Here is a 72,089-nt window from a genome sequence, read left to right as displayed (position 1 = left end):
TCTGCAAAAAACTTTGCAAAATCGTTGCAGGAGATCTTGGGGTCTTTACAAGGCCCCGGTGGTAAAGGTGGTTCCGTTAAATTGCGGACCACCTGAAAGAGTCTCCTGCTACTATTTTCTGCAGATGCAATAGAGGCGGTGAAGAAAGTCTTATTCGCCGTCGCTATCGCCACTTGGTAGGCTCGACGATGAGCTCTAACCTGTGTCCGGTCAGATTCGGAGTGAGTTTTCTGCCACCGACGCTCTAGCCACCTCAGCGATTGTTTCATCGCCCTCAGCTCCGGGGAAAACCACGGGGCTGTCCGGGCTCCATGCAATCGGAGAGGGCGCTTCGGAGCCAGACAGTCGATAGCCCTGGTTAACTCCGCATTCCAGCGGGCCACCAGGGAAAGGCCATCAACATGGGATAAAGCATCCCCTACCACTCTCTGGAAACCATTTGGATCCATTAAGTGGATAACCCTAACCCTAACCCTAACCCTAACCCTAACCCTAACCGTACCCGTAACCGTAACTGTCAGAGCTACCCTAGGTCCCAGCTCACAAAGGACCAACGCCAGTCCGTTGTTATATACAAAAGTCTTTATTGAAGTTCAGTTTGTCTTTCACATTAGCAGCGTGCAGCTCTACGTCTGAGACTCTAGACCGCCGAAGGTCCGTCTGAGTCTCCGCCCCCCATACACCAGTTTAAGACCCGAGCCTTGCTCCACCTCTTCCTTTGCTCTTTCCTCCTCTGGCTCCACCTGTCAGCTGGGGTTTCGCCCTTTCTAGACTCTTCTGACGCTGAGTCCCCTGATTCTTCCCCCAGCCTCCGGCGGGCTTTAGGACCTGGTTCCCGATCCGGGCTGCCTGCTGTCTCGCGCGCCTGTACATTTGAACTTGGTGCGCGCGCCCAGACGGTAACCTTCCTCCTGACCGTTTCACTGCTCCTGTCACTGCTTCCCCCTTCGGGGGGGCTAGCTGGACCTGACACCTGGGACTCTTCCCCCCCACTCTGCTCTGGTGGGGAAGCTGGTCCTGATTTCCAGCTGCTGCTTTGGGAGTCCCCGCTGGCCCCCTGTTTCTGGTGCGTCCCCCCTGGGACCCCCCTCGCCCTGACCATCGGCGCCTCCTTCTGGGAATCTTCTGATTCGCTGGAGAAGCTCATGGAATCTCTCGGGTCACTGTCATACTCCCCTATGCTGCCCTCAGATCCTTCCCCTTCGCTCTCCATCTCCTCTCTCCCCTGTGCCTCTGTCCCTGAGCCCCTGACATCCATCCCCCCTCGAAGCCCCCCTTCCCCCCTCCCTCTCTTCGGGTGCGGGTTTCGGGTGCTCCAGTGCTGAGGGGGTGAGTGTTGGATACAGTTCCTTCCCCCTGGCGTGCAACCGCCCAGTCGGATCCGGCCCATCCGTAATGGGCTCGTCGACGTCGATCTCCTCTGCTTCCATCTCCCTGCATTCGTGTTCGAACCCAAGGTCCTCCCCTAACACGTCCATGTCCGTCTCTCCCCCTGTTACCTCAGGTGATGCTGCGTGCCAGGGCCCCCTTATCAATTCCCTGCTCCACCCCACCTCCGGTTGAGTGTCCCACCAGTAAGAGCGATCTGTGGCAGACCCCGAGAGCGATCCCTCCGGGGAGCTTGTGTCTGGCGCCGTTTCCTCAGCGGATGAGAACCACTGGAACCTGCTGGTTGAAAGTGTGGGTGTGAAAAGCCAGTTGTCGAAATAATCTGCCGGCATAGGTCTGTGCGGGAAGAGTGCATGGAACTCGTCTTTGAGGTAGTGCTCCTCCAAGGCATAGTCCAGCACCCACCTGTTGGCGCTGGCCAGAGTGCCTTCCCTGGCGAGGAAATATTCAACTCCCTCTTCCCCCCATCTCGAGTCCAAAATCTCCGTGACCTCGTTCAGTGGCGCCGCCCTCGGTGACCCCTCCCCCGTTTGCGACTTCCTGAGTGGGTGAGGTGCGGTCCCTGGCGCCTGAAACCTGTGGGGTTCCTTGTAGGGTGTGAGGACTGACCTATGAAATACTGGGTGCATTCTGGAACCCTCCGGGAGTGTTAACCGGAAGGCTACTGGGTTGATCTGTGCCTCGATTTGGTAAGGCCCTAGCTGCTTGTGTTTGAGCTTCTTCTTAGCTAACGTTCTGGCCGGCACTGCCTGGGCTGCTAAACAGACCCAGTCCCCCACCTGGATGTCTTCCCCGACTCTCCTGTGCCTGTCTGCCTGCACTTTGTAGGCGTGTTTTGCTAGTTCCAAGGTCCTGCGGAGTTGCTCGTGGACCTCCTGCAACTCTGCTGCCAAGTGCTCTGCTCCCCGTGGTTCCCCCTCCCCCTTCGTCTCTAACCCCGGGAAGGTTCTGGGATGCCGTCCATTGTTGGCGAAGAACGGTGTCACACCTGTAGACCCGTGCTTCGTGTTGTTGTAGGCGAACTCGGCCAACGGAAGGTAGTCCACCCAGGTCGAGGGCTGTTGATTCGCGTAGCATCTCAGGTACTGCTGCATGATGGCGTTGACCCTCTCCGCTTGTCCGTTGGTCTGCGGGTGTCGTGCCGACGCTAAGTTGATCTTGACGTTCAGGATGCCCAGCAGTTTCTGCCAGAAGCTCGAGACGAATTGGCGCCCCCGGTCGGACAGGATGGACCGTGGTAAGCCGTGAACTTTGAACACGTGGTCTATGAACAGCTTGGCGGTCTGTTCTGCTGTGGCCACCTTCGCGCAGGGAATGAAGTGTGCCATCTTGGTGAACAGGTCTACGACCATGAGTACCGCTGTTTTGCCTCGCGAGCTGGGCAGATCTGTGACAAAGTCCAGGGCCACCCTCTCCCATGGTTCGAGCGGCGTCGGTAGCGGTTCCAGCAGTCCCGCCGGCTTTTTGTGCACTGGCTTGGCCCTTTGGCATGTGTCACACCTAGAGACGTAATCCGCGACTTCTCCCCTCATCTGGGGCCACCAAAAGTCCCTGGCCACCAATTCCGCCGTCTTGTCCTTGCCGAAGTGCCCAGCAGTGGGCGCTTCATGTAACTGCTGCAGGACCCTCGCTCGGAGGTCGTCTCCAGGCACGTAGAGAGCTCCTTTGCGTGTGAGCAGTCCATCGCGTATCTGGAACTCGTCGTCCTTCGCTGTGCCTCTTCTCAACTTGTCCATCTTGGATTGTGCGAAGGCATCTGTCTGCAGCGCGCGACGCACTGCGTCCAGGTCCACTGTGGCTGAAGCGCATGCCCACGCCGTTGGTGCGAAAAAATGTTTGGCCGCCACCGGTGCCGCTTCCTCGAGATACTGCGGTTTCCTTGATAGTGCATCTGCCATGACGTTGTTGTCTTCGGGGGGGGGGGCTAGCTGGACCTGACACCTGGGACTCTTCCCCCCCACTCTCCTTCCCCTTCGCTCTCCATCTCCTCTCTCCCCTGTGCCTCTGTCCCTGAGCCCCTGACAGTAACCGTTACCCTAACCCTAACCCTAACCCCAACCCTAAACCTCACCCTAACCCTAACCCTAGCAAAGCGAAGTGTAATAAGCCTAAACAAAGCCAAACAGGTTGTTTTGTGTTACAGCTACATAGAAAGAAGAATCTTGGATTTCACTTATTTCAAGTCGTTTTCTTTGGTGTTTATGCACATTGACCCAGAAATCGCAAAGTGTGTGTAATGAAACCAAAATAACACAACACCGTCTTTTTGTTTTGTTTTTTTAAATAAATATTTATTAGGATTTTACAAATTATAACAAACATATCAATACACACAAACACAAACAAAAATAAAATAATAAAAAGAACAAGTATGATTTCAATACCTTATTTTCATAAAACTTCTTTCACCGACCTCCTCATACCTCCCCTTTCTGCATTCCCATTTCAAAAATTTAGTTCAGCAAATCCTCACCCTTAATTTTATCTAATTATCATCCTTACTTTCCTTTCACTTTATCTTTACAGCTGTACTCCATTTGATTTTAAAAACCATATCATTCTAAAATTCATAAATTTTACAGTATTTCTTAAGATAATTCTTAAATTTCTTCCAATCTTCTTCCGCCGTCTCTTTTCCCTGGTCTCGGATTCTGCCAGTCATTTCTGCTAGTCACATATAGAATCATAGAATCATAGAATCATAGAGTTGGAAGAGACCACAAGGGCCATCGAGTCCAACCCCCTGCCAAGCAGGAAACACCATCAGAGCACTCCTGACATATGGTTGTCAAGCCTCTGCTTAAAGACCTCCAAAGTAGGAGACTCCACCACACTCCTTGGCAGCAAATTCCACTGTCGATCAGCTCTTACTGTCAGGAAGTTCTTGTTGGGAAACTGCCAGGGAGATAACGTCCATCGTGGCCCCCAAGCCGGAGTTCGAAAGCTCCATTGGCCTCCCGTAGTCACGCAGATCCAACAGTTAGGGGCACAAAGCCTTAGAAATAGACAGGCTGCATTCCAGGCTTGTGCACCCTCTTTCAGCAGAAAGCACAGTCAAAAGCTTGCACCGCAGAAGAGCAGAAGAGCATTATTTACAGACTTTATTTGCGTTTAACAGAACAAAAGAAAACGCGACCGTTCTGTGTCAGCATCTCTGGCCGTCTGACAAAACGAAAGGAATATCAGAACAAAAACATCCTGTGATCAGGACATGTGCAGACTCTGTGACTCCCCAAAGCCTGCTCCCTTTAAGGTGGAACGGAAATATCCTAACATCCTCCCCCTTTCCGTGTAACCTGTTGTACCTGTGGTTCACCCAATTGCAACCTTTGTACATAAACCTTAAGTTGTTCTCTGTTAACAACCTTAGACAACAGATCAGCAGGAATTTCATTTCCTGGCATGTAGGACACCTGAATCAGTCCTTTCTGAATACACTCTCTTGCACGATGTAGCTTAATCTGCAAGTACTTGGTTCTCTGCTTGCAACTCTCCGAGTTCAGCAAAGCCAAACACGATCTATTGTCTTGATACACTTGTACAGGACATTTCACAGACACCCTGATGTCCTTAAACAGTTGCATCAACCATTCACAATCCATGAGTGAAAATGACAGAGCATTGAGTTCTGCTTCACAGGAACTTAGGCTCACTGTTGTCTGCTTCTTGCACAACCAGTCAAACAGGCAGTGGTTGTACATGTAGCATACTCCAGAAGTGCTTGTACCATCCGTGGTGTCACTTCCAAAACTTGCATCAGCGAAGATTTCAAGACCTCCAGTCTTCTGACTGGTGAACCTCAGCCTGTAGTGCATAGTCCCTTTCAAATAGCGGGCTATGCGCTTCAGAGCTTTCCAATCCTGAACCGTAGGATTGTTGGCATGTCTGCTAAGCAGATTACAGCTTACAGCTATGTCAGGTCTTGAACATCTGGCAATGAAATTCAGCTTGCCTAGAATGCATCTGTACAGCGTTGTGTCAGAAAACGCTTCAGCAGTACTGTCTACCTGGTAACCTGTCACCATCGGTGTGTCTGCTGGGTTTGCATCAACCAAATTCAACCTGGTTAATACATCAGCAATTTTCTGTGTTTGGTGTACCAGAAAATTACCTGCTTGGTCCCTCTCCACCTGCAGAGAAAGATAGTTGGATACCTCACCAAGATCCTTCATGTCAAAGTGCTCCTTCAGCTGAGCTAGGGTGCTTTGATAAAAAGCCTGATTCTTCCAAAACATCAGAAGATCATCAACAAAACATAAACAATACAGTTTGTTTTGTCCCTCCTCCTTGACAAACACACATGGATCAGCTTTGCCCTGGTGAAAACCTAGAGAAAGCAATGTTTCAGTGAGTTTTGTGTTCCAACACCTGGCACTCTGCTTGAGACCATATAAGGATTTCCGCAGTTTACAGACCATTCCCTTCTGTATCTGCATCCCATCAGGTGGAAGCATAAACAGCTCCTCCCCCAAAACCCCGTACAAAAAAACTGTATTAATGTCATGATGGGTAACATGCAGTTTCTCCTCCGCAGCGACCTTGAGCATCAGCCGAATGCTCTCATATTTGACTGTGGGAGAGTAGGTCTCGTGGTAATCCTGTCCTGGTACCTGTGAAAAACCTCTGGCAACCAATCTGGCTTTGTGTCTGACTACCTTGCCATTCTGGTCTGTCTTGGCCTTGAAGACCCATTTGCTGCCAACCAGTCTCATTCCTGGGACTACCGGTACCAATTCCCAAGTTTGGTTCCTGTTCAAGGAATCAACTTCAGCCTTCATGGCATTAAGCCAAGGCTCAGCATCTTTAGAGGTTAACTCCTGAACCTCTTTGAAGCTTGAAGGTTCCCATACCTTCTCTGAGCTACTAAGAACAGCAGTTGCTGTCTTAGCAAACTCATCAGCATACCTCTTTGGAGGTCTGCCCTTGGTCGCCCTTTCAGACCTACGTACTAGACGCAAGTCTTCTGGACTCATCTCCTCTTTCTTAGGAGAAAAGTGACCAATGGTGAACAGTGGTTCTTCCAGTTCATTGTCAGACGCATCAGATGATCTGACTGAGGCCTTTGCGCTCTCGTAGTCTGCTGTGTCATCACTGTCACTGACACCAGCAGCAGCGCCGCCCACTGAACAGGAATCCGAACTCTGATCATCATCATCATCGTCGTCATCATCATCCTCATCCTCATCCTCATCGTCTTCAGCAGCTTCCTCAGCTTTAGCTGCTTGCTTGACATCACCTTCATCCTCCTCTGGGTAACTCTGGAAAATTCCCACATTTTCCCCCCACTTAGGATTGTACTCAACACTCCTTGTGAACTTTATGGACTTAGAGTCAGTCATCCATACCCTGTATGCACCTTTTTCGTACCCCATGAACAAACCATGTGCCCCACGCTTCCCAAGCTTGTTGGTTTGTTGTGTGCGTACCCACATGTCCGAACCAAAGATTCTCATGTGTTTGGTGTTGGGTTTCTTGCCAAACATCTTCTCATAGGGGGTACAACCAATGGGTGATGACAATCTGCGATTAAACGCGTAAACAAAATTCCCCAGAGCCTCCCCCCAAAACTTATCAGGGAGATTGGCATCATGCAACAAGGTTTTTATTCCTTGCAGCAATGTTTGATTTGCTCTCTCCACAAGACCATTCATCCATGGCGATCTGGGCGTTGACATGTCATGCTGGATTCCCTTCTCAGTCAGGAAAGCTTCAAACTGCTGAGAAGTAAACTCCCCGCCCCGATCAGTAAACAAGCAAGAAATACGTTTACCGTGCACATTCTCCAACCAAGCACAGAATTCCTTAAACTTCGGAAACGCTTGTGATTTCTGTTCGAGCAAATACACATGAATGTACCTGGTAAAAGAATCAATCAGAATCATGAAGTACCTTGCTCCTCCTATAGAGGGCGCAAGTGGCCCAACCAGGTCTGCATGCACTAGCTGGTAGGGTTTAGAAGCCTGCCTGCTAGACTCCTTGCCTTTTGGAGCAACCTTCACCTTGTTCTCTGCACAAGATACACATTTCATGTGAAATTTACAGGGTTTGATGTTCAAACCTTCAACCACCTCTGGCATCTTGGCCAGTGCCTTCCAAGAGAGGTGACCAAACCGTCGATGCGCATCATGAATGCAACCTGCATGAAGAACTTTGTTAGTTTGTGCAACACAAGAATCAGCATTAGATACAACAACAGTGTCATCATAAGTTATATGGAACAAACCATCCATAAACTTTGCATGCAAATAGTCCTCTTTGCCTTTACTGATGACACAGACGCTCCTCTTGAAGGAAATCTGAAAACCACGTCCAGTAAGCTGTGAGACGCTCAACAAGTTGCTCGCCGCTCCTGGAACATAAAGTACATTACTGATGGTAGTGTGCAGACTTGCAAGTTTCACAGTCCCTTCTCCTGCAATTTGCAACGTCCTTCCATCAGCCAGGTGGATCTCACCTTCCTGAGGCTTGAAGGAGATAAAGAGATGCCGATCCTTCGAGATGTGGCGATTCGCACCTGAATCAACAATAAATCTGCCTTTGGCTGTTGGAGCAGTCTTTACAGCAAGCAAACCCTTGTTTTCCTGCGGCGTGGGCTTTTGCAGCTTGCCCCCCTGCTTCTGGTCAGCAGACGTGCCTTTAGCCTTTGGTGAAGCTGTGCCAGCAAACAATGCTTTGTTTTTCCCTTGCGCGGGCTCTTCACCCTCCCTCTGCTCTTGGCCATCTGCAGGTGTCTGCCTGTGGCTCTGTTTACCTTTGCCTTTCCGGCCTCTGCAAAGGCGATGGCCTTGGTTCCCATGAGAAACAGAGCTCTCAGCTGCCGACTCCTTGGCTCCCCCTGGAGGCTGGAATGCTGCCTGGGATGACGTGACGGTCAGCTCCCCCTGCAGCTTGCAACCGGTGCCCTCAGCATCCCTACATTCATTCGCATTCTGGGAAACAGCTAGGACCTCCGATGCAGTCAAACTCTGGGCTGGGATTATTGGCTTGTGAGCTTTTTTCAAAGCAGACCACATTCCACGTGCAGTGGTGTTGCCAGCCAGCGTCTTAATTTCCTCAAGAGATACGGATAGGACAATTACGTCTATCGCTTTCGAATTATGCGATTTCCATTTCTCTGTCAGAGGAACTGGGGGGGGGGCTTCAGAAACAACATGCCACACCCCAAACTGACGCAGCAAACTCTCACACCATTTTGCCCAGGGTTCATAATTCTGCCCATCCAACTTAGGGCATTCAGCATCTCCAGAAGCTTGGAAAAACTCCATTCCAGCTTTTGGCATTAGCCGTGAGTCTTATTTTAACTCGAGAGACTCCTTATCTTGGCAGCCATTAATCACGAAGCCTTTTTGGCTCAGCTCCCAGGCCAATTAAGCCTTGCCGGAGATCAAAGGCTCTTTGCCGAGGTAAAACAGAAAAAGCGTCCGTCCCTTTCGCTTTTTCCCCCTTCATACCTCTCAAACGCAGTCTGTTGCAGCTTTACTCTCCTGTAGGTGCCGTGAATCTGGGCCCATAACCTTGTTGTTGGGAAACTGCCAGGGAGATAACGTCCATCGTGGCCCCCAAGCCGGAGTTCGAAAGCTCCATTGGCCTCCCGTAGTCACGCAGATCCAACAGTTAGGGGCACAAAGCCTTAGAAATAGACAGGCTGCATTCCAGGCTTGTGCACCCTCTTTCAGCAGAAAGCACAGTCAAAAGCTTGCACCGCAGAAGAGCAGAAGAGCATTATTTACAGACTTTATTTGCGTTTAACAGAACAAAAGAAAACGCGACCGTTCTGTGTCAGCATCTCTGGCCGTCTGACAAAACGAAAGGAATATCAGAACAAAAACATCCTGTGATCAGGACATGCGCAGACTCTGTGACTCCCCAAAGCCTGCTCCCTTTAAGGTGGAACGGAAATATCCTAACAGTTCTTCCTAATGTTTAGGTGGCATCTTCTTTCTTGTAGTTTGGATCCATTGCTCCGTGTCCGCTTCTCTGGAGCAGCAGAAAACAACCTTTCTCCCTCCTCTATGTGACATCCTTTTCTATATTTGAACATGGCTATCATATCACCCCTTAACCTCCTCTTCTCCAGGCTAAACATGCCCAGCTCCCTTAGCCGTTCCTCATAAGGCATTGTTTCCAGGCCTTTGACCATTTTGGTTGCCCTCCTCTGGACACGTTCCAGTTTGTCAGTGTCCTTCTTGAATTGTGGTGCCCAGAACTGGACACAGTACTCCAGGTGTGGTCTGACCAGAGCAGAATACAGTGGCACTATTACTTCCCTTGATCTAGATGCTATACTCCTATTGATGCATCCCAGAATTACATTGGCTTTTTTAGCTGCCGCGTCACACTGTTGGCTCATGTCAAGTTTGTGGTCAACCAAGACTCCTAGATCCTTTTCACATGTACTGCTCTCAAGCCAGGTGTCACCCATCTTGTATTTGTGCCTCTCATTTTTTTTGCCCAAGTGCAATACTTTACATTTCTCCCTGTTAAAATTCATCTTGTTTGTTTTTGCCCAGTTCTCTAATTTGTCAAGGTCGTTTTGAAGTGTGATCCTGTCCTCTGGGGTGTTAGCCACCCCACCCAGTTTGGTGTCATCAGCAAATTTGATCAGGATGCCCTTGAGTCCATCATCCAAGTCGTTGGGTAGATCCTGTGTCTTCCATTACTTTGTTATGAGTATTCTTGCCGCTGTTGTAGCATACATAAAAAATGTTCTGTCTTTCTTTTGCACCGATTGGCCGACAATGCCCAAGAGAAAGGCCTCTGGTTTCTTAGGAAAGGTATATTTAAATACCCTTTTCATTTCATTATAAATCATTTCCCAGAAAGCCTTAATCCTTGGGCACGTCCACCAAAGGTGAAAAAAAAGTACCTTCAATTTCTTTACATTTCCAACATTTATTGTCAGACAAGTGGCAAATTTTTGCAAGCTTGACCGGGGTCATGTACCACCTATAGATCATTTTCATAATATTTTCCTTTAAGGCATTACATGCCATAAATTTCATACCGGTGTTCCACAACTGTTCCCAGTCAGCAAACATAATGTTATGACCAATATCTTGTGCCCACTTTATCATAACTGATTTCATTGTTTCATCTTGTGTATTCCATTTCAACAGCAAGTTATACATTCTTGACAAATTCTTAGTATTGGGTTCTATCAGTTCTGTTTCTAATTTTGATTTTTCCACCTGAAAGCCAATTTTCCTGTCCAACTTGAAAACCTCCATTATTTGATAATAATGGAGCCAATCTTGCACTTTGTCCTTTAACTTTTCAAAACTCTGCAATTTCATTTTATCCCCCTCCTGTTCCAAAATTTCCCAATATTTCAGCCATTTGGCCTCCATATTGAGTTTTCTCACAGCTTTAGCTTCCATTGGCGACAACCACCTTGGGGTTTTATTTTCCAACAAGTCTTTATATCTAATCCAGACATTATATAGTGCTTTCCTGAGAATATGATTTTTAAAAGCTTTATGGGCCTTAACCTTATCATACCATAAATATGCATGCCACCCAAAAACATTGTTGAAGCCTTCTAAATCCAAAATGTCTGTGTTCTCAAGAAGCAGCCAGTCTTTCAACCAGCAGAAAGCTGCTGATTCATAGTAAAGTTTAAAGTCTGGCAGGGCAAATCCCCCTCTTTCTTTGGTGTCAGTTAAAATCTTAAATTTTATTCTGGGTTTCTTGCCCTGCCACACAAATTTCGAAATATCTTTCTGCCACTTCTTGAAGCAATCCATCTTGTCCACAATTTGCAATGTTTGAAACAAAAACAGCATTCTAGGCAATACATTCATTTTGTTTTTTTAAAAAATAATATTTTATTGCTTTTTTCCAGATATAAATGTAAAGTCAAATACATGATAGAATCCACAAAAAAGAAAAGAAAGAAGAAAAAAGAAAGAAAAACAATAGAACAGAAAAATTCATTTTTCCAAAACATCTTTTCATAACCATCTGGACTTCCCCACGTCTCCCTCTCCCTGCATTCTTTACAATAAAGATATCAGCAAATTGTTACCTTGTTTCATGCGTTTTTTGTACTTTCAAATAGTTATACTTTAAGTTTAAAATACTTGTTGTCAAATTGCCTTTATCCTAAAATAGACATAAAGATTAGTTTAAACTTTAGTTCCTTCCTAATTTATAACTTAATTTCCCAGATCATCAAATTTTAATTGCTGAAGCTAGACTTTCCCAGCCACGCAAACCCTTAACATTCATATAGCTTATGTTGTTTTTGTAGGTAGTCTTTAAATTTTTTCCAGTCCTCCTCCATTTTTTCTTCACCCAAGTCTCGGATTCTGCCAGTCATTTCAGCCAGTTCCATATAGTCCATCAATTGCATCTGCCACTCTTCCAGCGTGGGTAGATCTTGTGTCTTCCAATGTTTAGCGATAAGAATTCTTGCTGCTGTAGTTGCGTACATGAAAAAAGTTCTATCCTTCTTTAACACTTTCTGGCCGACAATGCCCAGAAGGAAGGCCTCTGGTTTCTTGGGGAAGGTATACTTAAATACCTTTTTTAACTCATTGTAGATCATTTCCCAGAAGGCCTTCACTTTCGGGCAAGTCCACCAGAGGTGAAAGAATGTCCCTTCAGCCTCCTTGCATTTCCAACATTTATTATCAGACAAATGATATATCTTAGCAAGCTTGACTGGGGTCATGTACCACCTGTATATCATTTTCATAATGTTTTCTTTCAAGGCATTACATGCCGTAAATTTCATACCGGTGGTCCATAACCTTTCCCAGTCTTCAAACATGATGTTGTACCCAATGTCTTGAGCCCATTTTATCATGGCTGATTTGACTATCTCATCCTGAGTGTTCCATTTAAGCAGCAAGTTATACATTCTTGATAGAATTTTAGTCTTTGGTTCCAATAGTTCTGTTTCTAACTTTGATTTCTCCACCTGGAAACCTGTTTTTTTATCCATTTTAAAGACCTCTTGAATTTGAGCATAGTGCAACCAGTCTTGCACCTTGTTTTTTAATTTGTCAAAGCTCTGCAATCTCCAATTATCTCTGGTTTTTTCTATTATCTCCCAGTATTTTGGCCAACCAACCTCCATATTGAGTCTTTTTCGGGCCTTAGCCTCCATTGGTGATAGCCACCTCGGGGTCTTGTTTTCTAACAAGTCCTTATATTTAGTCCAGACTATAAATAAAGCTTTTCTGACAATATGGTTTTTGAACATTTTGCGAATTTTTACCTTGTTGTACCACAAGTATGCATGCCATCCAAAAGCATTATTAAACCCTTCCAGATCTAGGACATCAGTGTTTTCTAATAAGAACCAATCTTTCATCCAGCAGAAAGATGCAGCTTCGTAATATAACCTTAAGTCCGGCAGGGCAAACCCCCCTCTTTCTTTTGCATCAGTTAATATTTTAAACTTTATCCTGGGCCTTTTGCCCTGCCAGACAAACTTCGAAATATCTTTCTGCCACTTTCCAAAACATTCCACTCTGTCCACGATCTGTAGGGTTTGAAACAAAAACAACATCTTTGGCAATACATTCATCTTAACAGCAGCAATTCGTCCCAACAAGGAAAGTTTAAGTCTTGACCAGATTTCAAAATCCTTTTTGATTTCTGACCAACATTTTTCATAATTATCTTTGAATAAATTCAAGTTTTTAGCAGACAAATTAATCCCTAGGTATTTCACTTTTTTAACCACATTTAACTCTGTCTCCTTCTGAAACCCATCTATTTCTGAAGGTGTCAAATTTTCCCCCAAAACCTTGGTTTTTTGCTTATTCAACTTAAATCCTGCCACCCGACCAAACTCATAAATCAGTTCTAGAGCTCTTTTTGTACTAGGTTCTGGCTCCTGTAGTGTTAACACCAAATCATCTGCAAAAGCTTTCAGTTTATATTGTTTCACTCCGACCTGTATTCCATGCACCAACCGGTCCTTCCTAAGCAAATTCAAAAGCACCTCCAGGACTGAAATAAATAACCGAGGGGAGAGAGGGCACCCCTGTCGTGTCCCTTTTTCAATTTTGAACTCCTCCGTCACCACATTGTTCACTATCAATTTGGCCTTTTGCTCTGAATAAATTGCTTCTATACTGTTTTGAAACGCCTGTCCCACTCCCATCCCTTCCAAGTTTTTCTTCATGAACTTCCAAGAAATGTTGTCGAAGGCTTTCTCTGCATCTATGAAGATTAAAACTGCTTTCGTGTTGATATTGGTCTGCAATAATTCCAAAATGTCAATAATATTCCTAGTGTTATCAGACAAATGTCTACCAGGGAGGAAGCCAGCCTGGTCCTTATGAATTACTTCATTTAACACTTTTTTAAGTCTATTTGCCAAAATATCAGCAAAAATTTTATAATCCACATTAAGGAGTGAGATGGGACGGTAATTCTTAAGTTGGGTCTTTTCAGATTCCAATTTAGGTATCAATGTGATGAATGCTTCTTTCCACGATTCTGGTGCCCTTTTCCCCTCCATGATCTGATTACATACCTCCATTAATGGTTGAATCAAGAAGTCTTTTAATGTCTTATAATACTTGGAGGTAAGTCCGTCTGGGCCTGGAGATTTCCCTAATTGCATATTCTGAATGGCACTCTCGATTTCCTGTTGTGTTATTCTATAATTCAGGGTTGTTCTCTTCTCTTGAGATAATTTTTGTAATCCATTATTTTTTAGAAATTGGTCTATCTCAGTCTCTTCCTGTGGCCCTTGCGTGAACAGTTTTTTGAAATATCTCTGGAAACACTTTCTAATTTCTTCTGGTTTCTGAATATTTCTCCCTTCAACCTCCAGATTGGTGACAAAGTTCAATTTTTGTCTCTTTTTCAGCTGCCATGCTAGCAGCTTTCCACATTTATTCGCCGATTCAAAAGATCTTTGTTTCATTTGTTTGATTTTCCATTCCACTTCTTGGTTTATCAATTTCGCATATTGTGCTTGGTGGAATTTAATCTCTCTTAAAATTTCTTTTGATTTTGGTTTTAGTCTCAACTTTTTCTCTCCGTCTCTTATCTTCTCTAATATCTTATCCTTTTTTCCACTCCAGAGTTTTTTCTTAATCGTATTCTGTTGTATCAGAAACCCTCTCATCACAGCTTTGCTTGCGTCCCAGATTGTTCTCTTTTCAACCGAAGTGTTTAAATTTATTTCAAAATAATCTTTCAAGGTTTTTTGGGCCTTCTTCATGATCTCCTGATCTCTTAACAGAGTGTCATTCATTTTCCATCTGAAGGAACCGGCTGGAGTAAGTCTCAATTCCATTTTCAAGGCGTTATGGTCGGAGCAGGTTTTTGGGCAGATTTCCACTTTTTTAGTCTTAGGTGCCAGCCCTCTAGTTGTCCATATTTGGTCGATTCTTGACCATGATAGGTGGGCCTCAGAGAAGAATGTTCCTTCTTTCCCTAGGGGGTTCTTTGTCCTCCAAATGTCAATCAAGTCCATACTGTCAGTTAGTTCAAAAAAAGTTTTAGGTAGTCTGCCATCTTTAGTCAAATTTTGGTTTTGTGACTTGTCCATATAAGTAGAGACCACTCCATTCATGTCTCCCATCATGATGATGTTATTATAGTCCAAATAATCCAGCATTGTCTCGTGCAGCTTCTTGTAAAATTCCGATTTCCCCTCATTTGGTGCGTAGATTCCTACTATCAAGAATTTTTCTCCTTGTGATTGTATCTCTATTGCCATGATTCTTCCTTGCTCATCTTTAAACAGAAATTTCGGCGACAGGTTCTCCTTTGCATAAATCACTACGCCTCTTTTCTTAACTTTATCTGAAGAAATAAATTCGTGACCTAATCTTTTGTTAATTAGCACTTTTCTGTGGAGCCTAGTCACATGTGTTTCCTGCAAGCAAATAATGTCCAATTGTTCTTTTTTCAAAATATGAAATATCTTTCTTCTTTTCTCCGGGGAATTTGCGCCATGAATGTTCCAACTAAGCAGCTGTAGAGACATCCTGAATCAGTTTGTAAGTCCTAATAGGGAGTCGACTTCCTTTTCGTCCAGACCTGCAGGTGGCCCTGGTGTTGATTCAGGCGAAGGTGGTGGCCAGACTCCTGCCACTCCTTTCCGAAGGTCCTCCCCGTAGTCGTGTAGAAACTTCTCTTGGTCCTCTGCTGATCTGATTTTTACTTTTTTCCCTTTGAAGTTAAAGGATATTCCTTGGGGAAACTCCCACCTGTAGGGAATTGTGTTGTTTCTCAACAGTCCTGCTAGGTCTTTATATGTAGTTCTTAAATCCAAAAGTTGTTTCGGAACATCTCTGTAGATTTCTGCTTTCTTGCCTTGAATCACCAGTGGATTTTTGAAATGTAGGCCTAGTATATTATCTCTTTCTTGCCTAGATCTTAAAATGATCAGGCAGTCTCTAGATCTATCCTTCCTCACCACTCTTCCCAGTCTGAAAGCGGTGACGATTTTAAAGTCCTTATCTTCCGCTATACCCCAGAACTTTGAAAATTCTGCTGTCAAAAAGCCAATCAAATCTTCTTTTTCAAGTTCTGGAATTGATCTCAATCTAAAATTGTTCTCCCGATTTTTCAATTCCACCATGGACAGATAGGCCTGTTGTTCGTTGATTTGCCTGCTCAGTGGCCTTACTTCCTTTCTTACTTCCTCAATTTTCTTATTGGCTTGTTCTGCTTTTTGATTCGCTTCTTCAGCCAGTTTGCGATTCTCTGCTGTTGTTGTTTGAATATTCCCAATTGCTTGTGTATTTTGGGAAACTTGCTCAGTCAATTTGTTGATAGTGGCTGTCACTTGATCAAATTTTTCCGCCTGTTCATCCGCTTTCCTGTTTAAAGCTGCCAATTGTTCCAAAATTTCTTTAGAGACTGGGTCAAGCCCTCCTGAAGCCATATCCCCTAGGTCTGGCTGCTTGATTTCTCCTTCTTGCAAGCCTAGGACAGTTGGGACAGATGATCTACGTGTCTGCGCAGTCAAAGTTGTTTGCAACAGTTCAGATTGTTTTGGTTTTGATTTGGCAGCCCTTGTTCTCCCTGTGCCACTCATTCCACAGCTGTCTATGTATCAAGGTCAAATTGTAAATCCCATGGGAAAAACAGTCCAGAATAAAAACATCCAGGCAGAAGATGAACAAAACAATAAGCAGTTCTCAGAGACTAAATAATCCACAGTCCTCTAGGGGGAGCTCCCCTGTAGTCAAAAAAAAAAAAAAAGTAAAAACTTTCCACCATTAAATTCCCAATGGACCAACAAAGAAGAAAAAAATAGGAAGTACCTTCAACATTCCTTTAAACTTGCAGAGCTTTGCCCGAGTTGAAAAGAAAGTCTCAATAATGGTGCATGCAACAGTTCCCTATTTGTATCCCACAGTAAGGCTCAAATGTAGCACGTTGAAACTTTAGATACAGTTTCCGCAAATTGACAGATCTTTATATCCAGGCAGTCCGCAGACTATTTTTTCTCAAAATTTTGTAATCCACCAAGAGAAGGCGCAATCCCAGTCCAAGTCCAGTTCATTTACACAAAAGTAATCCTCTTTACTTATAAGTAGCGAAGTGTCTGGCTCTTGTAATGTAAGTACCAAGTCATCTGCAAATGTTCTATGTTTGTACTGTTTAACTCCGACCTGTACCCCTTTAACTAGCTGGTCCCTTCTAATCATGTTCAGCAAAACCTCCAGGACCGATATAAAAAGCAAAGGGGAAATTGGGCACCCCTGTCATGTCCCTTTTTCTATTCTAAAGTCTTCCGTAACCACATTATTTACAATTAGCTTAGCCTTTTGTTCAGAGTATATTGCACCCATACCATTCTCAAATCCTTGGCCTACCCCCATCCCATGTAGATTCTTCTTCATAAAACTCCAAGAAATGTTGTCAAAGGCTTTCTCCGCATCCACAAATATCAGTACTGCTTTAGTGTTTATATTCACTTCTAGTTTTTCCAAAATATCTATTATATTCCTCACATTGTCTGACAAATGTCTTCCTGGGAGAAAGCCTGCTTGGTCCTTGTGAATCTCTTCCATCAATACTTTCTTCAACCTTTTAGCCAAAATGTCAGCAAAAATTTTGTAATCCACATTAAGTAACGATATAGGGCGGTAGTTCTTAAGCTGAGTCTTTTCAGTCTCTGTTTTCGGTATGAGTGTAATATAAGCTTCTTTCCACGATACTGGTGCCCTTTTCCCCTCTAAAATTTCATTGCAGACTTCCTTCAAAGGTTGTAATAGCCACTCCTTCAAGGCCTTGTGTAATGGGAATTGGGGTTACTTGTGCGTAAACTGCAAACTGCTCCAAGCTGGTCGTATAGCTAAACCTTTCCCTGGTGTGACAGCCCTTACAACGCGACTGTCTTAGTCGCTGGCAGAATCCGTGAGTGGGCGTCTCCTAAACTTCCTCCAACATAGAAATTCTTTGACTCCAAGTCTCCTCCTAGATTCTCTGCGCGGAAGCCTTCTGCGCAGCGTGGGCGTGCCAAGCGGAGGTCCCGCAAATGTGGAGCTGGTGTGGATAGCGCGAAGAGGGATGCGCTGGAGCGAATTCAAGCCAGCCGTGATGGCGAGAGCTGCCTCGGAGGGCCCACCTGATGCCCTGGTTATCCAGTTGGGGGAAAACGACCTGGCGTACCGCAAAGCTATTGACTTGAGATGGAACATTTTTGACGATTTTGCTGATCTGATGGCGGTTTACCCAAACATTACTAACTTGTGGGCCTCGTTGCTTGATAGGAGGACATGGAGGGATTGTGTGAGCCCGGTTGGAATCAATAAAGCAAGAAAGGTCCTGGAGCGGGCTGTGGAACGTAGAGTGGTGGCTCTGGGCGGGTGCGTCATAGGACACCCAGGCATCCAGTACAGCAACGAAGGTGTGGGGTTCATTGGCAGGGGTTCATTGTTATGCAAATGAATGGGGGGAAGGAAGCGCCATCACCTTCCCCCAAGGAAAGGGTAGTCCGGTAGAGGACTCCGGGGGGCGTTGCCTTGTCCGAAACCTAGGGAGGTAAGGGCCTCCGGCACGCCCCCGAGCGGTGACTGTCGCGTATTCCACGCGGCGTTTTCAGCAAAACACTAAGAGTTCCAGGTTTTTCAGTGCAGTCCTTTTTAATGTGAGCTATATACAGGTATTTACAAAAGAAACAGTCCATACAGAGTACTTACAAAAGAATACTCTCCACCACAGCACCACCACACTACAGCACCACCACCACACCCCCTGTTAAACAGGCTTTCCTTTTTAAATCAGGTGATAGCCAATTACACTAATCACACTCCTGCTGAGTCACTCTGACCCAGCAGAGTATTGCATCATCCTGTTGAAGCCTGCAGACTTATCCAGTATCCTGCGAATCCCAACACTCCTCCTTAAGTCAAAGGCTTGAGACCCAATAATTCTCTTAAGTCTCGAAATTTAGGAGCATCCAAACATTTTGTATACAAATCTGCCACATTACATTTTGTGTTACAGTGCTGTACCTTTAATACATTTCTTTCCAAAGCATTTTTCACATTTCCGTATCTTATCGCAATATGTTTACTCTTGCTCTTAAAGTTCTGTTGGTTAGCAAGCTGTTGTGCAGCCATGTTGTCACTTAGCACAGTGATTGGCATTTCAGAAGGTATTCCAAGCTCTTTTGTTAGGCAAGCAAACCACTCTATTTGTGATACACATTCGCTTATGGCTGAGTACTCTGCTTCACAAGTACTTGTGGCAACAAATGTTTGTTTCTGGGATTTCCACTGAACCAGGGCATTTCCAATATATATGGCATAGCCAGTGGTAGACTTTCCATTTTCTCTGTCCCCCCAGCTGGCATCAGTGTATGCATACATTTGCTGATCATGTCCTGTATCCAGCACCAGTTTGTAATCTTTTGTGCCTTTCAGATACCTTAGGATTCTTTTAAGTGCTACCCAATCTCTCTGAGCCGGGTCTGCACTTCTTTGGCTTAACATGTGCACTGCCAATGTTATGTCGGGTCTTGTCCAACAACTTAAATATAACAGAGAACCCAACAGAGAATGAAACGCTGTTGCATTCTCACATTTTTGCCCTTCTGGTTCATTTTTGTACTGGGTAGTTATGGGAGTGTCAACCTCATTTGCCCTCTCCATTCCATATGTCTTCAGTAACTTTTCGATTTTTTCCTTCTGACTCAGAGAGTAAACGCCCTCTTCATTTCTCTGAACCTCTACTCCTAAGTAATTTTGAATCTCTCCCAAATACTTCAGTTTGTATTTGTTACCTAGGCTGTTTATAAACCAAGACACTTGCTTTTGTGCAGTTGTTATTAGACAGATATCATCAACATACAAAAGTAAATAACAAACACTTCCTTGCACCATTGCTGAATATAAACAGGAATCAGCCAGGCTTTGTTTGAATCCCATCTTTTTCAAAGTTGTGTCTATGCATTCATGCCATAGACGTGCACTTTGGTGTAAACCGTATAGTGCCCTTTGCAGCTTTAACACCATGCTGTCTTTTTCTAGCTCATAACCTGGTATTTGCTGTAAATACACCTCGGCGTCAATAGGAGCATTTAAATATGCTGAGGCAACATCAAAATGATTAACTTTTAACCCTCTCAGACTTGCCATTGCTAAAACTGATTTTACTGTTTCAGCCTTTGCTGTTGGGGCAAACACTTCATCATAATGTATCATTTTCCTCTGTGTAAAGCCCCGTGCAACCAACCTGGCTTTCCTCTGACAACTACCATCAGCCAGCTTTTTCACTTTAAAAACCCACTTACAGCTTATGGGCTTTTTACCTTCAGGCAATTCTGTAGGTACAAACACATTGTTGTTTAGCAGAGAGTTATACTCTGCCTGCATTGCCTTTAACCACGCCTCTTTCTCTAGAGTAGGTAACTCTTGCACTTCTTCAAAGTTTTCTGGCTCAGTTACACAAACCTGGTTTATGGTGGCTGGGAACCCATAACGGTCTGGAGGTTGACCTTTATTACTTCTTGCAGACCTCCTTGGTTCATTAATCTCACCCCCTGGGCTACCTTCAGGACTGCTTTTGGGGTGGATTGACTCTGTAGATCTACCTCCTCCTGTCCCTGTTGCACTTTCTTCTCTCCCCTGCTCCATACTAGCAGCTGGAGAAAAATGCTCAACCTTTACTTCCTCCCTTTCAGTTTCTCTGGGAGAGCTGCCAATTCTTAGCTTTGTTTCAACTGCCTTATCAGATATGCTCGGCAGTAAAACTTTTTCTGGCAGCAGGTTTGCATGTATCTTGGGCCAATTTCTTTGCTCATTAAAGCTGGCTGATCGACTATAACTCAAAAGGTTTTTATCATTTTCAAACCTGTAGGCTTTTGTACCACTTTCATACCCAAGAAATAGCAACTGCTGTGCCCTTTTCCCACCTTTTCTTCGGTTTTTCACAGGTATGTCAACCCATGCCTTTGTCCCAAAGATTCTTAAATGTTGCAAACTGGGACTTTTGTTATAGAGAATTTTATAGGGTATGTCATCTAGTACCCTTGACCACAAGCGATTCCCAATATAATTTGCAGTCTTAATACTTTCAGCCCAGTACTTAATTGGAAGATTTGCATCTGCTAACAATGCTTTCATTTGTGTCTGCAAGACACCTCCCCTACGCTCTGCCACTCCATTCTCCTGAGGCGTGGCCACATTGGTAAGCCTATGTTTAATCCCTTGGGAACGCAACCAGTTTCTTAGGGAGCTTGCCATAAACTCCCCTCCCCTGTCTGATTGAATAGAGGACACCTTTTCACCAAGTTGCCTTTCTACCCTTCTTACCCAGAACTTCAAAGTTTGGGCAACGTCAGACTTTTGCTTTAATGGATAGACCCAGCCAAATCTAGAAAAATCATCCACTAGGATTAAACAATACTTGTTGTGGGAGACACTAGGTGGAAAAGGACCAGTTACATCTGCATGGATCAACTCCAGTGGTTTTTTGGTTTCTCTCTGGCTTGCTCTTGCTACTGGGCAAGCCCTGCTTTTAATCTCCTTGCAGATATTGCAGTCTAAGTAATTATCACAACTTTTTATGTTTTTCATCCCCCCACACAACTCCAACGTTTTGTTTAGCACCTTATAGCTAGCATGAGCTAGACGCCTGTGCAGGAGATGAATACACATATCATGGGTCGGGACATTTTGCACATTTGCAACCTTAGACTCGCACTGCAGTACATACATATTAGTTCTAAGGCTAGCATTTGCCAACACTGCCCCATTTTGCTTTATCTGGCACTGATCTCCCACAAAATTTACTTCAAAGCCTGCTTTTGCCAAATCAGGAATGCTCAGGAGATTGTTTTGCAAACTAGGCACACACAACACATTCCTGAATGTGTGTCCCAGCTGTGGGAGCACAACCTCCCCCTCACAAACCACATTAGCTTTCTGGCCCGTAGCAAGACTTACATGTTTTTTGTTTGAAGCCCTAGCATCAGTTAGCAGTCCTTTTCTTTTACAAAAGGTTTGAGAAGCTCCACTGTCCAGAACCCACAGCTCCTCATTTTCTTGACCATCTGCAGACACCCAAGCGGTAGACTCTCTCTGCTGCCACTTGTACTTCCGCTGTTTTTGTTGCTTTCTCGGGCAGTCCCGCAGCAGATGTCCACTGGACTTGCAGCAAAAACACCTTTTTACTTTGTTGACCACCGGCTGGTCTGCAGCAGCTCCTCCTGGCTGTTTCTCCGGCTCCCGACACCTCTGCTCTTCCTGGCTGTTGTTCCCTCTGGGATGCTCCAACAGCTGGGCTGAGGTCATCTTTCGCTCTGCACGCCTGTCCTCCTCTGCATACAACCGTCCGGTCACGTATTCCAGAGTCAGCTTATCAGTCTCTACAGACTCGAGGGAGTTGACCAGCATATCATAGCTGTCATCAAGGGAACTCAGGACTATAAAGACTTTGTCCTCTTCCCCCACAGGCCTCCCTCTTAAGGCTAGCTCCTGGAAACAGCCTGTTAGGAATTTTAGGTGGTTTACCAGGGAGTCCCCCGGTTTCTTCCGACACCGGTACAGTCTCCTGGTCAGTGTTATCAGTGAGCCAGCTGTCTCTCGCACATGGACAGCCTTGAGCGCATTCCACGCCTCACTTGCCGTCACCTTATCAGCTACGTAGACTAGCTGGCTATCGTCCACTCCAAGGATGATCATAGCCAAAGCTTTCTCATCCTTTTCATCCTCCTCAGGGGGCTGCGGTGGAGTTTCCACCACCTTCCACAGGCCCTCACGCTTGAGGAAGTGTTGCATGCGGACCGACCAGGTGCTGTAGTTCGTGGCCGTCAGCTTCTCCAGTAACACGCCGGTTCTGGACTGCTCCATCTCTGCAGCTCACCTCCAGCACCCACGGCTAGATAACTGCCACCTGTACTCTTGCGCAGCGGAAGCGTGCTGGGCCCATAACCCTGTCGCGTATTCCACGCGGCGTTTTCAGCAAAACACTAAGAGTTCCAGGTTTTTCAGTGCAGTCCTTTTTAATGTGAGCTATATACAGGTATTTACAAAAGAAACAGTCCATACAGAGTACTTACAAAAGAATACTCTCCACCACAGCACCACCACACTACAGCACAACCACCACACCCCCTGTTAAACAGGCTTTCCTTTTTAAATCAGGTGATAGCCAATTACACTAATCACACTCCTGCTGAGTCACTCTGACCCAGCAGAGTATTGCATCATCCTGTTGAAGCCTGCAGACTTATCCAGTATCCTGCGAATCCCAACAGTGACACCCGTGGGATCCTAGTTGGCGTACTTCAACAGGACTCCCACGGCTTGTGGATAACCCTTCCCGGTCTCCATGCCGGGTAGTCGATAGGAGCCAATGCCTAAGGCCAATACCTTTCAATTCTGTAATCAATACAGTTGTGGCCTTTTTATGCCCATTAACCTTATATAATGTGTCCAGTGTCTTCATTTCACATGGGGGAGGGGACTTGCCACGCAAAGCCATTTCCGACCTTGGGAGGAGAGGGGGTTGCGGGTTACCCCTCCCACACACGCGGGGGCTGGCCTTTTGCCCCCGCGAGATCCAGGGAATCCCCGGGCGTGCCTGCGACCTGGCCCGTCAATCGACGGGCTGGGGAGGCGTGGCCTAGCATACTTAAGGCCAGGTACGCCCAGGGACCGCCCTCTTTCCCCTTGCCAGCTGAGCGGTTTTCCGTTCCTTGGACGGCGACGTGGGAAACCCCGGGAAGGAGCTATCCCCTTCCTCAGAAGATTCAAACACCGCTCCCCATCTGCTGCTGTCTCTTTCCGCTGCCCAATCTCCCCAGTTGGATTCCTCTCCCTCGGATACCCCTCCTTCCTCCTCTTCGGAGGCTGGCCACCCCTCAAACTCTTCTTCATCATCCGTGGTGCCAAATTGCTCTTCCCAGAACCTTCCTAGGGGTTTGGGCTTCTTTGGGAACCTGCTATGAAACTCCTCCTGCAGATACTCATCCCTGATCTCTTCTGCAGGAACCCAAGTGTTTTCCGACTCTGGTTCCCCTTCCCAAGCCACCAAATATTCCACCCTTCTCCCTCTCCACCTTGAATCGAGAATTTCCGCTGCGTGACCACTAAATTCCCTTTCCTCCACCAGTGGATGCATGGGGATTTCTCTTTCTCGCCCCTGAAATTCCCTCCCTTCCCGGTACGGTGAGAGCAAGGACCTGTGGAACACCGGGTGTAGTTTCATGTTGGTGGGCAATTTGAGTCTAAAGGTCACAGGATTCACCTGTTGGGTTACCTCGAAGGGTCCCAGTCGCCTTGGCCATAATTTCTTACACCCCCCTTTGAACGGTAACCCTTGGGTTGACAACCACACCTGGTCCCCAACCCTTATTGTCTCCCCTTCTCTGCGGTGCTTGTCTGCCTGCCTCTTGTACACTTCCTTAGCCCTCTCCAGGTTAACCTTAAGTTGTTGATGTAAAGCTTCCATTTCTTCCACAAATTGTTTGGCCGCCGGCACACTCCCCCTCCCCTCCCCCTCCCCTGGGAAGGCCCTGGGGTGACACCCGTAATTGGCCATGAAGGGACTCATCCCCGTGGACACGTGTTCAGCGTTATTGTATGCAAATTCGGCCACCGCTAGTTTTTCCACCCAATCGTTCTCCCTTTCGTTGACGTAGCAGCGTAGGTACTGTTGAAGTACGCTATTGACTGTTTCTGCTTGTCCGTTGGTCTCCGGGTGTCTGGCCATCGAGAAGCTCACTTCGACGTCCAGAACCTGGAAGTAAATTGCCTGCCTCTGTCGGACAAAACCCTCAAGGGGGCGCCATGCAACCTGAAAACGTGATCTATAAACAGCCTAGCTGTCTCCTCCGCTGTCACTGCATGCGAGCAAGCAATAAAATGGCACATATTGGTCATCAAGTCCATATGGGAGTCGGAACTTAAGAGGTTAAGTTGTTCCCATGATGCCTCAACATTCTGACGTCAGCTTTGGAAGCTGGGAGGAGTTTTCTGACTGTTCCTCTCGGTCTTTGAGAGAGAAAGACGCAGTTTGTCATGGCTGCGAGAAGTCCTGGAGTTTTCTGAGAAAGGATGCAATAAAGAGCTGTAAATGGACAATCTGGTGCTCTGTGTATTTGTCGGAAGCTACGTGACAGTTTGCCGCTGTGTTTTACTCTGCTAGGCGTGACGGAACGAAGCAGATTGCGCCGCTAAGTGGGAAGCGTGCCGGACCGCTGTAAAGAGCTAATTGGACCGTAAATCAATTAGCAGGTCACGCACTAATAAATCAACAGTCCACTACCACCATGACTGCTGTTTTCCCCCTGGACTTGGGTAAATCGGTCATAAAATCCATGGATACCACCTCCCAGGGCCTTCCAGGGGTGGGTAAGGGCTCCAGTAACCCCACAGGTGCTGCCTTCTCCCCTTTAGCCCTCTGGCAGTGCTCGCACCCCCGTACGTATTTCCGCACATCTTCCCTCACTCTTGGCCACCAGAACTGCCTGGTGACAAGCAACATGGTTTTGTGTTGACCAAAATGTCCCGCCGTGGGGTTATCATGTAGTTGTTTGAGTACTCTTCTCCTCGGGTCCCCTTCTAGTATGTACAATGCTCCCTTATAGTACAGAGCCCCCTCCTTTTCCTCAAAACCCCCCTGATTTTCTTCTGCATCTCGTATCTCCCTGATTTTAGTTTGTGCGTACTCGTCATTCCTCGTCAACCCGGCTAGTTCTTGTCTCCCTACCAACACTCCCACACACACCCATCGGTCCTCGGGTATCACATGTCGTACTTCCGGCACCCCATCTCCTTCCAAGTACTCTGGTTTACGGGAAAGGGCATCTGCCCTGACGTTTTCCTTTCCCGGCACATACTGAATTTCAAAGAAGAACTTGGAAAACTCCTGTGCCCATCGCACCTGTCTTTGGTTGAGAACTCGTGCAGTCCTCCAATATTCCAGGTTCTTATGGTCCGTGCACACCTGGATCTTGTGCTGCGCGCCTATTAGAAAATGTCTCCAACGTCGAAAGGCTTCATGAATTGCAAGCAGTTCCCGGTCATACACTGTGTAGTTCTGTTCGGACTTGTTCAGCTTCCTTGAAAAAAAGGCACACGGCTTCCACTCTGATCGATTTCCCGGCTGGAGCAACACAGCTCCCACCGCTCTGTCTGACGCGTCTGTTTCCAATCTCATAGGCTTCTGCAGATCCACGTGTAAGAGTTGCTCTTCCGAAGCGAATGCCCTCTTTAGCTTTTCAAAAGACTGCTGAGCCGCTTCTGTCCATTCAAACTTCTTCTTGCTGCTGAGACAATCAGTTATGGGTGCCGTTAAGTGGGCAAAGTTCTTGATAAACTTTCTATAGAAGTTTCCAAACCCCAGGAACCTCTGCACGTCCTTCCGGGTCTTGGGAGTCTTCCATTCTAGTACCGCCTGCACCTTGCCTGGGTCCATGGCTAAGCCTTTGTCCGACAACCTGTAGCCCAGGAACTCAACCTCTCGGGCGTGGAATTGGCATTTCTCCAGTTTGACCCACAGCTGGTGCTCCTGCAGCCTCTTCAGCACTTCCCTGACATCCTTAACATGCTGCTCCTCGTTCTCCGAGTAGATTAGCACATCATCTAGGAAGGCCACGCAATTCTTGTACAGCAGGGACCCCAACACGTGGTGCATGAAAGCTTGAAAGCAGGTCGAACCGGATTGTAATCCGAAGGGCATAACTAGGTACTCAAAGGCCCCCAGAGGGGTGAACATCGTGGTTTTCCATTCGTCCCCCTCTCTCATCCTTATCAAATTGTACGCCCCCCGAAGGTCCAGCTTGGTAAAGACCTTCCCTTTCCTTACCCTGGCCAAAATGTCATCAATTCTGGGCATAGGGAAGGTCACTGGTTCTGATACCCGGTTCACCGCGCGGTAATCTACGACCAATCTGGGCTCTTTGGAGTCTCTTTTGTCTACAAAGAACACTGGACTGCCCCCCACCGCCCTTGATTCTCGTATGAAACCCCTCTTCAGGTTCTTGTCAATGAACTTCCGCAACTCCTGCATCTCCCTGTCCGACATGGCGTACAGCTTACCCACTGGTAACTGAGCCCCTGAGAGTAGGTTGATCTGACAGTCAAAGGGCCTGTGAGGGGGCAGTCTATCCACCTCTTTCTCACTGAAGACTTCTTCCAGGTCTGCATACTGAGGTGGTACTCTCCCCTTTTCTCCCACCGCCATCCCTGCCACCCTGGCTACTGCCATCCTCGGGGTTTCCCCTTCGTGGCAGTGCTCTACGCAGTGAGCTGACCCAAAGGTGACTGTCCGCTGGTGCCACCCCACTACTGGATTGTGCAGTGCCAGCCAGCTCATTCCCAGTATGATTGGTGGCCCGGCTAATGTGGCAACGTGAAAGGCAATTGTCTCAGTGTGTCTGGAGACCCTCATTTTCATGGGAGGGGTCTGGTGGGTCACTCCCCCCCCCAAGAGTTCTCTCCCATCAATGGCCGTTACTTGCAAGGGGTGTTCTAGAGGCACCACGTGGAGCTGGTGTTCTAGTGCAAAATCCCTGCTAAAGAAGTTGCAAGAGCTGCCTTCACCTTAATAGGGTGTCCGTTAGGGAGTTCTAACACCACCTCTATGGCTATGGCTGCCCGGGGGGGGGGTCTGGTTTGGGCACATTCACTGGTTGCTCGCCTGGCTGCTGTGCCCGCTCTCCTGCAGCCAAGCATTGCCGTTTCCCTGCTCCTGCTCACCACCAGCTGCCCCCACCATTCCTTGCCACGCCTTTCTCTGAGGGCAGACTCTGGCAAAATGTCCCGGCTGTTGGCAGAGAAAACACTTCTTGGTCATTTTCCCCTCCTTCTTGCGAACCTCGCCGGAGGTTTGATAGTAATGGAGCCAGTCTCGTACTTTAGACTTTAATCTCTCATAACTCTGTAATTTCATTTTATCTCCCCCTTGTTCCAAAATTTCCCAATATTTTGGCCATTTGGCCTCCATATTAAGTTTTTTCACGGCTTTAGCCTCCATTGGCGACAGCCACCTTGGGGTTTTATTTTCCAACAAATCTTTATATCTGATCCAGACATTATATAATGCTTTCCTAACAATGTGATTTTTAAAAGCTTTATGCGCTTTAACCTTATCATACCATAAATATGCATGCCATCCAAATACATTATTAAAACCTTCCAAGTCCAAAATATCTGTATTCTCGAGGAGCAGCCACTCTTTCATCCAGCAAAAAGCTGCTGATTCATAGTACAAATCCCCCTCTTTCCTTTACATCCGTTAAAATTTTAAACTTTATTCTGGGTTTTTTGCCTGCCAGACAAATTTAGAAATGTCTTTCTGGCACCTCTTGAAACAGTCCATCTTGTCAAGAATTTGCAATGCTTGAAATAAAAATAACATTCTAGGCAATACATTCATCTTAATAACTGCAATTCGGCCTAACAAGGAAAGCTTTAAATTTGACCATATTTCTAGATCCTTCTTAACTTCTGTCCAGCATTTCTCATAATTATCTTTAAACAAATTCACATTCTTAGATGTCATATTAATCCCCAAGTATTTCACCTTCTTAACCACTGTCAACCCTGTTTCATTCTGGAACCTCTCCCTTTCCATAGCTGTTAAGTTTTTCTCCAAAACTTTAGTTTTTTGTTTATTCAACTTGAATCCTGCAACTTGACCAAATTCTTGAATTAGTTCTAAAACCCTTTTCATACTAGTGTCTGGCTCTTGTAAAGTAAGTACCAAGTCATCTGCAAAGGTCCTTAACTTATACTGTTTGGCTCCAACCTGAACCCCTTTAACCAGCTGATCACTTCTAATCATGTTTAGCAAAACCTCCAGGACTGATATAAAAAGTAGTGGGGAAATTGGGCACCCCTGTCGTGTCCCTTTTTCTATTTTAAATTCTTCCGTTACCACATTATTTACAATTAATTTAGCCTTCTGTTCAGAATATATTGCACCCATACCATTCTCAAATCCTTGCCCTACCCCCATCCCATGTAGATTCTTCTTCATAAAACTCCAAGAAATATTATCAAAGGCTTTCTCCGCGTCCACAAATATCAGAACTGCTTTAGTGTTTATGTTCACCTCTAATAATTCCAAAATGTCTATTATGTTCCTCACATTATCTGACAAGTGTCTTCTTGGGAGAAAGCCTGCTTGGTCCTTGTGAATCTCTTCCACCAATACTTTTTTCAATCTTTTTGCCAAAATGTCTGCAAAAATTTTGTAATCCACATTAAGTAATGATATAGGGCGGTAATTCTTAAGATGAGTCTTTTCAGTCTCTGTTTTCGGTATGAGTGTGATATACGCTTCTTTCCATGATTCTGGTGCCTTTTTCCCCTCCAAAATTTCGTTGCAGACTTCCTTCAAAGGTTGTAACAACTACTCCTTCAAGGCTTTGTAGTATCTGGAAGTCAACCCATCTGGTCCTGGAGATTTGCCCAGTTGCATGTTTTGAATGGCACCTTCTATCTCTTGTTCAGTTATTTTCTGATTCAGGTCTATTTTACTTTGATGAGAGATTTTTTGTAGACCAAATTTCTTAAGAAACTCATCTATATCTCTTTCATTCTGCGGCCCTTGTGAGTATAATTTTTTGAAATAACTCTGGAAACAGTTTCTAATCTCATTTGGCTTATAAATGTTCTTTCCTTCCACCTCTAGGCTTGTAACCGTGTTTAGTTTTTGCCTTTTCTTCAATTCCCAAGCCAGAAGTTTACCACACTTATCCGCAGATTCAAATGTCTTTTGTCTCATTTGCTTAATCTTCCATTCTATTTCTTGGTTCATCAATTCCATGTATTGTGTCTGATGTAACTTAATTTCTCTCAAAATCTCCTGGGACTTTGGTTTAGATCTCAATTTCTTTTCTCCTTCTTTAATCTTTTCCTTCTTATCCTTCTTCTCATTTTGGTTTCTCTTCTTTATAGAGTTTTGTTGTATTAAAAATCATCGCATAACAGCTTTACTTGCGTCCCAGATTACTCATTTTTCCACATCCGTTTTTAAATTTATTTCAAAATAGTCTCTCAAAGTTTTTTGAGCCTTTTTGTAGACCTCTTCATCTCTAAATAAGGTGTCATTCATCCTCCATCTAAAGGAACCAGCTGTTGTTAACTTCATCTCCATCTTTACGGCATTGTGGTCGGAGCAGGTTTTTGGGCAGATTTCCACTTTCTTGATCTTTGGAGCCATCCCACTAGTAACCCATATTTGGTCAATTCTAGTCCATGTCATCATAGCTTCAGAAAAGAAAGTTCCCTCTCTCTCAAGAGGGTTCTTTGTTCTCCAAATGTCAATCAAGTCCATATTTTCAGTCATTTCAAAAAAAGTCTTTGGTAGTCTCCCATCCTTGGAAACTACCTGTCTTTGTGATTTGTCCATATTTGTAGATACTACTCCATTCATGTCTCCCAACAAGATTAAATTGTAATCCAAATAGTCCAGTAAAATCTCATGCAGCTTCTTAAAGAATTCCGACTTCCCTTCATTTGGTGCATAGATCCCTAATATCAAGAATTTTTCACCTTGAACTTGAATTTCAATTGCCAAAAATCTTCCATGTTCATCTTTAAACATCAATTTCGGGGGGAAATTTTCCTTTGCATAGATTACCACTCCTCTTTTCTTAACTTTATCAGATGAAATAAATTCTTATCCTAATCTTTTGTTGATAAGTAGTTTTCTATGCAGTCTTGTCACATGAGTTTCTTGTAAACAAATCAAGTCCAATTGTTCTTTTTTCAATATATGAAAAACATTTCGTCTTTTTCGGGGAAGGTTAAGACCATTACAATTCCAACTTAGAAGTTGCAGAGCCATCCTGTTGCTATTTACTTTTTCCTCCCACTGCTCCAAGTAGTTGTTCACCTTCCATCGGTGATTTCAATCCAAATGTTAAGTTCAAAATGTCTGTTGCTTCCTTTACTGCTTGGGTTGGTTCCACTTCGACCGTCCCTTTCACAAGATCTTCTTCGTTGTCTCGTAAGAATTGCTCTTTGTCTTGGACAGATCTTATTCTGGTTTTCCTTCCTTTGTATTTAAAGGATAGGCCTTGAGGGAATTCCCACCTAAAGGGTATTTCGTTCTTTCTCAATAAATCAACCAGCTCTTTATAATGGGCTCTTACATCCAAAATATGTTTTGGTATATCTTTGAAAATCTCCACGAAAGCATTTTCAATTTCCAGAGTTCTTTGAAAATGCAGATTCAACATTTTATCTCTTTCTTCTTTTGATCTTAAAGTTATCAAGCAGTCCCTTGGCTTCTTTCTGCCTTGTCTTCTGCCCAATCTAAACGCAGACACTATCTTAATTTCTACCTTCTCCAACTCCTGTTGCCAAAAGTCCGAGAATTCTTTAGAAAGGAAGTCCACCAGGTCGTCTTTTTCGCTTTCAGGCACTGCTCTCAATCTCAGATTTCTCTCCTTCCTTTGTATCTCGAGCATAGACAAAGCCAGTTCATGGTCTTCTAACTTTTTACAGACTGGTATTATCCTTTCCTGAGTGGCATCTGCAGAAACCTTAGCTTCTTCTGCAATCTTTCGAGTAGTGGCAGAGTCCTCTAGAAGTTTATTAATAGTCTCTGTATTTGAAGACACCCTCTTGCTGAGTTCATTCACACTTTGCGTGTTCAGATCAAGTTTTGCTGAGAGCTCAGCCAATTGTCTACTATTATCCGCACCTTGTTTTGTCAGAGATTCCAAAGATTCATTTATTTTATAGAATGCACATTCACTCAAAAATCGCAGAGTGACATGTTTGTTATCAGCCGAAATGAACCATAGGTGTTTCGGTTCTATCTCAATAGAAGGAGAACAAATAAACTTGGATTGTTCTTTCGGTGGTAATTCACCCCATTGATAGTTTTCTCCAGCCTGCATGTAAGAGCAAACAGTGCCTTTCTATTTTGCTCAGCAACTATTCCTGGGTAAATCCCCATTGAGAGGAATTCTATAAATCCACCCCCAACGCTCCCTACAGAATTTGTCAGATAAATTTCATCTTCACAGTGGTCGCCCAGGGCCACCCTTTTCCGTCTGCTTGCAAGGTGAGGTACCTTGTGATTGATCTCCACTGCAACCGGAAAGGTAAATGCCCCTACGCCAACACACTGGTATTTTCCTGGGTGGAAATTTGTTGCCAATCCATCATATAAAAACCAGAGGTTAGGATCTTTAATCATCCAACCAGAACAAATGGACCCTTGTCCGGTGAAATTAACCGAGTATTGAGGAAAGTATGGGTATAGATCTGAAGAGGTAGTATTGCCCTGGTAGGAGGCATTGTGGGATCCCCAAAGCCAAAATTTATCCGAGCATTGGGTATAATTTCCCAGCCATCCTTTGTCCATGTGGTACTTAACTTGGGGCCAATACTTCCATTTAGAATTCCATACTCCGGTGGCATGACAGCAAAAACATAGACCTTTTGTGGTTCTGGTATATCTGAGATATCTGTAGGGGATGTCATTCATTTCAATAGGTGGGGCTGCAAAGAGACCACTCTGATTGTAAAGTAGGCCTGCCAACACGACATCAGGATCCTTGATTAATCCTGGTATAAGGGACATGTCTGCTACCTTCCTTGGGTGTTCATAATATAGGGTAGCATTTTCCCCATATATCTGGAACATGTGTTCAGCATGGTGTATAAAAACATTACCTACTACCATTGGGCCTCTCTGGAGCCACAAGCACATCAAACTCAACAGGAGCTTCATTTTCATTTTCATCTTCCCCACGTATACCTTCAAGGTTGAATCTTATTAGTTCTGGCTCTAGGTTGATGTTTATACGGTGATCCTTCTTATATACACAATATACAATGATTAGGACCAGAAGGAGTGAAATTGCAACAATTATATAAGGTAGCAGGTACCAGAACATACCCTTTAGTGAGATATAGCCCCCCGCTCGGCCGCACCTAGTGGACTTATTGGTGGTCCCCAGGTTCTGGTCGAACTGGTGAGGTCAACTCACACCGTATACACTCTGCAACTGCTACCTTGAAGGGACCTGTGGGTGGTGGAGAAAAAACAACTACAGTGACCAGTATAGCACCGGGAAATGCTCCTTGGGGAGGTGGGTAGGAAAAGCAACGTATGGCCCTCCTAGGTTCCCCTGGCATGTACTTTCCCTTGTATGTGAACTATTGTTGTGGACCTGCTTGTGCCCAATCTGGTATGTAGAATTCCCAAAGAAAGAAAGGAATGTAACAACCGTATGCAGTTACCCAATCCACCCACTTGTCAATAAGGACCCCCCTTTTGTTCACCCTTGTTATTGTTATTTTTACTAAGGGTTTATGAGCAAAGTCTGGCTGGAATCTGGGATTGACTGAAATTTTAACTGGTAGGGGTCCTCCCATAAGCTGGTGCAGCTCCTCAATCTTCCGGTGTGCGTAGACTCACTGGCTTCTGGGGTGCAGTGAGAGCAGACCTGTAGTCCCGTTGCCCGTGCTCCTGCCCGCTTCCGGTGGGGCTAGGTGCAGGGGTTCCTGGTGAGCTTCAACTTCAGAGGGTTAGATGGGTTCAGCTCACAGTTCCAATGACCCTCAGACCGCTTCAGACGAGAATGATGAATCCACGGGGTTACTTCCGCAACTTTCACCGCAGTTGGTGTGGCCAGCAGAACCGTGTAGGGACCTTTCCACCGAGCCGTCAGCGGTTCGTCTTTCCAATCTCGAACCCAAACTCGGTCTCCTGGCCGAAAGGGATGTACTGGTTCGGATAGGCAGATGCGAATGCGTTGGAGACACCACCTGTTTAAATCAAGAAAAATACGAGAAAGAGCCTGGATTTGATCTGCAGTTATTTGCCCCCCCACTTGAGTCAAGTCTGCTGTTTTCCCCCTTGCTATTGGAGGTGGTCTCCCATACAAAAGTTCAAACGGAGAAAGTTTCAGTCTCTTTGTTGGTGAACATCTGATTCTAAACAAAGCAATAGGCAACATGTCTACCCATTTACAATGAGTTTCCTGGCACAATTTTGCTAACTGCGCTTTAAGAGTCCGATTCATCCTTTCTGTTTTCCCTGAGCTTTGAGGTCTATAGGCCGCATGTAGTTTCCATTGTATTTGCAAGGCTTTGCATACACCATCCACTATTGATGCGATGAAAGCTGGACCATTGTCACTGCCTATACACCTTGGTAGACCAAACCTTGGAATGATTTCCGTTAAGAGGCGTTTTATAACCTCCTGTGCTTTTTCTGTTCTAGTAGGATATACCTCAGGCCAACCTGTAAGAGAACACGTGAAGACCAAGAGAGCCTTGTACCCCTTTGCCTTTGGCATTTCTGTAAAATCCACTATTAAATTTTCCATTGGCATTAAGCCTGTTTGCTGTATTCCTGGTGGAGGAACTGGGCCTTGCTTGGGGTTGTTTTTTGCGCACAGAAGGCATGCACGTGATACTGCTTCTGCCAGCTGGGAAATCCTTGTTATGTAGAATTGCCTATTTAGGCTTTCCCGCAATGCTGTGGCCCCATAGTGAGTGGACTCATGATATTGTTTCACTATGTTCCTGCCTAAGGCTTCTGGAACAAATACTCGTTGGTCTGGGAGGATAAACCATCCATCCTGTGGTGGCATTCTGTATCCCCCTTCCTGCTGTGCCCATTCCTGTTCTGCCTCCGTGTAGATGGGCTTTATTTGCTCTAAATCAACTGCTGTAGGAAGAAGAGATGCTGTTATAGAGGCAGGTGGCGGTGGCAGTAAAGCTGCCCGTTTTGCAGCCAGATCCGCCAATTGATTTCCCTTTGCTGCTTTTGTGGTTCCCTTGCTGTGGCCTCGGCAATGTATGACTGCAACCTTTCTCGGAGCCCACACAGCTTCCAAAAGCGTTTCCAATTCTGGGCCATATTTCAGTGCTTTCTCTTCTGCCCCTATGAGCCCCCTCTCTTTCCACAAAGCTCCGTGGGCATGTAGAGTTAAAAAAGCAAACTTTGAGTCTGTGTAGATATTTACGCTGCAGCCAGCTGCTAGCTGAAGGGCTCTGGTTAAAGCCACAAGTTCCGCTTTCTGCGCTGAGGACGAAATTGGTAGAGGCTGTGCTTCAATGACATCAGTTAGAGTAACCACAGAATATCCAGCCCTCCTTTGCCCCTCCTTCACAAAGCTGCTCCCGTCCGTAAAATATTCTATATCTGGGTTTTTTAACGGTTCATCCTGCAAATCTGGACGGCTAGAGTAAATTGAGTCCATTACTTGAATGCAATCATGAGGTTCATGATCCACTGACTCAGGAAGGGGTAACAAGGAAGCGGGGTTCAAGGTGTTTACAACTTGCAAATGTACTTGTGGGTTACCACACAAAAGCCCTTGGTAATTTGCCATGCGCTCGTTGGAAAGCCAATAACTCCCTTTGTATTCCATTAATGTCAACACAGCATGAGGCACATTCACATAAATCTCCTGTCCAAAGGTGAATTTAAATGCCTTTTTGACCAATACTGCTGTTGCAGCTACTGATCGCATACAAGGTGGCCATCCTTTTGCCACTGCATCCAGCTGTTCTGACAAATAAGCTACAGGTCTTTTCCAACTCCCCAACACCTGAGTCAAGACCCCTGCTGCAATTCCAGATTTCTCATGAACGAAAAGGAAAAAAGCTTTTTCTGGGTTTGGCAAAGCCAAGGCTGGAGCCTGCATCAGTTTAGACTTTAATGTATTGAAAGCTTTCCTTTGCTCTGCCTGCCATTCAAAATGAGCATTTTCTCTGCCTTTTGTACTTTCATATAGAGGCTTTGCTAGGGTGCTAAAATCAGGGATCCAAATTTTTTTTTTTTTTTTATAATCATATTTATTAAAATTTCCAATTATAACAGAATAGAAAAAATAGAAAGAATAGAGAAAAGAAAGAAAAAGAAGGACCAATTTTAAACCCTTATTTTCGTAACCTTCTTTCTGGGACTCCCTCCTTCCCCCCCCGACTGTATTCCCCTTTCCCTATGTTAGTTCCACAAGTTCTCATTCCCAATTTAAACCTAATATGTTGTACCTATTAACCAATTTAAATTACAATCTTAACTTCACTCCTCATCTTTAACAAAATAGAACAAAGATTTTTCCCCCAAGATCTACCCCGTTTCCTTCCACGAATTCCCCCTTTTTTTTACAAAACATGTCAAATCAAAATACCAAAGTTATATAGAAAGATAAAAGATAGAAGATAGAAGAAAATTCCAAAAGTTGGTTACATAGCCTTTGGATTCTAGAGTTCCCCCTCCCTTCCCCGGTTTAGATTCCCCATGTCCATCAGTCTGTATGTTGTCGGCCTGGAGGTCTCAAGTCCACAACCAAATTTTTCTCAATCCATCTTGCCGGTTTTCTTTAAATTTGCTTGTTTTGATTATGTTTAATTTCAAAAATCCAGTCTAATAGAGGCCTTTAATTTCCCTTGGTCATTGTTGCTCCTCCCATTGTTCTTTCCGTGGCGTAGTTAGTCCTTTGCTCTTTTATTTCTTACTTTCTCAGGTTTCTGTCTTGTTCAGCTGCAAAACCATTCTTATTCTGAAATCTAGTATCTCCACAGAGGTTTGTTATTCAGGAACAAAAACTTACGTCCAGTTCCTTCCTTGCTTCAATAGAGAGATTCTATTGTGTTGTCACCTCTGTAGACAAAACAATATTTCAGTTTTGCTACTTTCCCAGGAGCTGAGACCAGTACACATCTCAGAGTAGTTTTCCACATACGCCACTTGTAATGTCCCAAAGCCCCTCTAGGGGGGTTGCTGTAACTTTGTGTCCTCTAATCCAAAAGTCAAGTTGTTGTTTCTTTTCCCCCCGACATTTTGTATCCACGTTTATATCCAATTGTATCAAAATTAACCAGCAAAATACTTGTAACAAAGTCCTCTTTGTATTCTCAGGATTTGACAGCTACTTTAACAGCTGTCAAACTCTCCATCTCTCTCCGCCAGGTTCTCTGAATCGCCCCGGTTCCCAGGGGGGGGTTGCCTTTTCCCTCTCACCCTCGATTTTTTCTCCTCCAGCACAATTCTTGTAGTATCCCATCGTGGAATTTGTATTTTTTATCAGCAATAAACTTCTGAATTGATCTTGGTTTCTCAGTCCTTGTTTTAGCATGTTTACAATCAAGGAGGGGACTGACTTCCTTTTTAGATCCCCCCCGCTCGTGCCGAATCCGAAAAAAAAATCTTTTTTTTTCTCCTTTTATACCCGGTTACCCAATTACTCACGGGTTGTTGTTAAATGTCCGAATTTCAAATGGAAGAAGCCAGCGCTCTCCGACGAATGGCATGCGGCTGCACTCGGCAGGGGAAGCGATAGACTCACAGTACCACGCCGCTCCCCGGCACCCGATCCGTAGCCTTTAAAAAGGCTCCTTCACGAGTCGGGAGGGCGCTGACGGTACCAGCCGAGTCCCCATGTCCACGGGCTCCGTGCCCGTGGTTTTTAAGGGTCCCCGCGTCGCCGGCGCGGTAGGACCCAGCCCCTGCCGAGCAGACTCCCTCTGGAGCTCGGAGGGAGTCCGCCATTCGGCGATGGCGCCAACCCGGAAGCCCTCAGGGATCCAAATTCGGCAAAAACTTGCAGCCCCCCAAAACCCCCGCAATTGCCTGCGGCTTGTGGGTTCCTTAATGACACAAATGGCTTCCTTCCTTTCGGATCCTAACGCCCTTTGCTGGTGAGAAATGTGAAAACCCAAATATTTCACTGTCTCTTGGCAAATTTGTGCCTTTTTCCGAGACACCTTGTATCCTGCCTCCCAAAGGAGATGAAGCAAATCCTCTGTGGCCTTTTTACAAGTCTCATAGGTATCACAACTGATCAATAAGTCATCCAGAAATTGAAGAAGAATTGTTTTCCCAGGCACTGAAGGGAATTTAGACAAATCCTGGGCAAGGGCTGTTCCAAAAAGTGTTGGCGAATTCTTGTAGCCCTGGGGCAATCTTGTCCACGTTAATTGGGTTTTTGTCCCCTTGTAAGGATCCTCCCATTGAAATGCAAATATTGGCTGACTCTGGGAGGCAATCCGGCAACAGAAAAATGCATCTTTTAAGTCCAATACTGTAAACACAGTTGCCTCCGATGGAATTAATCCTAGGAGATTGTAAGGATTGGGCAAACATGGATGCACCATCTGAATTAAATTGTTAATCCTTTTCAGATCCTGGACTGGGCGAAATTGGTCTGAATTGGGCTTGCGCACAGGAAAAAGTGGAGAATTCCAGCTGGACTGGCACTTTACCAAAAGCCCATATTGCAAAAACTTGTCTATATGCTTCTGCATTCCCTCTGCTGCTTGTCTTGGAATAGGGTATTGCCTGGTTGCTATTGGCTTTGCCCCTGGCTTTAGGTTTATTATGAATGGGGCTATATTCTTTGCCATGCCTGGTGGGTTGTCCTCTGCCCATACTCCAGGTGGGGCTCTCAGATTTTTAGGAATCTGTGAAATGTCCTTTTGGGAGTCTGTTTTTGATAAAGCCCCCATCATTTTCCATGCCTGTTCCCTAGGCACCTCTACTGTGACAATCCCTGATGCAGCCTGGGGTAATTTCATTTCTGCCCCTTTTGGTGTGAAGGTGATCTGTGCTTGAACCTTTGACAGAAAGTCACGTCCCAGCAAGGGGATTGGGCATTCTGGCACATACAGAAATTGATGTGTAAGGGTTTTTCCCCCAATCTGGCATTCTTGAGGTTGCAAAAACGGTGTGAGGACCCTGTTGCCTGTGGCCCCCACAATTGTCACTGCTTGATTGCTTTTTGCTTTTAACGGCTTCATGAGCACCGAAAATTGCGCTCCAGTGTCAATCATGAAATTTACTAAGCGGCTCCCCAGTTTAACCGAGACCATGGGCTCTTGGGAGCCTAAAGAAAGAGTTGAGCCCGGTCTGTCCTATGCATTCTCATTCTCATATTCCTCCAGTTGCGCTAATCCAACAAAATCTCTGCTACTTCCTCTGTTCCTCACATATCTTCCAGCTTGCATCCTTCCTCTCTGCGATCCCCATCCACATCCACGCTCCCTCTGTTCCCTGTATTCACCTTCTCCCTCTGTGTCCCTTGCTTCAGGGCACTCCTGTTTCCAATGACCTTCCTTTCTGCAAATTGCACACTGATTCCTTCCCAATGGCAATCCCCTTCCTCTTCCTCTTCCTCGTGCCCTACTGGAACCTCTCCCTTGGGCACCCGTATCAAATGCTGAGCCCTGGCTGATGGCTGCAGCCAAAAACACTGCCTTTTGTTTCATTTCCCGAACTCTGTCCTTCTTAACCTCATTCTCTCTGTTCAAATAAACCCTTTGAGCGATTGCTAGGAGCTGATCCATCTGCAATGTTTCAAAGGCGTCTAACTTTTGCAATTTCCTCTTAATGTCCGTAGCACTTTGAGCCACAAATGCCGCATTCACCATTTGCTTGCTTTCTGGGGCTTCTGGATCAAAGGGGGTGTAAATTCTATAAGCCTCCATTAAGCGTTCCAAATAATTAGAAGGAGATTCATCTGGGAGTTGAAGAACCTCAGCTACCCTAGAAATGTTTGTGGGCTTTCTAGCAGCACCTTTTATAGCCTTTATAACCTCCTGCCGATAATTGTCCAAGGCATCCTTATCCCTTTCTGGGTCCCACCCTGGATCTGTGAGTGGATATCTGGCACGGACCCAAGCATCTGGATTGTTTTCTGAGTTTGGCACCTGAGCTTTAAGATTGTTGTCTGCAGTTGTATCTATCCTTCTCCTTTCCTCAGAGGTGAAAAGAGTCATCAAAAGATGCCTGCAATCTTGCCATGTAGGCAGATGAGTTACCATAATGGAAGCAACCAAATCCAGCATGGCCTGAGGTTTTTCTGAAAAGGGTATTGTATGCGTTTTCCAATTCAATAAATCTGTGGTTGTAAAGGGGACATATTGAAGTGTAACTGCCCTGGAAGGCCAAGGACCCGTTGGTCTCCCATTTCCATCCACTGGCCGTGGCTCTTGGGGCCCCAAAACAGCCCTTAGGGGAAGCATTGGCGCTGGTGCCCCTTTGTTATTACGTAAGTAATAGCCTCCTTTTGCAAGCTTAGGCGAGGCTGGGCTTTGAGATGTACTGGGTAAATCACTTTCTCTCATTTTAAGGACCAACTTTTGTCCAGAATCTGTAATTGCATCCATCAATTTCCATAATTTTGAACTGTCATGGCTTTCTGGGGTTCTCAATGAATTAATTTGTTCCCCCCATGCTCCAGACATTTGAAACGCGCTGGTTTCCCCTCCTGCTCCCTCCGTCTGTGTTTGCAAGGCTGACATGTCCTGGTTGTATTTTTCCTCGGGAGGGGAGGGTAACGTGCTTTGATCTAGAGCTGCTGTTTGTTTTGGCTGGGAAGGCAATTCTGGAAGGCTAGGCACATCCAGTGATGCTTGAGAAGGTGGGGCTGCCTGCGAAGCACCATTTGTGGCTTGCGGGGCTTTATTCAATTCTGGCTGAGATTGGCTGGGCATAGGGGTCCGTTGGGTTTGGGGTTGGGTTTGTCCTGCCACTGCATTTTGGTCTGGCAATGCTTGCCTTGAAGGCGGCTGTATTGCTTGATTACTGCTGCTATAATTGTATGGCGGGGGAGGGATTCCATCCTCCTCTGAAGGACCAACATAAATTTTCCTGTCAGCTACAGAAACTGTTAAGGGTTTTCCGGCTTCCTGCCTTACAGCGAAAATCTCGCAGCTGACACTTCCTCTTCTCATCCAATCTGGATTTTTTAAACAAATAGCAGTCCACTTCGAAATGTAATAGTACTGCTCCTTAAACAAATCCGGATTTTCCATTATTGAGTCCATAACTGCCTGACATTTTTCAATCCTGAAGGAGCCAATTCGTGGCCAGGATTTGACCTGCTGGGGCCACATCTGTTGACAATACCTTTTTAAAACTTCCTTACTTGGTCTGACCTCCCCTGGTTCTTCTGGAAAAACTATTTTAAATTTTTCTAACATGCAGTCTAGGGGTGTACAGGCTTGAATTGGTTTTGAGCATTTCCCCCCCATAGTTCTGCAAAAAACTTTCCCTCTTCGCCAGACAAACACTTTCAGCTAGGCAGTTTCAAAAATAGAACAAGGAAAAACCACAGCACACTTCCTTTTTCAACTCAGATCTTACACATCCACCCGGCGTCCCGGGACTTTCACACAGACAACACAGCCCTTTCTCCCCCCTTGCCTGCGGCAAACAACTTGGCAGAAAAGCACACACTTTCATACAGCGTTTTTACCCTTTTTTTTCTCTCTCCCCCCCCCACAGCTGTTTTTCCCCAACTTTTCCTGCAGAACCTCTTCCTTTCCTTGTCCTTGGTTGACCCAGCTTCTCCTCCCTCACCCTTTTGGTGATCCTTTCCCTTTAACGGGAGGTTACTGGTGGGTCACCCTGAGTGTTGATCAGCACTCCTTTTATCTCAACTCACCGTGAGTTCCTGTCGTGGCACGCCTTTCCTTTTGGCTCCCCTTCAGATTCTCCTTGTTCGGTCCTTGCCTCCGTCTCGCCGGGAGTCCGCGCCGAAGGCGATTGCCTTCCTCCTTTGGAAATGATGTCCGATTGGCGCCTGGAACGAAGCCAAAAACCTTCGGGACGCCCTCCCCCCGAGAACCGGACGCCGACTCTTTTTGGGTAAAAAAACCCCACTGGCCTGTGTGATCCGATCACGGCACCAAATGTAGCAAGATAAGGATCAGCCAGACGCAGCAAATGGAGAATAAGAAGGTGAAGTTTATTGCCAGGCAATAAGGACCCAGTTGGAATCTCTTCCAAAGAACTGGGACCCCGATTGACAGAAATACAGGGGTCTTTATACCTGAGCAAATCACAGCAAATCATAGATCATAAGACAATCATGAAGGACTCATAACTTGGTCAGCAAAATATCAGCCAATCAGCAAGCAGTTGTCACGCTCCTAGCTACTGGTATAGCACTGGTCCAGCACAGGGTTCAAGTTCCACTTTCCAATGCTCCCAGTGACGCTCAGTCTAACCTTTCCCCTAATTATGACAGGACAGGGAGCTTGGACATTCTGTGGTTTTGCTCTTCCTGTTCTGAGGGTTAATTTAGCCTGTTCCTGATGGGGAATTTGTACCAGAATCTCTGATTCATGTCTTGTCCGGGGTTCACAGATGTTTCTAGGGGAAAGGTCGGTTCCTAACTTTGCTGTTTCAAGCAGTTTGCATTTTTAGCTAAGGCACAGCTTCCCTTTTTGATTCAAGTGGATTTATAAAATACTGTAATCCTTGATTCGTGTAAGCATATATATTGAATATATTGATTATTGATAACTGGTTATATGAATAGTATAGGGGTAGCCCTTCCTTCCTTGCCTCAGTCTCAGGGCACCACAGCATAGGGTTCGCCTCTCAAAAGAAGTCAAGGCAGATTTGGAAGTCTGGTTGCAATTCCTTGAAAATTATAATGGGATATCCCTGTGGCAGGACTCCTTGACGCTTGATGCCGACTTCCAGGTTCAGTCAGATGCTGCGGGGTCCCTAGGTTTCGGAGTATATTTCAGGGGCCAGTGGTGTGCAGAAAGGTGGCCAAAAGACTGGCAGGGCCAGCCTATCTCCCGGGACCTCACATTTTTTGAATTTTTCCCCATCTTGGTGGCAGTGCACCTCTGGACAGACCAGTTTCGCAATCATAGGGTCTGCTTCAACACAGATAACCAGGCAGTGGTAGTGGTTCTTGCCAGGCAGGCCACCCGCTCCCCTAGGGTGGGAAACTTGTTGCGGTGCCTCGTCCTCCTGTGTCTAGAGAACAATATATATTTCTCGGCCAAATTCGTGCCCGGCATTAATAATGACATCACGGATGCTCTGTCTCGCTTTCAGATGGAGCGCTTCCACTTATTAGCGCCGGATGGGGAACAGTCATCGATGCCTTTCCCGGAGCATCTCTGGAGTCTTGGGAGGAAGAAGTGTTGAAGGGAGTATTCGGTGCAGTCGCCCCTTCCACAATGAGATCCTACAAGAAAGCGTGGGCCGACTTCCTAGTGTTCCGCAATAAGTTTCCCAAGTCAAAACGCAACCCGGTTCCCTCAGCGAGGGAAGTCCTCCATTATTTAGCTCACTTGAGGGAGCTGGGCAGGGCCCCAGGACTCTCAATATTCAGTCTGCAGGGGATTTAATATTTTGGCAAAACATTTTTCGACACTGACCCATGCGCCAAATTTATAGTGCGTAAGGCTTTAGATGGGTGGCGCCGGCAGCAACCACCTGGTTCTGACCCAAATACACAAAAAATTATGTGCCATATGCTGGTCAAAATATGAGGCTCGCCTGTTCTCGGCTGCCTACTCCATAGCCTTCTTCGGGGCCCTTCGCATAGGGGAGGTGGTTTGCAATGGAGGGGCCGTCCAAGCCCGGAGGGGTATCCTCTTTGGTGATCTGACCCTGTCAACAAACGAGCTTATAGTCCAAGTTAGGAGCTCCAAGACCGACCAGCAGGGGAGGGGGGCCCTTCTAAGGTTGCCGGCGGTGCAAGGCCCTGGCCCATGCCCGGTTAGGGATACGAGGCGTTTTCTTTACCTAAGGCCTGGTAGCCCAGGCCCCCTCTTAATTCATGCCGACGGCTCACCTTTGGCCAGGCATCAGTTTACACGGGTGATGCGAAGGGCTTTGGCCGCATGTGGGCTACCCGCGGGTGAATTTGCGGCTCACTCTTTTCGGATCGGCGCTGCAACCACGGCGGCGCATCTTGGTCTCTCCGCAGAGAGGATAAAGGATCTGGGCCACTGGAAGTCGAATGCATTCAGAGCTTATGTAAGGGGGACTTTATGACTACTAGGTACACTTCTGACCTCGCTTTCCCTGTTTATTTCATTTTCAGATTGCCGAGGGGTACGCATCTGGCTGGTAGGCCATAGTATCGTGCATTGGGCAAGGCTGCGTGCAATGAGTACCGGGCTGGGAAAAAACTTGAACTTGCCGGCGGGTGTCCAGTTGACCTGGATGGCGAGAAGAGGCATGTGTTGGTGTGAATTCATGCCAGTTGTGATGGCGAGAGCTGCCTCTGAGGGCCCCCCGGATGCCCTGGTTATCCAATTGGGGGAGAATGACCTAGCGTACCGCAAAGCTACTGACTTGAGATGGAACATTTTTGACGACTTGGCAGAATTGATGGCGGTTTACCCAAACGTGACTATTTTGTGGTCCTCGTTGCTTGAGAGGAGGACATGGAGGGATTGTGTGAGCCCGGTTGGAATCAATAAGGCAAGAAAGGTCTTGCAGCGGGCCGTGGAGCGTAGAGTGGCGGCTCTGGGCGGGTGTGTCATCGGCCACCCCGGCATCCAGTACAGCAACGAGGCCCTCTACAGATGTGATGGCGTGCATCTATCTGACGTTGTAAACGATATCTGGTTGGGGGACATCTTAGCTGGGATTAGGAGTTGGTTGCAGGCTTGAAGGTATTGGCGGCGAGCTTCGCTCGAGTGGCGGTTAGGCATTGGCAGGTGTCAGGGGCTCAGGAACAGAGGTACAGGGGAGAGAGGAAATGGAGAGTGAAGGGGAAGAATCTGAGGGCAGCGTAGGGGAGTATGACAGCGACCCAAGAGATTCCATGAGCTTCTCCAGCGAATCAGAAGATTCCCAGAAGGAGGCGCCGATGGTCAGGGCAAGGGGGGTCCCAGGGGGAACACACCAGAAACAAGGGGCCAGCGGGGACTCCCAAAGCAGCAGCGGGAGATCAGGATCAGCTTCCCCACCAGAGCGTAGTGGGGCGGAAGAGTCCCAGGTGTCAGGACCAACGTCTCCTCCAGCAGGGAGAGAAGATGAGTCAGGGCTGACCACGCCTCTATCGGAGAGTGGGGGAACGGAGGGGAGGTCGGGTCCAGCTAGCCTCCCAGAAGGGGGAAGCAGTGAAAGGAGCAGTGTAACGGTCAGGAGGAAGGTTGCCGGCTGGGCGCGCGCGCCAAGTTCGAATGTACAGGCGCGGGGGACAGCAGAAAACCCGGATTGGGAACCAGGTCCTAAAGCCCGCCGGAGGCAGGGGGAAGACTCAGGGGACTCAGCGTCAGATGAGTCTAGGAAGGGTGAGACCCCAGCTGACAGGCGGAGCCAGAGGAGGAAAGAGCAAAGGAAGAGGTGGAGCAAGGCTAGAGTCTGGGGGGAGGAGATTCAGACGGAGCTTCGATGGTCTAGAGTTTCAGACGTAGAGCTGCGCGCTACGGTTGTGAAGGTGAAACTGAACTTCAATAAAGACTTTTGTATATAACAACGAACTGGCGTTGGTCCTTTGTGAGCTGGGACCTCGGGCAGCTCTGACAGCTATGATTAAATGGGCACAGGACGTTGGTCATAACATTATGTTCGCTGACTGGGAACAGTTGTGGACCACCGGGATTAAATTCACGGCATGTTAATTCACGTTGGTGATTTCTTGAGTGGATGTGGTGCGGTCCCTGGCGCCTGAAACCTGTGGGGTTCTTTGTAGGGTGTGAGCACTGACCTATGAAATACCGGGTGCATTCTGGAGCCCTCCGGGAGTGTTAACCGGAAGGCCACTGGGTTGATTTGTGCCTCGACTTGGTAAGGCCCTAGCTGCTTGTGTCTGAGCTTCTTCTTAGCTAACGTTCTGGCCGGCACTGCCTGGGCCGCTAACCAGACCCAGTCCCCCACCTGGATGTCTTCCCCGACTCTCCTGTGCCTGTCTGCCTGCATTTTGTAGGCGTGTTTTGCTAGTTCCAAGTGCCTTCGGAGTTGGTCGTGGACCTCCTGCAACTCTGCTGCCAAGTGCTCTGCACGCCGTGGCTCCCCCTCCCCCTTCGTCTCTAACCCCGGGAAGGTTCTGGGATGCCGCCCATTGTTGGCGAAGAACGGTGTCACCCCTGTAGACCCGTGCTTCGTGTTGTTGTAGGCAAACTCGGCCAGCAGTAGGTAGTCCACCCAGGTCAAGGGCTGTTGATTAGCGTAGCATCGCAGGTACTGCTGCATGATGGCGTTGACCCTCTCCGCTTGTCCGTTGGTCTGCGGGTGTCGTGCCGACGCTAAGTTGATCTTGACGTTCAGGATGCCCAGCAGCTTCTGCCAGAAGCTCGAGATGAATTGGCGACCCCGGTCGGACAGGATGGACCGTGGTAAGCCGTGAACTTTGAACACGTGATCTATGAACAGCTTGGCAGTCTGTTCCGCCGTGGCCACCTTCGCGCAAGGAATGAAGTGCGCCATCTTGGTGAACAGGTCTACGACCACGAGTACCGCTGTTTTGCCTCGCGAGCTGGGCAGATCCGTGACAATGTCCAAGCCAATTTCTCCCACGGTTTGAGCGGCGTCTGTAGCGGTTCCAGCAGTCCCGCCGGCTTCCTGTGCACTCGTTTGGCCCTTTGGCATGTGTCACACCTAGAGACGTAATCCGCGACTTCTCCTCTCATCTGGGGCCACCAAATGTCTCTGGCCACTAATTCCGCCGTCTTGTCCTTGCCGAAGTGCCCAGCACTGGGCGCGTCGTGTAACTGCTGCAGGACTTTCGCGCGGAGGTCGTCTCCCGGCCCGTAGAGAGCCCCTTTGCAGGTGAGCAGTCCGTCGCATATCTGGAACTTGTCGTCCTTCGCTGTGCCTCTTCGCACCTCCTCCATCTTGGATTGTGCGAAGGCATCCGTCTGCAGCGCGCGACGCACTGCGTCCAGGGCCACGGTGACTGAAGCGCATGCCCACACTTTCGGTGCGAAAATGTGTTTGGCCGCCACCGGTGCCGCTTCCTCGAGATATTGCGGTTTCCTTGATAGTGCATCTGCCATGATGTTGTTGTCTCCCGGGATGTAGTCTATCCAGAAGTCGAAATCCGCAAAGAAATCCGCCCAGCGGATGTGTCTCTGGTTCAGGAACCGTGCCGTGCGCCAGTACTCCAGGTTCTTATGGTCCGTGCGGACCTGCACAGTGTGTCTGGCTCCGATGAGGAAGTGCTGCCACGCCTTGAAGGCTCCATGAATGGCCAGCAACTCCCTGTCCCAGATGGTGTAGTTCTGTTCCGACTTGCTGAGTTTCCTGGAGTAGAATGCGCAGGGCCTCCAGTTCCCTTGAGGATCTCGCTGCAACAGGACCGCCCCCACCGCTCTGTCCGATGCGTCCGTCTCAAGCCTCATTGGTTTGCTGGAGTTTACGTGTAGCAGCTGTTCTTTGGACGCAAAGAGACGCTTGAGTCTCCGAAAAGACTGTTCTGCCTGGTCCGTCTAGGTGAACTTCTTCTTCATGGAGCTGAGGGTGTCCGTGATGGCCGCCGTCTTCTTTGCGAACCCCTGATGAACTTGCGATAAAAGTTGGCGAAGCCGACGAACTTCTGGACCTCCTTCCGATTGCGCGGGCTCTTCCAGTCCAACACTGAGCGGACCTTGGTGCTGTCCATGGCGAGTCCCTTGTCGGACAGCTTGTAGCCCAGGAAATCCACCTCCGTCACGTCGAACTGGCACTTCTCCAGTTTGGCGTAAAGTCTGTGCTCCCGCAGTCTCTGCAGGACCTCCTTGACGTCCCCCTCGTGAACCTCCTGCGATTCCGAGAAGATCAGGATGTCGTCTAGGAAGCATATGCACTTTTTGTAGAGGAGGCCCGCTAACACGTGGTGCATGAAGGCTTGGAAACAATGTGAGCCATTTTGCAGACCAAATGGCATAACACGATATTCATAGGTGCCTAAAGGCGTAAACATGGCCGTCTTCCACTCATCGCCCTCCCGCATGCGTATAAGGTTGTACGCCCCTCGTAGATCCAACTTGGTGAAGATTCGTCCCTTCCTCACCGTCGCGAGCAGGTCGTCGATCTTGGGCATGGGGAATGCTGTGGGCTTTGTCCTGGAATTGATAATTCTGTAATCAACTACCAATCTGCGTTGGGGCGTGTCCTTCTTCTTCACGAAAAACACGGGACTGCCCCCCACTGCTTTGGATTCTTGGATGAATCCCCGCTTCAAGTTGTGATCTATGAACTCCCTGAGTTCTTGCAGTTCGTCTTCAGACATGGAATGCAGTTTTCCAGTCGGCAGCGTCGCCCCCGGTAGGAGGTCAATCGCGCAGTTGTAGGGCCGGTGGGGAGGCAGCTTGTCCGCTTCCTTCTCGCAGAAGACCTCCAAAAACGCCTTGTACTTGTTGGGTACCGCCTGCACCATGCCTAGGTGTAGCTGTGGTTCATCCCCTTGTCCTTCCTCTTCCTGGCTGGTTCGGATGCAGTGTTCTGCGCAGTAGGAGGAGCAGAAGGTTAATTGCCGCTGGTACCATGCTAATGCCGGGCTGTGTCTATCCAGCCAACTCATGCCCAACACTATGGGCGTGTCCGACAGGTGGGTGACATTGAAGCTGATGACTTCGCGGTGATTTCCAATTTGCATTACCATAGGCGGTGTTTGCTGCACCACCTGTCCACCCAGCAGCTTCCTGCCATCGACCGTGACGACGTTTAGGGGCATCGTGGCTGGTAGGAGCGCTATGCGATGTAGCCTGATGAAGTCCACTCCTATAAAGTCTGCATTACTACCAGAGTCAATGGTAATAGGGACTTCCAGGGTGATTCCATTTGGCAGCTGGAGTGATGCAGGGAGTTGCACCACTGGTTTGGGTGGGAGGGGGTCTGTGGGCTGCAAAATCTCTGGAGACTGCTTCACTGACTCGCCTGGCTGGGCCCCAGTGCCTCTGCCTCCAACCAGGCTTCGTCGTTTCCCTGCAGCTGTTCCCCCTGCTGAACTGCTCCCCTTACTGTTGCTGAGGCTGCAGTGTGCTTCTGGATCCTCTGGGGACACTCTTTGGCCATGTGCTGTGCACTGTCGCAGATATAACACTTCCTGCTCCCTCTAGGAGCCTTCGTCTTGACTGCTCCTGGTGTTTGGGCTCTGGTCACTGTCTGAGCCCTGGCACCACCTATCTCCATCGGCTCTTCTCCCCCCCCCCCCAGTGGAGGCGTGGATTGCGCGTGCCCTGTCTCCCTGGGTAGGAAGGGAGTTGTTCTGGCTAGTGTGCGCGCCCTACGTCTGTCATCCCTGCTCCACGGGCGTTCCTCCAGGCATACCCCTACCGCCAGCGCTCTCTGGACGACTTCCGTGGTACTGTTGGGTTTGTCCCCCCTCGCCAGCTCATCTTTCACGGCTCCATTTAGCCCCTCCCAGAACAAATCCCTCTGAGCCCTGGCACCACCTATCTCCATCGGCTCTTCTCCCCCCCCCAGTGGAGGTGTGGATTGCGTGCGCCCTGTCTCTCTGGGAAGGAAGGGAGTTGTTCTGGCTGGTGCACGTCCCTCATCCCTGCTCCAAGGGCGTTCTTCCAGGCGCACCCCTATCGCCAGCACCCTCTGGATGACTTCTGTGGTATTGGTAGGTCTCTCCCCCCTTGCCAGCTCATCTTTCACGGCTCCATTTAGCCCCTCCCAGAACAAATCCCTCACGGCAGCTGAGTCCTTCTCCCAGCCCAGCACATTTACTAACGCAAAAAAGCGGGAGTGATATTGTCTCACCGTGGCTTTGCCCTGCTTCAGCCCGTGCATTTCCCTCCTGGCCACATCCACATCTACCGTTGATTTAAAACAAGCGTCCATAGCTTTGATAAATGCGTTTGAATCCTGGAGGGCGGGATCATTTTCGCGCCATAAATTGCGCAGCCACGATTTAGCTTCCCCATGCAGATGAGTGATTATGAACCCTACTTTTTCCTCCTCATCTCTAAAGTCTTTCTGAAGCAAATTGAGCGTGAAAACTATGTCTGCTCTGAAGTTAGGATACTGCTGCAGGTCCCCGTCGAAGTGGGCTACGATGCTGCCCCCCCTCTTCCCGAGGCCAACTCCCTCCGGCTTGGGTCCTGGCAGCCCCTCTTTGCCCAAACGTTCCCACCTGGTTCGCAGTTCCCGGCAGAGCGCTTCTGTGAGCCTCCTGCGATTCCGAGAAGATCAGGATGTCGTCCAGGAAGCATACGCACTTCTTGTAGAGGAGGCCCACTAACACGTGGTGCATGAAGGCTTGGAAACAATGGGAGCCATTTTGCGGACCAAACGGCATAACTCTATATTCATAGGTGCCTAAAGGCGTAAACATGGCCGTTTTCCACTCATCGCCTTCCCGCATGCGTATAAGGTTGTACGCCCCTCGTAGATCCAACTTGGTGAAGATTCGTCCCTTCCTCACCGTCGCGAGCAGGTCGTCGATCTTGGGCATGGGGAATGCTGTGGGCTTTGTCCTGGAATTTATGTTCCTGTAATCAACTACCAATCTGCGTTGGGGCGTGTCCTTCTTCTTCACGAAAAACACGGGACTGCCCCCCACTGCTTTGGATTCTCGGATGAATCCCCGCTTCAAGTTGTGATCTATGAACTCCCTGAGTTCTTGCAGTTCGTCTTCAGACATGGAATACAGTTTTCCAGTCGGCAGCATCGCCCCCGGCAGGATGTCAATCGTGCAGTCGTAGGGCCGGTGGGGAGGCAGCTTGTCCGCTTCTTTCTCGCAGAAGACCTCCAAAAACGCCTTGTACTTGTTGGGTACCGCCTGCACCATGCCTAGGTGTAGCTGCGGGTCATCCTCTCGCCCCTCCTGCCCCTGGCTGGTCCAAATGCAGTGTTCTGCGCAGTAGGAGGAGCAGAAGGTCAATTGCCGCTGGTACCATGCTAATGCCGGGCTGTGCCTATCCAGCCAACTCATGCCCAACACTATGGGCGTGTCCGACAGGTGGGTGACATTGAAGCTGATGACTTCGCAGTGATTTCCAATTTGCAGTACCATAGGCGGCGTTTGCTGTACCACCTGTCCACCCAGTAGCTCCCTGCCATCGACCGTGACAACGTTTAGGGGCATTGTGGCTGGCAGGAGCGCTATGCGATGTAGCTTGATGAAGTCCACTCCTACAAAGTCTGCATTACTACCAGAGTCAATGGTGATAGGGACTTCCAGGGTGTGTCCATTGGGCAGCTGGAGCGATGCGGTGAGTTGCACCACTGGTTTGGGTGGGAGGGGGTCTGTGGGGTGCAAAATCTCTGGGGACTGCTTCACTGATTCGCCTGGCTGGGCCCCAGTGCCTCTGCCTCCAACCAGGCTTCGTCGTTTCCCTGCAGCTGTTCCCCCTGCTGAACTGCTCCCCTTACTGTTGCTGAGGCTGCAGTGTGCTTCTGGATCCTCTGGGGACACTCTTTGGCCATGTGCTGTGCACTGTCGCAGATAAAACACTTCCTGTTCCCTCTAGGAGCCTTCGCCTTGACTGCTCCTGGTGGTTGGGCTCCGGTTGCTGTCTGAGCCCTGGCACCACCTTTCTCCATCGGCTCTTCTCCCCCCCCCTCCCAGTGGAGGCGTGGATTGCGCGTGCCCTGTCTCCCTGGGTAGGAAGGGAGTTGTTCTGGCTGGTGTGCGTGCCATACGTCCCTCATCCGTGCTCCAAGGGCGTTCTTCCAGGCGCACTCCTATCGCCAGCGCTCTCTGGACGACTTCTGTGATATTGTTAGGTCTCTCCCCCCTCGCCAGCTCATCTTTCACGGCCCCATTTAGCCCCTCCCAGAACAGATCCCTCACGTCAGCTGAGTCCTTCTCCCAGCCCAGCACATTAACTAGCGCAAAAAAGCGGGAGTGATATTGTCTCACCGTGGCTCTGCCTTGCTTCAGCCCGTACATTTCCCTCCTGGCCACATCCACATCTACCGTTGATTTAAAACAAGAGTCCATAGCCTCGATAAATGCTTTTGAATCTTGGAGGGCGGGATTATTTTCGCGCCATAAATTGCGCAGCCACGATTTAGCTTCCCCATGCAGATGAGTTATTATGAAGCCTACTTTCTCCTCCTCATCTCTAAAGTCTTTCCGAAGCAAATTGAGCGCGAGAACTATGTCTGCTCTGAAGTTAGGATACTGCTCCAGGTTCCCGTCGAAATGGGCTACGATGCTGCCCCCCCCCCCGTTTCCCGAGGCCAACTCCCTCCGGCTTGGGTCCTGGCAGCCCCTCTTTGCCCCAACGTTCCCACCTGGCTTGCAGATCTTATTACAAGCGAGTTGTAATAAGCCTAAACAAAGCCAAGCAGGTTGTTTTGTGTTACAGCTACATAGAAAGAAGAATCTTGGATTTCACTTATTTCAAGTCGTTTTCTTTGGAGTTAATGCACATTGACCCAGAAATCGCAAAGTGTATGTAATGAAACCAAAATAACACAACACCTTCTTTTTGCTTCCGTATGCGTAGAAAGAAGACGAAGAAGCTTTGATTGGACTTATTACAATTCGCATGGTGTTTTTTGGGTGTGCACCAGAATCACACCCAACCAAAGCAAAAAGGTGTTTTGGGTTCCACCTACATAAAAGAAGATGCTAAAGCCCTGATTGGGCTTATTTCAAATTGGTGTTTTTTTGGTTAGAATGCACAGTCACCCAAAAATCGCAGAATGACATGTTTTTTATCAGCCGAAATCAAGCGTAGGTGTTTTGGTTCCATCTCAATAGAAGGAGGACAAATAAGCTTGGATTGTTCTTTCGGTGGTCATTCACCCGAACCCGAACCCTAACCCTAACCCTAACCCTAACCCTAACCCTAACCCTAACCCTAACCCTAACCCTAACCCTAACCCTAACCCTAACCATAACCCTAACCCTAACTCTAACCCTAACCCTAACCCTAACCCTAACCCTAACCCTAACCCCAACCCTAACCCTAAACCTAACCCTAACCCTAGCAAAGCGAAGTGTAATAAGCCTAAACAAAGCCAAACAGGTTGTTTTGTGTTTTGGGTTCCATCCAGTCAGTCTGACATCAATACCAGGGAAGATTCTGGAGCAGATAATTAAGCAAACAGTCTGTGAGCGCCTAAAAAGGAAAGCTGTGATCACCAATAGTCAGCATGGATTTCTGAAAAATAAGTCATGTCAGACTAACCTGATCTCATTTTTTGACAGAATTACAAGCCTGGTAGATGAAGGGAACGCAGTGGATGTAGCCTACTTTCATTTCAGCAAGGCATTTGACAAGGTGCCTGTCAGGGGCTCAGGAGCAGAGGAACAGGGCAGGAAGGAAATGGAGAGCGAAGGGGAAGAATCTGAGGGCAGCGTACGGGGGTATGACAGTGACCCGAGAGATTCCATGAGCTTCTCCAGCGGATCGGAAGATTCCCAGAAGGAGGCGCCGATGGTCAGGGCAAGGGGGGTCCCAGGGGGGACGCACCAGAAACAAGGGGCCAGCGGGGACTCCCAAAGCAACAGCGAGAGATCAGGACCAGCTTCCCCACCAGAGCGTAGTGGGGGGGAAGAGTCCCATGTGTCAGGGCCAGCGTCTCCTCCAGCAGAGAGAGAAGATGAGTCAGGGCTGACCACGCCTCTATCGGAGAGTGGGGGAACGGAGGGGAGGTCAGGTCCAGCTAGCCCCCCCCCCAGAAGGGGGAAGCAGTGACAGGAGCTGTGTAACGGTCAGGAGGAAGGTTGCCGGCTGGGCGCTCGCGCCAAGTTCGAATGTACAGGCGTGTGGGACAGCAGAAAACCCGGATTGGGAACCAGGTCCTAAAGCCCACCAGAGGCAGGGGGAAGATTCAGGGGACTCAGCGTCAGAAGAGTCTAGGAAGGGCAAGACCCCAGCGGACGGGCGGAACCAGAGGAGGAAAGAGCAAAGGAAGAGGTGGAGCAAGGCCAGAGTCTTAAACTGGTGTCTGGGGGGAGGAGACTCAGACGGAGCTTCGGCGGTCTAGAGTTTCAGACGTAGAGCTGCACGCCACGGCTGTGGAAGCGAAACTCAACTTCAATAAAGACTTTTGTATATAACAACGAACCGGCGTTGGTCCTTTGTGAGCTGGGACCTTGGGCAGCTCTGACAGTGCCCCATGATATTCTTGTAAAGAAGCTGGTAAAATGCAGTCTTGACTATGCTACCACTCAGTGGATTTCTAACTGGCTGACTGACCGAACCCAAAGGGTGCTCATCAATGGTTCCTCTTCATCCTGGAGAAGAGTGACTAGTGGGGTGCCACAGGGTTCTGTCTTGGGCCCGGTCTTATTCAACATCTTTATCAACGACTTGGATGATGGACTCAAGGGCATCCTGATCAAATTTGCAGATGACACTAAACTGGGAGGGGTGGCTAACACCCCAGAGGACAGGATCACACTTCAAAACGACCTTGACTGATTAGAGAACTGGGCCAAAACAAACAAGATGAATTTTAACAGGGAGAAATGTAAAGTATTGCACTTGGGGGAAAAAAATGAGAGGCACAAATACAAGATGGGTGACACCTGGCTTGAGAGAAGTACATGTGAAAAGGATCTAGGAGTCTTGGTTGACCACAAACTTGACATGAGCCAACAGTGTGACGCGGCAGCTAAAAAAGCCAATGCAATTCTGGGCTGCATCAATAGGAGTATAGCATCTAGATCAAGGGAAGTAATAGTGCCACTGTATTCTGCTCTGGTCAGAGCTCACATGGAGTACTGTGTCCAGTTCTGGGCACCACAGTTCAAGAAGGACACTGACAAAATGGAACGTGTCCAGAGGAGGGCAACCAAAATGGTTTAAGGTCTGGAAACGATGTCTTATGAGGAACGGCTAAGGGAGTTGGGCATGTTTAGCCTGGAGAAGAGGAGGTTAAGGGGTGATATGATAGCCATGTTCAAATATATAAAAGGATGTCACATAGAGGAGGGAGAAAGGTTGTTTTCTGCTGCTCCAGAGAAGCGGACACGGAGCAATGGATCCAAACTACAAGAAAGAAGATTCCACCTAAACATTAGGAAGAACTTCCTGACAGTAAGAGCTGTTCGACAGTGGAATTTGCTGCCAAGGAGTGTGGTGGAGTCTCCTACTTTGGAGGTCTTTAAGCAGAGGCTTGACATCCATATGTCAGGAGTGCTCAGATGATGTTTCCTGCTTGACAGGGGGTTGGACTCGATGGCCCTTGTGGTCTCTTCCAACTCTATGATTCTATGATTCTACATAAAAAGAAGATGATAAAGCTGTGATTGGGTTATTTCAAATTGGTGTTTTTGGGGTTAGAATGTACATTCACCCAAAAATCGCAGAGTGACATGTTTTTATCAGCCCAAATCAAGGATAGGTGTTTTGGTTCCACCTCAATAGAAAGAGGACAAATAAGCTTGGATTGTTCTTTCAGTGGTCATTCACCCTGACCCTAACCCTGACCCTAACCCTAACCCTAACCCTAACCCTAACCCTAACCCTAACCCTAACCCTAACCCTAACCCTAACCCTAACCCTAACCCTAACCCTAACTCTAACCCTAAACCTAAACCTAACCCTAAACCTAAACATAACCTTAACCTTAACCCTAACCCTAACCCTAACCCTAACCCTAACCCTAACCCTAACCCTAACCCTAACCCTAACCCTAACCCTAACCTTAACCCCAACCCTAACCCTAACCCTAACCCTAACCCGAACCCGAACCCGAACCCGAACCTGAACCCGAATCCGAACCCGAACCCGAACCCGAACCCGAACCCTAAACCCAATCCGAACCCGAACCCGAACCTTAACCCGAACCCGAACCCTAACCCTAACCCTAACCCTAACCCTAACCCTAACCCTAACCTTAACCTTAACCTTAACCTTAACCTTAACCTTAACCTTAACCCTAACCCTAACCCTAACCCTAACCCGAACCCGAACCCTAACCCTAACCCTAACCCTAACCCTAACCCTAACCCTAATCCTGACCCTAACCCCAACCCCAACCCTAACCCCAACCCCACCCTAACCCTGACCCTAGCAAAGCGAAGTTAAATAAGGCTAAACAAAGCCAAACAGGTTGTTTTGTGTTCCAGCTACATAGAAAGAAGAATCTTGGATTTCGCTTATATGAAGTCTTGTTCTTTGGTGTTAATGCACATTGACCCAGAAATCGCAAAGTGTGTGCAATGAGAGCAAAATAACACAACACCGCCTTTTCGCTTCCATATGCGTAGAAAGAAGCCGAATAAGCTTTGATTGGTCTTATTTCAATTCGCATGGTGTTTTTTGGGAATCACCCCCGACGATAGCAAAAAGGTGTATTGAGTGCTGTCAGGGGTTCAGGGACAGAGGCACAGGGGAGGCAGGAGATGGAGAGCGACTGGGAAGAATCCCAGGACAGCCAGGAGGAGGATGACATTGGCCCGAGGGATTCCATGAGCCTCTCCAGCGAATCAGAGGATTCCAAGAAGGGGGCGCCTGTGGTCAGGACAAGGGGGGTCCCAGGGGGGACGCATCAGGGACAAGGGGCCAGCAGGGAATCCCAAAGCGGCAGCTGGAAATCAGGACCGGCTTCCCCACCAGAGCGTGGCGAGGGGGGGGGGAGTTCCAGTGTGTCAGGGGAAGTAGCTCCGTCAGCAGGAGTGGAGGGAAGGTCAGAACAAGCCATCTTCCCGGAAGGGGAGGGGAGCAGTGAAGGGAGTAATGTAACGATCAGAAGGAAGGTTGGGAGTTGGGCACCGCGCGCTAAGTTCAAATGTACAGGCGCGCGGGAAAACAGAGAGCCCGGATGAAGAGCCAGGTCCTAAAGCCCGCAGGAGGGAGGGGGAGCAATCTGGGGATTCGGCATCAGAGGAATCCAGGAGGGGCGAAACCCCGGTGGGCAGGAAGACCCTGCGGAAAAGGGAAGAAAGAAGGAGGTGGAGCAGAGCAAGGCTCTTAAACTGGTGCAGGGGAGGGTCTGACTCAGAGGGGACTTCAATGGTCTAGCGTTACAGACGTAGAGCTGCGCGCCGCAGCTGTGAAGCTGATAATGAACTTCAATAAACATTTCTGTATATAAAGAGCAACCGGCGTTGGTCCTTTGTGAGCTGGGACCTGAGGCAGCCCTGACAGTAAGTCCCCTCTCTACCTGCAATTTTTTTTTTTTTTTGCAAGCTCACGAAGTTTGGCAGACATGACTACGGAGGAGCAGCTGGCAGCCCTGCAGAACGCAGTCTCGCAGCTTTCCACTGAGGTAGTGGTCTCCAGAAAGAAAGGAGAGGAAGCAGAAGCGCGTTGCAAGGATCTGCAAGCCAGGTGGGAACGTGCGTGCAAGGAAGGGTTCCCGGGGTCCAGGTCAGAGGGAATTGGACTCGGAAAGCGGGGGGGCAGCTTGGTAGCCCACTTCGATGGGAATCTGCAGCACTATCCCAGTTTCAGAGCAGATGTCGTTTATGCGCTGAATTTGCTTCGGAAGGACTTTAGAGATGAGGAGGAGAAAGTGGGCTTCATAATATCCCACCTGCATGGGGAAGCTAAAGCCTGGCTGCGCAATTTATGGCGCGACGTGGATCCTGCCCTAAGGGATTCAGACGCATTCATCGCGGCCATGGACGTTTGTTTCCAATCTACCGTGGATATAGACGTAGCAAGACGAGAAATGCATGGATTGCGCCAGGGCAAGGCTACAGTGCGACAATACCACTCCCGCTTCTTTGCATTGCTGAATGTGCTGGGCTGGGAAAAGGACTCCGTGGCAGTGAGAGATTTGTTCTGGGAGGGGCTCAATGCATCCGTCAAAGATGAGCTGGCAAGGGGGGACAGACCTTGGACCATCGCAGAGGTGGTACAGAGAGCGCTCACGATAGGAGTGCGCCACGAAGAACGCCCTTGGCACAGTGATGAGGGTCGCCAGGTGCGCGCACCAGCTAGAACGCCTCCTTTTCTTCCCAGGGACCTAGGGCACACGCACCCCACGCCTCCGCTGGGGGAGGGGGAGGAACCACTGGAGCTTGGTGGTGCCAAGGCTCAGACGGCAGCCAGAGCCCCAGCACAAGGAGCAGCCAAGATGAAGCCTCCTAGAGGGGGCAGGAAGTGTTACATCTGTGACAGTGCGCAACACATGGCCAAAGAGTGTCCCCAGAGGCTCCAGAAGCACACTGCAGCCTTGGCAACAGTAAAAGAAGCAGTGCAGCGGGGGGGGCAGCTTCAGGGAAACGACAATGCCTGGCTGGAAGCAGAAGCACTGGGGCCCAGCCAGGCAAGTCAATGAAGCAGTCCTCAGAGATCTTACAACCCACAGACCCCCTCCCACCCAAACCAGTGGTGCAGCTCACCGCATCGCTCCAGCTGCCAAGTGGACTCACCCTGGAAGTCCCTATTACCATTGACTCTGGAAGTAACGCGGACTTCGTGGGGGCGGAGTTCATTAAGCAGCATCGCATAGCGCTCCTACCAGCCACGCTTCCCTTAAACGTCGTCACAGTCGATGGCAGGAAGCTGCTGGGCGGGCAGGTGGTACACCAAACACCACCCATGGTGATGCAGATTGGAAATCACCGCGAGGTCATCAGCTTCAACGTCACCCACCTGTCAGACACGCCTATAGTGTTAGGCATGAGTTGGCTAGATAGACACAGCCCAGCTTTAGCGTGGTACCAGCGGCAGCTGACCTTCGGCTCATCCTACTGCGCACAGCACTGCATCCAGACCGGCCAGGAAGAGGAGGGCCAGGAGGATGGGCAGCAGATGCACCTAGGCATGGTGCAGGCGGTGCCCCACAAGTACAAGGAGTTTTTGGAGGTCTTCTGCGAAAAGGAGGCTGACCAGGTGCCCCCTCACCGGCCCTACGACTGCGCGATTGACCTCCTGCCAGGGGCAACGCTGCCGACGGGGAAGCTGTATTCCATGTCCGAGGACGAGATGCAGGAACTCAGGGAGTTCATAGAGCACAATTTGAAGCGGGGATTCATCCAAGAATCAAAGGCAGTGGGGGGTAGTCCCGTGTTTTTCGTGAAGAAGAAGGACACGCCCCAAAAGAGATTGATCGTAGATTACAGGCTCATAAACTCGAAGACAAAGCCCAAAGCCTTCCCCATGCCCAAGATCGACGACCTGCTCGCGATGGTGCGGAAGGGGAGGATAGTCACCAAGTTGGATCTACGCGGCGCATACAATCTCATACGCATGCGGGAGGGCGTGTTGGGATTCGCAGGATACTGGATAAGTCTGCAGGCTTCAACAGGATGATGCAATACTCTGCTGGGTCAGAGTGACTCAGCAGGAGTGTGACTAGTGTAATTGGCTATCACCTGTTTTAAAAAGGAAAGCCTGTTTAACAGGGGGTGTGGTGGTTGTGCTGTAGTGTGGTGTTGCTGTGGTGGAGAGTATTCGTTTGTAAGTACTCTGTATGGACTGTTTCTTTTGTATATAGCCTGTATATAGCTCACATTAAAAAAAAGGACTGCACAGAAAAACCTGGAACTCTTAGTGCTTTGCTGAAAACGCCGCGTGGAATACGTGACAGGGTTATGGGCCCAGCACGCTTCCGCTGCGCAAGAGTACAGGTGGCAGTTATCTAGCCGTGGGTGCTGGAGGTGAGCTGCAGGGATGGAGCAGTCCAGAACTGGCGTGTTGCTGGAGAAGCTGACGGCCACGAACTACAGCACCTGGTCGGTCCGCATGCAACACTTCCTCAAGCGTGAGGGCCTGTGGAAGGTGGTGGAAACTCCACCGCAGCCTCCTGAGGAGGATGAGGACGACGATGAAAAGCTGGCACTAGCAGAGGCCCAGCTTGAAAAGGATGAGAAAGCTTTGGCTACGATCATCCTTGGAGTGGACGACAGCCAGCTAGTCTACGTAGCTGATAAGGTGACGGCAAGTGAGGCGTGGAATGCGCTCAAGGCTGTCCATGTGCGAGAGACAGCTGGCTCACTGATAACACTGACCAGGAGACTGTACCGGTGTCGGAAGAAACCGGGGGACTCCCTGGTAAGCCACCTAAAATTCCTAACAGGCTGTTTCCAGGAGCTAGCCTTAAGAGGGAGGCCTGTGGGGGAAGAGGACAAAGTCTTTATAGTCCTGAGTTCCCTTGATGACAGCTATGATATGCTGGTCAACTCCCTCGAGTCTGTAGAGACTGATAAGCTGACTCTGGAATACGTGACCGGACGGTTGTATGCAGAGGAGGACAGGCGTGCAGAGCGAAAGATTACCTCAGCCCAGCTGTTGGAGCATCCCAGAGGGAACAACAGCCGGGAAGAGCAGAGGTGTCGGGAGCCGGAGAAACAGCCAGGAGGAGCTGCTGCAGACCAGCCGGTGGTCAACAAAGTAAAAAGGTGTTTTTGCTGCAAGTCCAGTGGACATCTGCTGCGGGACTGCCCGAGAAAACAACAAAAACAGCAGAAGCACAAGGGGCAGCAGAGGGAGTCTACCGCTTGGGTGTCTGCAGATGGTCAAGAAAATGAGGAGCTGTGGGTTCTGGACAGTGGAGCTTCTCAAACCTTTTGTAAAAGAAAAGGATTGCTAACTGATGCTAGGGCTTCAAACAAAAAACATGTAAGTCTTGCTACGGGCCAGAAAGCTAATGTGGTTTGTGAGGGGGAGGTTGTGCTCCCACAGCTGGGACACACATTCAGGAATGTGTTGTGTGTGCCTAGTTTGCAAAACAATCTCCTGAGCATTCCTGATTTGGCAAAAGCAGGCTTTGAAGTAAATTTTGTGGGAGATCAGTGCCAGATAAAGCAAAATGGGGCAGTGTTGGCAAATGCTAGCCTTAGAACTAATATGTATGTACTGCAATGTGAGTCTAAGGTTGCAAATGTGCAAAATGTCCCGACCCATGATATGTGTATTCATCTCCTGCACAGGCGTTTGGCTCATGCTAGCTATAAGGTGCTAAACAAAACATTGGAGTTGTGTGGGGGGATGAAAAACATAAAAAGTTGTGATAATTACTTAGACTGCAATATTTGCAAGGAGGTTAAAAGCAGGGCTTGCCCAGTAGCAAGAGCAAGCCAGAGAGAAACCAAAAAACCACTGGAGTTGATTCATGCTGATGTAACTGGTCCTTTTCCACCTAGTGTCTCCCACAACAAATACTGTTTAATCCTAGTGGATGATTTTTCTAGATTTGGCTGGGTCTATCCATTAAAGCAAAAGTCTGACGTTGCCCAAACTTTGAAGTTCTGGGTAAGAAGGGTAGAAAGGCAACTTGGTGAAAAGGTGTGTTCTATTCAGTCAGACAGGGGAGGGGAGTTTATGGCAAGCTCCCTAAGAAACTGGTTGCGTGCCCAAGGGATTAAACATAGGCTTACCAATGTGGCCACGCCTCAAGAGAACGGAGTAGCAGAGCGTAGGGGAGGTGTCTTGCAAACACAAATGAAAGCATTGTTAGCAGATGCAAATCTTCCAATTAAGTACTGGGCTGAAAGTATTAAGACCGCGAATTATATTGGGAATCGCTTGTGGTCAAGGGTACTAGATGACATACCCTATAAAATTCTCTATAACAAAAGTCCCAGTTTGCAACATTTAAGAATCTTTGGGACAAAGGCATGGGTTGACATACCTGTGAAAAACCGAAGAAAAGGTGGGAAAAGGGCACAGCAGTTGCTATTTCTTGGGTATGAAAGTGGTACGAAAGCCTACAGGTTTGAAGATGATAAAAACCTTTTGAGTTATAGTCGATCAGCCAGCTTTAATGAGCAAAGAAATTGGCCCAAGATACATGCAAACCTGCTGCCAGAAAAAGTTTTACTGCCGAGCATACCTGATAAGGCAGCTGAAACAAAGCTAAAAATTGGCAACTCTCCCAGAGAAACTGAAAGGGAGGAAGTAAAGGTTGAACATTTTTCTCCAGCTGCTAGCATGGAACAGGGGAGAGAAGAAAGTGCAACAGGGAAAGGAGGAGGTAAATCTCCAGAGTCAATCCACCCCAAAAGCAGTCCTGAAGGAAGCCCAGGGGGTGAGATTAATGAACCAAGGAGGTCTGCAAGAAGTAATAAAGGTCAACCTCCAGACCGTTATGGGTTCCCAGCCACCATAAAACAGGTTTGTGTAACTGAGCCAGAAAACTTTGAAGAAGTGCAAGAGTTACCTACTCTAGAGAAAGAGGCGTGGTTAAAGGCAATGCAGGCAGAGTATAACTCTCTGCTAAACAACAATGTGTTTGTACCTACAGAATTGCCTAAAGGTAAAAAGCCCATAAGCTGTAAGTGGGTTTTTAAAGTGAAAAAGCTGGCTGATGGTAGTTGTCAGAGGAAAGCCAGGTTGGTTGCACGGGGCTTTACACAGAGGAAAATGATACATTATGATGAAGTGTTTGCCCCAACAGCAAAGGCTGAAACAGTAAAATCAGTTTTAGCAATGGCAAGTCTGAGAGGGTTAAAAGTTAATCATTTTGATGTTGCCTCAGCATATTTAAATGCTCCTATTGACGCCGAGGTATATTTACAGCAAATACCAGGTTATGAGCTAGAAAAAGACAGTATGGTGTTAAAACTGCAAAGGGCACTATACGGTTTACACCAAAGTGCACGTCTATGGCATGAATGCATAGACACAACTTTGAAAAAGATGGGATTCAAACAAAGCATGGCTGATTCCTGTTTATATTCAGCAATGGTGCAAGGAAGTGTTTGTTATTTACTTTTGTATGTTGATGATATCTGTCTAATAACAACTGCACAAAAGCAAGTGTCTTGGTTTATAAACAACCTAGGTAACAAATACAAACTGAAGTATTTGGGAGAGATTCAGAATTACTTAGGAGTAGAGGTTCAGAGAAATGAAGAGGGCATTTACTCTCTAAGTCAGAAGGAAAAAATCAAAAAGTTACTGAAGACATATGGAATGGAGAGGGCAAATGAGGTTGACACTCCCATAACTACCCAGTACAAAAATGAACCAGAAGGGCAAAAATGTGAGAATGCAACAGCGTTTCATTCTCTGTTGGGTTCTCTGTTATATTTAAGTTGTTGGACAAGACCCGACATAACATTGGCAGTGCACATGTTAAGCCAAAGAAGTGCAGACCCGGCTCAGAGAGATTGGGTAGCACTTAAAAGAATCCTAAGGTATCTGAAAGGCACAAAAGATTATAAACTGGTGCTGGATACAGGATATGATCAGCAAGTGTATGCATACGCTGATGCCAGCTGGGGGGACAGAGAAAATGGAAAGTCTACCACTGGCTATGCCATATATATTGGAAATGCCCTGGTTCAGTGGAAATCCCAGAAACAAACATTTGTTGCCACAAGTACTTGTGAAGCAGAGTACTCAGCCATAAGCGAATGTGTATCACAAATAGAGTGGTTTGCTTGCCTAACAAAAGAGCTTGGAATACCTTCTGAAATGCCAATCACTGTGCTAAGTGACAACATGGCTGCACAACAACTTGCTAACCAACAGAACTTTAAGAGCAAGAGTAAACATATTGCGATAAGATACGGAAATGTGAAAAATGCTTTGGAAAGAAATGTGTTAAAGGTACAGCACTGTAACACAAAATGTAATGTGGCAGATTTGTATACAAAATGTTTGGATGCTCCTAAATTTCGAGACTTAAGAGAATTATTGGGTCTCAAGCCTTTGACTTAAGGAGGAGTGTTGGGATTCGCAGGATACTGGATAAGTCTGCAGGCTTCAACAGGATGATGCAATACTCTGCTGGGTCAGAGTGACTCAGCAGGAGTGTGACTAGTGTAATTGGCTATCACCTGTTTTAAAAAGGAAAGCCTGTTTAACAGGGGGTGTGGTGGTTGTGCTGTAGTGTGGTGTTGCTGTGGTGGAGAGTATTCGTTTGTAAGTACTCTGTATGGACTGTTTCTTTTGTATATAGCCTGTATATAGCTCACATTAAAAAAAAGGACTGCACAGAAAAACCTGGAACTCTTAGTGCTTTGCTGAAAACGCCGCGTGGAATACGCGACAGGGCGATGAGTGGAAGACGGCCATGTTTACGCAGTTAGGCACCTATGAATACAAAGTTATGCCGTTTGGTCTCCAAAATGGCTCCCACTGCTTCCAAGCGTTTATGCACCACGTGTTGGCGGGACTCCTCTACAAGAAGTGCATGTGCTTCCTCGATGACATCCTGATCTTCTCGGAATCGCAGGAGGCTCACAAGAGGGACGTAAAGGAGGTCCTGCAGAGACTCCGGGAGCACAGACTTTACGCCAAACTGGAGAAGTGCCAGTTCGACGTGACGGAGGTGGACTTTCTGGGCTACAGACTGTCCGACAAGGGACTCGCCATGGACAGCGCCAAGGTCCGCGCGGTGTTGGACTGGAAAAGCCCGCTGTCAGGGGTTCAGGGACAGAGGCACAGGGGAGGCAGGAGATGGAGAGCGATGGGGAAGAATCCCAGGACAGCGAGGAAGAAGATTGCAGTGGGTTGGAGGATTCCATGACCCTCTCCAGCGAATCTGAGGATTCCCAGGAGGGGGCGCCTGTGGTCAAGACAAGGGGAGTCCCAGGGGGGACGCAGCGAGGGCAGGGGGCCAGCAGGGGATCCCAAAGTGGCAGCTGGGAGTCAGGGCCAGCTTCCCCACCAGAGCGGAGCGAAGGGGGAGGAGATTCCAGTGTGACAGGGGAAGCAGCTCCGGCAGCAGAAAAGGAGGGGAGGTCAGAGCAAGCCATCCCCCCGGAAGGGGAGGGGAGTAGTGAAGGGAGTAGTGTAGCTGTCAAAAGGAAGGTTAGAAGTTGGGCGCGCGCGCCAAGTTCAAATGTGCAGGCGCGCGGAAGAACAGGGAGCCCGGAGGAGGAGCCAGGTCCCAAAGCCCGCAGGAGGGAGGGAGAGCAGTCTGGGGATTCAGCGTCAGGGGAATCCAGGAGGGGCGAAACCCCAGCGGGCAGGAAGACCCTGCGGAAAAGGAGAGAAAGGAAGAGGTGGAGCAGCGCAAGCTTCTTAAACTGGTGCAGGGGAGGGACTGACTCAGAGGGGACTTCAACGGTCTAAGCATAACAGACGTGGGGCTGCGCGCCTCGGCTGTGGAGCGGAAAATGAACTGCAATAAACTTCTTTGTATATAAAGTAAACCGGGCGTTGGTCCTTTGTGAACTGGGACCTGAGGCAGCCCTGACACCCGCGCAATCGGAAGGAGGTCCAGAGGTTCGTCGACTTCGCCAACTTTTACCGCAAGTTCATCAGGGGTTTCGCGAAGGAGACGGCGGCTATCACAGACACCCTCAGTTCCAAAAAGAAAAAGTTCACCTGGACGGACCAGGCGGAACAGTCTTTTCGGAGACTCAAGAGCCTCTTCGCGTCCGAAGAACAGCTGCTACACGTGAACCCCAGCAAACCAATGCGGGTTGAGACTGACTCCTCAGACAGAGTGGTGGGGGCGGTCCTGTTGCAGGAAGATCCGCAAGGGAACTGGAGGTCCTGCGCTTTCTACTCCAGGAAGCTCAGCAAGTCGGAACAGAACTACACCATCTGGGACAGGGAGTTGCTGGCCATTCATGCGGCCTTCAAGGCGTGGCGGCACTTCCTCATCGGAGCCAGACACACGGTGCAGGTGCGCACAGACCACAAGAACCTGGAGTATTGGCGCACGGCGAAGCTGCTGAGCCAGAGGCACATACGCTGGGCGGAGTCCTTTGCGGATTTCGACTTCAGGATAGAATACATCGTGGGAGACAACAACGTCATTGCAGTTGCACTCTCCAGGAAGCCGCAGTATCTCGAGGAAGCGGCACCGGAGGCGGCCAAACACATTTTCGCACCGCAGGCGTGGGCATGCGCCTCAGCCACCGTGGACCTGGACGCGGTGCGTCGCGCGCTGCAGACGGATCCGTTCGCACAATCCAAGATGGAGGAGGTGCGAAGGGGCACGGCGAAGGATGACGAGTTCCAGATACGCGACGGACTGCTAACCCGCAAAGGTGCTCTCTACGTGCCGGGGGACGACCTACGCGAGAGAGTCCTGCAGCAGTTGCACGACGCGCCTAGCGCGGGTCACTTCGGCAATGAAAAGACGGCGGAATTAGTAGATGTGAGGAGAAGTTGCGGATTACGTCGCTAGGTGTGACACTTGCCAGAGAGCCAAACCAGTGCACAGGAAGCCGGCAGTACTGCTGGAACCGCTGCAGACGCCACTAGAGCCTTGGGAGAAGGTGGCGCTGGACTTTGTTACTGACCTGCCCAGTTCGCGAGGCAAGACAGCTGTACTAGTGGTTGTAGACCTGTTCACCAAGATGGCACACTTCATTCCTTGCGCGAAGGTGGCCACAGCGGAACAGACCGCCAAGCTGTTCATAGACCACGTGTTCAGAGTTCACGGTTTGCCACGGTCCATCCTGTCCGACCGGGGTCGCCAATTCATCTCCAGTTTCTGGCAGAAGCTGCTGGGTACCCTGAACGTCAAGATTAACTTAGCGTCGGCGAGACATCCGCAGACCAACGGACAAGCGGAGAGGGTCAACGCCATCATGGAGCAGTACCTGCGATGCTACGCGAATCAACAGCCTGCGACTTGGGTGGACTACCTACCGCTGGCCGAGTTTGCCTACAACAACACAAAGCACGCGTCCACGGGGGTGACACCGTTCTTCGCCAACAATGGGCGGCATCCCAGAACCTTCCCGGGGTTAGAGACGACGGCGCAGGGGGAGCCGCAGGGAGCAGAGCACTTAGCAGCAGAGTTACAGGAGGTTCACGAGCAACTCCGACGGCACTTGGAACTAGCTAAACACGCCTACAAAGTGCAGGCAGACAGGCACAGGAGAGTCGGGGAAGACATCCAGGTGGGGGACTGGGTATGGTTAGCGGCCCAGGCGGTGCCGGCCAAGTCGTTAGCTAAGAAGAAGCTAGGGCACAAGCAGCTAGAACCGTACCAAGTCGAAGCACAAATCAATCCAGTAGCCTACCGGTTGACTCTCCCGGAAGGCTCCAGAATGCACTTTGTTACTTTCATAGGTCGGTGCTCACACCCTACAAGGCACCACACAGGTTTCAGGAGCCAGGAACCGCACCAGACCCACGCAGAAAGTCACCAGAGGGGAGGAAGTCACCGAGGGCGGCGACACTCAACGAGGTCGGATTGGATTGTTCTTTCGGTGGTCATTCACCCTGACCCTAACCCTAACCCTAACCCTAACCCTAACCCTAACCCTAACCCTAACCCTAACCCTAACCCTAACCCCAACCCCAACCCCAACCCTAACATTAACCCTAACCCTATCAAAGCGAAGTGTAATAAGCCTAAACAAAGCCAAACAGGTTGTTTTGTGTTCCAGGTACATAGAAAGAAGAATCTTGGATTTCGCTTATTTCAAGTCGTCTTCTTTGGTGTTAATGCACCAGAAATCGCAAAGTGTGTGTAATGAGAGCAAAATAACACAACACCGTCTTTTCCCTTCCATATGCGTAGAAAGAAGACGAATAAGCTATGATTGGGCTTATTTCAATTCGCATGGTGTTTTTTGGGAATCACCCCCCAATTAGGGAAAAAGGTGTTTTGGGTTCCATCTACTTAAAAAGAAGATGATAAAGCTCTGATTGGGCTTATTTCAAATTCATGTTTTTGAGGTTAGAATGCACATTCACTCAAAAATCGCAGAGTGATATGTTTGTTATCAGCCCAAATCAAGCATAGGTGTTTTTGTTCCATCTCAAGAGAAAGAGGACGAATAAGCTTGGATTGTTCTTTCGGTGGTCATTCACCCAGACTTTAACCCTAACCCTAACCCTAACCCTAACCCTAACCCTAACCCTAACCCTAACCCTAACCCTAACCCTAACCCTAACCCTAACCCTAACCCTAACCCTAAACCTAAACCTAAACCTAACCCTAAACCTAAACATAACCTTAACCTTAACCCTAACCCTAACCCTAACCCTAACCCTAACCCTAACCCAAACCCAAACCCTAACCCTAACGCTAACCCCAACCGTAACCGCAACACCAACCCTAACCATAACCCTAACGCTAACCCCAACCCTAACCGCAACCCTAACCCTAACCCTAACACTAGCAAAGCGAAGTGTAATAAGCCTAAACAAAGCCAAACAGGTTGTTGTGTGTTACAGCTACATAGAAAGCATAATCTTGGATATCACTCGTTTTCTTTGGTATTTATGCACATTGACTTAAAAATCGCAAAGTGTGTGTAATGAAACCAAAATAACACAATACCGTCTTTTCGCTTCCATGTGCGTAGAAAGAAGACGAATAAGCTTTGATTGGACTTATTTCAATTTGCATGGTGTTTTTTGGGTGTGCACCAGAATCACCCCCAACCAAACCAAAAAGGTGTTTTGGGTTCCATCAACATAAAAAGAAGATGATATAGCTCTGATTGGGCTTATTTCAAATTGGTGTTTTGGGGGTTAGAATGCACATTCACTGAAAAATCGCAGAGTGACATGTTTGTTATCAGCCCAAATCAAGCATAGGTGTTTTGGTTGAATCTCAATAGAAAGAGGACGAATAAACTTGGATTGTTCTTTCGGTGGTGTCAGGGCTGCCTCAGGTCTCAGCTCACAAAAGACCAACGCCAGGCTCTTCTTATATACAAGGATGTTTATTGCAGTTCATTTTCGGTTCCACAACCGAGGCGCGCAGCCCCGCGTCTCTTAGGCTAGACATTTGAAGTCCCCTCTGAATCGGTCCCGCCCCTACACCAGCTTAAGAGGCTTGTGCTAGTCCACCTCTTCCTGTCTTTCCTTTTCCGCAGGGTCTTTCTGCCCCCCTGGGTTCCTTCTCTCCTGCTCTCTCCTGAAGCGGATTCCTCAGATGCCTGCTCCCCCCTCCTTCGTGCTTTGGGGCCAGGCTCCTCCTCCGGGCTCTCTCCATTTCTGCGCGCCTCCACATTTGAACTTGGCGCGCGTCCGCTACCCCTGACCTTCCTCTTGACACTTACACTACTCCCTGTACTACTCTCTGCCCCTTCCGGCTCTGCTCCGTGTGTTACACTGGGAACTCCACTCTCTTCACTTCGTTCCTGCTGGGAAGCCGGCCCCGATCTCCCACTCCCACTCGGGGTTTCCCTGCTGCTTCCCTGCTCCTGGCAGGTCCCCCCTGTGACCCCCCTTGGCCTGACTAGGGGCGCCCCCTTCTGGGAATCCTCCGATTCACTTGAGAGACTCATGGAAGACCTCAAGTCATTGTCATCCTCTTCCTCACTGTCCTGGGATTCTTCCCCATCGCTCTCCGTCTCCCCCCTCACCTGTGCCTCTGTCCCTGAACCCCTGACATCCATCCCCCCCTCGAAGCCCCCCCTTCCCCCCTCCCGCTGCTCGGGCGCAGGTTCTGGGGGCTCCGTCGTTGCGGAGGTCGCTGCCGGATACAGGTCGTCGACGTCGATCTCCTCTGCTTCCAGTTCATTGTTTGTGTGCTCGAACCCATGGTCCTCTCCCAACATGTTCACGTCCTCCCCTCCCCCTGTTGCCTGGGTGGGGTCTGCTTGCCAAGGACCCATCCGCCAGCTCGTGTGCCAGTCCTCTTCTGGTTGGTCATCCCACCAGTAAGAAGGGTCGGTGTCCACCCCCGAACACGATCCCCTTGGAGGGCTCGACTCTGGCGTCGTCTCCTCTGCGGAGGAGAACCCTCGGAAGGTGCTGGCGGAAAGTGTGGGCGTAAAAAGCCAATCGTCGAAAAACTGTGCTGGCATGGGCCTGTGTGGGAAAAGGGCATGGAACCCGTCCTTGAGGAGGGGTTCGTCCAAAGCGTAGTCCGGCACCCAACTGTTGGCGCTGGCCGGGGCGCCCTCCCTGGCGAGAAAATATTCTACTCCCTCTTCCCCCCATCTCGAGTCCAGAATCTCTGTGACCTCGTTGATTGGTTCGTCCCTAGGTGACCTCCCCCTCTTGGGCGACTCTCTGCTCGGTTCTGGTGCCGTCCCTGACTCCTGAAATCTGTGTGGGGCCCTGTAAGGGGTGAGCACCGACCTATGAAAGACCGAGTGCATTCTGGAACCTTCGGGGAGGGCCAGTCGAAACGCTACGGGATTGATCTTGGCCTCAACTTGGTACGGCCCTAGTTGCCTGTGTCCTAGCTTCTTTTTAGCTAACGACTTGGCCGGCATTGCTTGGGACGCTAACCATACCCAGTCTCCCACCTGGATGTCCTCCCCCTCCCTCCTGTGTTTGTCTGCCTGCACCTTATATGCCTGTTTGGCTAGCTCTAAATGTCTCCGTAGCTCGTCGTGGACTTCTTGCAATTCTGCTGCGAAATGGTCGGCTTCCTGTGGCGCCCCCTCCCCCGTCATTACGAGCCCCGGGAAGGTTCTGGGATGCCTTCCATTGTTGGCGAAGAACGGCGTCACCCCCGTCGACGCGTGCTTCGTGTTGTTGTAGGCAAACTCAGCCATCGGCAGGTAATCCACCCAAGCCGCGGGTCGCTGATTGGCGTAACATCTCAGGTACTGCTGCATGATCGCGTTGACCCTCTCCGCTTGGCCGTTGGTCTGCGGATGTCTCGCTGACGACAGGTTGATTTTGACGTGCAGAATCCCTAGGAGCTTCTGCCAGAAGCTGGACACGAACTGGCGCCCCCTGTCGGACAGAATGGACCGTGGCAACCCATGCACCCTGAACACGTGGTCTATGAACAGTTTGGCGGTCTGCTCCGCTGTCGCCACCTTCGCGCAAGGAATGAAATGCGCCATCTTGGTGAACAGGTCTACAACCACAAGCACCGCCGTCTTGCCTCGCGAACTGGGCAGATCAGTGACAAAGTCCAGCGCCACCCTCTCCCATGGTTGCAGTGGCGTCTCCAGCAGTTCCAGCAGTCCCGCTGGCTTCTGGTGCACTGGCTTGGACCTTTGGCATGTGTCACACCTGGCGACGTACTCCGCGACCTCCCCTCGCATCTGGGGCCACCAAAAGTCTCTGGCCACTAATTCCGTCGTCTTTTCCTTGCCGAAGTGTCCAGCGCTGGGTGCGTCGTGCAACTGCTGCAGAACCTTCGCACGGAGATCGTCTCCCGGAACGTAGAGAGCACCTTTACGGGTCAGCAGGCCGTCGCGTATCTGGAACTCGTCGTCCTTCGCTGTGCCTCTCCGCACCTCTTCCATTTTGGACTGTGCGAACGGATCCGTCTGCAACGCGCGCCGCACCGCCTCCAGGTCCACGGCGGCTGAAGCGCACGCCCACGCCTGTGGTGCAAAAATGTGCTTGGCTGCCGCCGGTGCCGCTTCCTCGAGATACTGCGGTTTCCTGGAGAGCGCATCTGCTATGACATTGTTGTCGCCTGGGATGTACTCTATCCTGAAATCGAAATCCGCAAAGAACTCTGCCCAGCGTATGTGCCTCTGGCTCTGTAGCTTCGCCGTGCGCCAGTACTCTAGGTTCTTGTGGTCCGTGCGGACCTGCACGGTGTGCTTGGCTCCGATGAGAAAGTGCCTCCATGCCTTGAAAGCTGCGTGGATGGCCAGCAACTCCCTGTCCCAGATGGTGTAGTTCCGTTCCGACTTGCTGAGCTTCCGGGAGTAGAAAGCACAGGGCCTCCAGTACCCCTGCGGGTCTTCCTGTAAGAGGACGGCCCCCACCGCTCTGTCAGATGCGTCAGTTTCCACCCTCATGGGCCTGCCGGGATTCACGTGTAACAGCTGTTCTTCGGACGCAAAGAGACTCTTAAGTCTCCTGAAGGACTGCTCCGCCTGGTCCGTCCAAGTGAACTTCTTCTTCTTGGAGTTGAGAGTGTCCGTGATAGCTGCCGTCTCCCTGGCGAAACCCCAGATGAACTTGCGGTAAAAGTTGGCGAAACCGACGAACCTCTGGACCTCCTTCCGCGTTCGCGGGCTCTTCCAGTCCAACACCGCACGGACCTTGGCGCTGTCCATGGCTAGTCCCCTGTCGGACAGCCTATAGCCCAGAAAATCCACCTCCGTCACGTCGAATTGGCACTTCTCCAGCTTGGCGTAGAGCCTGTGCTCCCGTAGCCTCTACAGGACTTCCTTAACGTCACTCTCGTGAGCCTCCGGCGATTCCGAGAAGATAAGAATGTCGTCGAGGAAACATACGCACTTCTTGTAGAGGAGTCCCGCTAGCACGTGATGCATAAAAGCTTGGAAAAAGTGGGAGCCATTTTGGAGACCAAACGGCATAACTCTGTATTCGTAGGTGCCCAACGGTGTGAACATGGCCGTCTTCCACTCATCACCCTCTCGCACGCGTATGAGATTGTATGCGCCGCGGAGATCCAACTTGGTGAAGATCTTCCCTTTCCTCACCGTCGCGAGCAGGTCGTCAATCTTGGGCATGGGAAAGGCCGCGGGCTTTGTCTTAGAGTTTATGAATCTGAAGTCTACGATCAGCCTTTTTTGGGGCGTGTCCTTCTTCTTCACAAAAAACACAGGACTGCCCCCTACAGCCTTCGATTCTTGGATGAATCCCCGCTGCAGGTTGTGATCTATGAACTCCCTGAGCTCCTGCAGCTCGTCCTCGGACATGGAATACAGCTTCGCAGTCGGTAGCGTTGTCCCTGGCAAGAGGTCAATTGCGCAATCGTAGGGCCGGTGGGGTGGCAACTGGTCAGCCTCCTTCTCGCAGAAGACCTCCAAAAACCCCTTGTACTTGAGGGGTACAGCTTGCGCCATGCTGAGCCTCAGCTGCTGCCCTTCCTCTGGGCCCTCCTCCTCTTGACCAGTCTGGATGCAATGCTGCGCGCAGTAGGACGAGCCGAAGGTGAGCTGCCGCTGGTACCACGCCATGGTTGGGCTGTGCCTATCCAGCCAACTCATGCCTAACACTATAGGTGTGTCTGACAGGCGGGTGACG

The sequence above is a fragment of the Podarcis bocagei genome, assembly GCF_964188305.1.
Source record: "Podarcis bocagei genome assembly, chromosome: W".
Lineage (NCBI taxonomy): Eukaryota > Metazoa > Chordata > Lepidosauria > Squamata > Lacertidae > Podarcis > Podarcis bocagei.
The sequence above is the reverse complement of the archived record's forward strand: the minus strand, read 5'-3'. Positions refer to the sequence as shown.